Below are 72,089 nucleotides of genomic sequence, written 5' to 3' on the forward strand. Positions count from 1 at the left end.
TCGGTCTCAAAAAAAAAGTATTAGAAGCAGATGCAAAATTCAGAATATGAAGCCAGGAGCCTGGAAAGCAAGAACGAGCGAGTTGATATGAAGTGGTGAGAGGCAGAAGCTGCTCAGGAGGACTGCTGTATTTCCCGGCAGCCTCTGCGTAGGCAGCAGCGGGGTAGGCGGCTGAGTCTCCCAGGCCACATACCTGTATTTCCCGGCAGCCTCTGCGTGGGCAGCAGCGGGGTAGGCGGCTGAGTCTCCCGGGCCACAGACCTGTATTTTCCGGCAGCCTCTGCGTGGGCAGCAGCGGAATAGGCGGCCCAGTCTCCTGGGCCACGGACCTGTATTTCCCGGCAGCCTCTGCGTGGGCAGCAGCGGGGTAGGCGGCCCAGTCTCCCGGGCCACGGACCTGTATTTCCCGGCAGCCTCTGCGTGGGCAGCAGCGGGGTAGGCGGCTGAGTCTCCCGGGCCAGGGACCTGTATTTCCCGGCAACCTCTGCGTGGGCAGCAGCGGGGTAGGCGACCGAGTCTCCCGGGCCACAGACCTGTATTTCCCGGCAGCCTCTGCGTGGGCAGCATCGGAATAGGCGGCCCAGTCTCCTGGGCCACGGTATTTCCCGGCAGCCTCTGCGTGGGCAGCAGTGGGATAGGAGGCCCAGTCTCCCGGGCCACGGACCTGTATTTCCCGGCAGCCTCTCCATGGGCACCAGCGGGGTAGGCGGCCGAGTCTCCCGGGCCACGGACCTGCATTTCCCGGCAGCCTCTACAGTGGGCAGCAGCGGGGTAGGCGGCCGAGTCTCCCGGGCCACGGACCTGTATTTCCAGGCAGCCTCTGTGTGGGCACCAGCGGGGTAGGCGGCCGAGTCTCCCGGGCCACGGACCTGTATTTCCCGGCAGCCTCTGTGTGGGCAGCAGCGGGATAGGCGGCCCAGTCTCCCGGGCCACGGACCTGTATTTCCAGGCAGCCTCTGTGTGGGCAGCAGCGGGGTAGGCGGCCGAGTCTCCCGGGCCATGGACCTGTATTTCCCGGCAGCCTCTGTGTGGGCAGCAGCGGGATAGGCGGCCCAGTCTCCCGGGCCACGGACCTGTATTTCCAGGCAGCCTCTGTGTGGGCAGCAGCGGGATAGGCGGCCGAGTCTCCCGGGCCACGGACCTGTATTTCCCGGCAGCCTCTGTGTGCGCACCAGCGGGATAGGCGGCCGAGTCTCCCGGGCCACGGACCTGTATTTCCCGGCAGCCTCTGCAGTGGGCAGCACCGGGATAGGCGGCCGAGTTTCCCAGGCCCCGGACGGGACAGATTGGATCGCACCTGTCACAGCCACGCTCTGGAATAGCGAGGGCCCAGCGTCCCCAGGCCCAGGCTGAGGAGAATCCCTGCCACACTGTGTCCGGAATTGGTGGGTTCTTGGTCTCAATGACTTCAAGAATGAAGCCGCGGACCCTCACGGTGAGTGTTACAGTTCTTAAAGGCGGCGCGTCCAGAGTTTGTTCCTTCTGATGTTCGGATGTATTCGGAGTTGCTTCCTTCTGGTGGGTTTGTGGTCTCACTGGCTGAGGAGTGAAGCTGCGGGCCCTCGCAGCGAGTGTTACAGTTCTTAAGGCGGCATGTCTGGAGCTGTTCGTTCCTCCTGGTGGGTTCATGGTCTCGCTGGCTTCAGGAGTGAAGCTTCAACCCTTTGCAGCGAGTGTTACAGTTCTTAAGGCGGCGCGTCTGGAGCTGTTCGTTCCTCCCGGTGGGTTCATGGTCACGCTGGCTTCAGGAGTGAAGCTGCAACCCTTCGCAGCGAGTGTTACAGTTCTTAAGGCGGCGCGTCTGGAGCTGTTCGTTCCTCCCGGTGGGTTCGTGGTCTTGCTGGCTCAGGAGTGAAGCTGCAGACCTTCATGGTGTTACAGCTCTTAAAGTGGCATGTCTGGAGTTGCTCGTTCTTCCTGGTGGGTTCGTGGTCTTGCTGACTTCAGGAGTGAAGCTGCAGACCTTCGGGGTGAGTGTTACAGCTCTTAAGGTGGCGTGTCTGGAGTTGTTTGTTCCTCCCGGTGGGTTCGTGGTCTCTCTGGCTTCAGGAGTGAAGCTGCAGACCTTCGTGGTGAGTGTTACAGCTCATAAAGGCAGTGTAGACCCGAAGAATGAGCAGCAGCAAGATTTATTGCAAAGAGGGAAAGAACAAAGCTTCCACAGTGTGGAAGGTGACCTGAGCTGGTTGCCATGGCTGGTTCGGGCAGCCTACTTTTATTCTCTTACCTGGCCCGACCCACATCCTGCTGATTGGTCCATTTTACAGAGAGCTGATTGGTCTGTTTTGACAGGGTGCTGATTGGTGCGTTTACAATCCCTGAGCTAGACACAAAAGTTCTCCAGGTCCCCACTAGATTAGCTAGATACAGAGTGTCCGTTGGTGTATTTACAAACCCTGAGCTAGACACAGAGTGCTGATTGGTGCATTTACAAACCTTGAGCTAGATACAGAGTGCCGATTGGTGCATTCATAATCCCTTAGCTAGACATAAAGATTCTCCAAGTCCCCATTAGACTCAGGAGCCCAGCTGGCTTCACCCAGTGGATCCCACACCTGGGCCGCAGGTGGAGCTGCCTGCCAGTCCCAGGCCGTGTGCCCGCACTCCTCAGCCCTTGGGCGGTTGATGGGACCGGGCGCCGTGGAGCAGTGGGCAGTGCTCGTCAGGGAGGCTGGGGCCGCGCAGGAGTGCACGGCAGGGGAGTTGGGGGGAGACTCAGGTATGGCAGGCTGCAGGTCCCCAGCCCTGCCCCACGGGGAGGCAGTCAAGGCCTGGAGAGAAATGGAGCGCAGCGCCGGTGGGCTAGCACTGCTGGGGGACCCGGCGCACCCTCTGCACCTGCTGGCCTGGGTGCTAAGCCCCTCACTGCCCCGGGCAGGCAGGGCCGGCCGGCCAGCCGCTCGGAGTGCGGGCCCGCCAAGCCCACGCCCACCCAGAACTCGAGCTGGCCTGCAAGCGCCCTGGTTACTGCCCATGCCTCTCCCTCCACACTTCCCGGCAAGCCGAGGGAGCCAGCTCTGGCCTCGGCCAGCCCAGAGAAGGGCTCCCACGGTGCGGCAGCGGGCTGAAGGGCTCCTCAAGCGCGGCCAGAATGGGTGCCAACACTGAAGAGGCACTGAGAGTGAGCGAGGGCTGCGAGGGCTGCCAGCATGCTGTCACCTCTCAACACCAGGCAGTTGCTGAGGCGGGAGGGAAACTTCTATGCACGTTCTCTCAGGCTCTGTCCTTTCCAGGGCACAAAGCACCCGGAGCGGAGCGGGAGGTGGTTAAGCGAGAGAGTCCTGCAGCAACGTGGTCAGGCTTCTCTTTCCAGACTGTGGGGTCCAAGGAGCTGTCTGTGGAATTAGGGTGGGCTCAGGAGACTTCAGGAAGCTGCGCAAAGAGGATCGGGTGCCCAAGGTGGAGTCACGGGAGTCAAAGATCTGTGGGGTCAATAGTGCCCTCGACCTTGTGTGGTTCCAAGGTGCAATCTTCTACATTACAATGCGGTCATTTAATATGTACTAAACTCAACACACAGCTGGCGGGCTGCCTGGTCAGAGATGCCTTTTCCCGTGTCTGGCGGTGGGCTGTACATGAAGGGCACTGTCGTTTCTCAGGGAAGGATGTTCTGATGAATCTCTTGGGCAGGCTGTGATTCCCCAGGTACCCCCGACTTCTGCAGTGGAAGTGGCGCTTGGTGATGCACATGACCTGTGGAGACAGAAATGTTGGTTGTTGACAAATGTCATGTTCTGGGTGGAAGAATGCAGTGAACGGATGTTGACCAGCTTTCGGTGGTGACATAGGTAGACCGGCCATGTCACTTGTTGGACAAGATGGAAGCTCCATCAGTCACGGGTTTGAGAGTGAGGTGATGCCGTTTGCATCTGGGTGTGGGGAGACATCACCAGTGTCCTACTGAACTAAGACTTTAATTTTCTCTCATTGGAACTCAGGAGGCTGTATTGGGTGAGATAGAGAAGAACTTCCTTTCTGGAGAAGGTGGTGGTGGTATGGAGATGGGGACTGATGCAGGGAAGAGAGTTTGCCTGTTGATGTGAAATTCAATCCCTCAGGGCTGGTGGGTGTAGACACGGGAGTGGACACGGGAGGGGTGAGTGCTGTGCATAGCAGACTCTCAATGTCCAGAGCACTAGCTGGCTGAGGACCACACGGTCCGCTGCAGTAGAAAGCTGTCTCTCTGCTCTAAAGATGAGCGCTGACATGGCAGGGCAGGGCCACACCTACAGATTATCAAGACCTCAGGAGTTCGGGTTTTTAAAAGTGGAAATTCCCCCAATTAAAAAAAATGGCATATATTTCAATTAAAATACTGCATGGGCCAAAGAAAACACAACGGCCAGCCAGACCTGGTTCCTGTGCCACTGCTTTGCTGTCTGTGATGGTGAATATTCAGTGTCAACTTGATTGGATTGAAGGATGCAAAGTATTGATTCTGGGTGTGTCTGTGGGGGTGTTGCCAAAAGAAATTAACATTTAAGTCAGTGGGCTGGGAAAGGCAGACCCACCCTCAGTCTGGGTGGGCACCATCTAATCAGCTGCCAGCACGGCTAGGATAAAAGCAGGCAGAGGAATGTGGGAAGGACTAGACTGCCTGAGTCTTCTGGCCTCCATCTTTCTCCCGTGCTGGATGCTTCCTCCCCTTGAACACTGGACTTCAAGTTCTTCAGCTTTGGGCTCTTGAACTTACACCAGTGGTTTGCCAGGGGCTGTCGGGCCTTCAGCCACAGACTGAAGGCTGCACTATCGGCTTCCCTACTTTAGAGGTCTTGGGACTCAAACTGGCTTCCTTACTCCTCAGCTTGCAGACGGCCTATTGTGGGACTTCACCTTGTGATCATATGAGTCAATTCTCTTTAATAAACTCCCTTCATATATACATCTATGCTATGAGTCCTGTGCCTCTAGAGAGTACTAATACACTGTCTCTGGGTGGAATCATCCAGTGATGTGGGCAACCCCATAGCTCTCAAGGTGCTGAGGTGGGCAGAGGCAGGAGCAGCACTGGGGACAGCTGTGGGCAGGAGCTTGGGGCTGTGTTCCATGGCTCTGCAGGCCTCTAGTGCCTGCCTATGGCCTAGTGCTGGCATCATTAGAACTCGGGCACCCGTAGGTTGAATGAAGAATAGGCAGCCACCAGAATTTGTCTGTAATGACCACCAGAGCTGGGAGGAGCCAAGCTTTCTCCTATCAGGAGATGAAGCCATGCACTGTGTTAGGGAGCTGAGGTTTGGATATTCACCCCTCCCAAATTCATGCAAAATTCCCAACACGGCAGTATTGAGAGGTGGGCCTTTAAGAGGTGATTGGATTATGAGGTGTCTGTCTTGAAGAATGGATTAATGCCTTCCAGGGTTAATGGATTAATCCTCTCATGGATTAGTGGGTAATCACAGGAGAGGGGCTGTGTCTCTACAGGAAGAGGAGAGAGCTGGGCCAGCATGCTCAGCACCTCACCATGAGATGACCCCTCAGGACTCTGTGGAGAGCCTCCACCAGCAAGAGGGCCTTTGCCAGATGTGGCCACTTGACCCTGAACTTCACGGCCTTCGGAATTGGGAGAAATAAATTCATTTAAAAAAAAATTACCCAGTTTCAGGTATTTTGTTATATGCAACAGATAACCAAACTGAGACATAGGATGTGTCCAGAGCTGAGTTGATACACTGGCTCAGAAGCATTTTTGAAAGTTCTGAGTGGCAGCATTTGCCAGTCTCCATGGTGTAAACGTGCCCACCATCACTAACTCAGGCTGCCAGCGCGACGGCAGAGAGTGGTGCTGGGAGGGGGTGCCACGCTGACCTCCCGGGAGCCCCTGTGAGCCGCTTCTACCAGTGCCCGGATGTGTTTGTCGGGATTCTGTGCCCTTTGAGTGTCTCGGGGCTCTCCTCGAGGCGCTGCCGGGCACTGCCGGGGCATGATTTCTTCGCAGGAACCAGGGGAGCAAGAGCAGGAGCGAGCTGCCTGTGAATTAAAAAAAGGAGGCCAGGTGCAGTGGCTCACGCCTGTAATCCCAGCACTTTGGGAGGCCGAGGCGGGCGGATCACCTGAGGTCAGGAATTCGTAGACCAGCCTGGTCAACAGGGTGAAACCCCATCTCTACTAAAAACACAAAAAATTAGCCAGGCGTGGTGGCGCGCGCCTGTAATTCCACCTACTCCTGAGGCTGAGGCAGGAGAATGGCTTGAACCCAGGAGGCGGAGCTTGTAGTGAGCCAAGATCGCGCCACTGCACTCCAGCCTGGGTGACAGAGCAAGACTGTCTCAAAAAAAAAAAAAAAAAAAAAAGAGGAAAGTCAAGAAAGGAGAATCCAGGCAAATATCTGAAAGACTCGTAATTTTTTTACACTGTCCTTCCCAAATCCACGCCCACCTGGGACCTCGGAGTGTGACCTTGTTTGGAAACAGGGTCTTTGTCGATCCCATTAGTTAAATTAAGATGAGGCCACACTGGATTAGGGTGGCTCTGAATCCAGTGCTGGGTATCCTTGTGAGAACGTCACATCTTAAAGGGAAGAAATTCTTTACTCTAAAAAACAAAGTTGAGAAAAAAGACTTTAAGAGCCCTTATAGAAGGCTACTGTAACTTGTACATATGATTAGCATCTTTGTGGAAAATTACTTTGGAGATCATGTGTGCTATATTTATACACCTCATTAGTAATATTTAAAATCTACTCAAAGTCTTTTACTTTGTGCCCCTCTACGTTCCTTACAAATAGTTTCCCTGTTGTTCTTCCCACTTGAGTCTGGGCCAGTGAGCTTTGCGTCTCCTTTATGGTGTAGACACATCATTTTCATATGATGAAATTCATTATGATTCATTAAATTTGATCATAAAAAGAGCTTGGTATCCCCCTGGGGCAAGTTCATTAAAAGAATCTCTTTGGTTCCATTATGAATCATTTTCCCTTATCCAAAGGCAGCTCCGAAGATTTACCGCGGGCAGGAGGCCCCGCAAGACAGATTCAGGAATCCAGCAGCCAAAAACTGAAGCCGGCACTGAAATTTCTGAATAAAAATATCCCAGTGGGAGAGGGAGGGCCATGTGGCTGTCTAGTGGCGCTCTGTGCTTGGTGCCAACTGCATCTCTGAGGACTGACTGGCACAGAAGGTAATTATATCATTGCACGTTGTGCAGGGAAGCGCTGGGTGGAGAATCTGTGTGAGCTGCTCATGGTGGATCTTCCCGGTAGGTCAGAGGAAATCTGTTCCATTATCCATTGAAAGATTTGACATGCATAGCTTCTGAAAGCCACGGCTTGGAAGATAAACATGGAGACCTAAGACATTGCCTCTATATCCCCTTTTGCTTCCACAATTAGAGTGTCTCCATAGGAGTAGGAGCTTCTGTTCCCTTGGCCTCTCCGGGCAGCTTAACTGAGGTGGGACATCCTCCTGGCTATCGGCAGGTGACTTGAGTAGCGGTGGCAATCATGACAATACTATTCATCTAAAAGCTACATGCAAACATAGCAGGAAGGGAGGGTTGGCTTGCAGAATACATTTCATAAGAGGGTTTCTTGGTGTCATTTGAATGCCTTTTCTGCAACCTGTCTCCACTCAAAAAATATCTGTAGTGCTGACCATATTTTAACACTTAGTGAAGAATGTGCCACTTGCTTCTTGCAAGAGAGTCACAGCTCTGAATCAGAAGGTTATTATTCATTCGATTTTGTAGCTCGGGGCTGCCAGCAGGATGGGGCCGTGCTGCCAGGGGTCGTCATATGGCTAGGGAAGGAGGGTGGGAGATGCTGTGACAGCCCTACAGCTGAGAAGGCAGCGCCAGGCCCCAGGGTGTAAGCCTGAGACCGCCTCCAAGAAGAGCCAAAGAAGGGGCTGGAAAGAACAACTAACTGGAAATAGAAAGGAGGTGTGTGTGTGCCTCAGCAGCTTCTCTCTGGAGAATCTCATCTCATCTCCTGCTCCTGGGATCCAGCTAAATCTGCAGGTGGGCTTTGGGGCCCCTGCACATGCTCTACAAACCCTACATTTACACACACGCGCACATTTATTTATTTATCAATTTTTATTTTAATTTTTCTGAGACAGGTTCTCACTCTGTCACCCAGGCTGAAGTGCAGGGTGCAATCACAGCTCACTGCAGCTTCAACCTCCCAGACTCAAGGGATCCTGCCACCTCAGCCTCCAGAGTAACTGGGACTATGAGCATGTGCCATCACGCCCGCCTAATTTATTTTTATTTTTTAATTTTTTTTTTAAGAAATGGAGTCTCCCTATGTTACCCAGGTTGGTCTTCAACTCCTGGGCTCAAGAGACACTCCTGCCTCAACCTCCCAAAGTGCTGGCATTATAGGCATGAACCACCTTGCCTGGACCTGATATATGTGTTTTAAATAAACGTATTTGTTTCTTAACATTTTTAATCATTAAAAAACTTTAAGATTGCAAAATGAGAGGGGTTGGGGAAGAAGAGGAATAATTATCTTCGGTCCAATTAACTTTGATAGATGCTGTCACTATCATTCATTTGGCTGTTTGCATCTACTGCTTTTTAATGTGATTAAAAAATGTACTTTGTATTTTGAAACTGTAGCTACATGGGAGGAATAAGTTCTAGTGTTCTATAACACTGTAGGGTGAACATGGTCAACAATAATGTATATTTCTGAGAAACTAGAAAAGAAGATTTTGAATGTTATCACAAAGAAATGGTAAATGTTCTAGGTGATAAATATGCTAATTACCCTGGTTTGATTGTTATGCATTGTATGTTGCTCTGTAACCCATTAATACGCATCCTTATTATATGTCAACTAAAACTAAAAAGAAAAAATACTGTGTATTTTGGAATAATTACAGAGTAACAGGAAGTTGTAAAAATAATTCATAGAGCCCCTTCACCCACCTCCCCCATGATGTCATCTTCTGTCACAAGGTCAAAGTTCAAGGTCAAAGTACAAGCTCAAAGCCAGGATGTGGATATTGGTACATAAATGTTAGCTGGATCACACAGACCTAATTCAGCGCTTACCAGTTTTTACATGCATTCGACTGCGTGTGTGTGTGTGTGTGTAATGTCTGGCAGTCTTATCCCATGCTGGATTCCCATAACCACCATCACAATCAAAATGCACACCTGTTCCAGCCCCACTAGAAACCCCTCGAGCTGTCCTTTCATGTCTGCCTTCCAAGCCCCAGTCCCTGTCCCTGGGCAACTACGAATCTGTTCTCCATCTCTACTGTCATTTTGAGAATGTTTATAAATGGAATCACACAATATGGAACCTTCTGAGGTTGACATTTTTCACCAGGCCTGATGCCCTGGAGATCCATCTGGGTTGCAGCGTGGGTCACGAGTCTGTTCCTCTTTATTGCTAAAATAGCAGTTTGCTCTGTGGATGAACCATGGTTTGTAGAACCTTTCACTCACTGCAGGAAATTTATGTTGTTCCAGTTTTTTTTTGCTGTTACAAAGAAAGCTGCCTTAAGTATTCATGCACAGCTTTTCTGTGTGGGTTAGTTTTAATTTTCTGGCATCAATGCCCTGGAATACCCTTGCTGGGTTACATGGCAGGCACATGCCTGGAGTTGCAAGCAACTGCCAACCTGTTTTCCAGAATAGCTGCGCCATTTTCATTCCCAGCAGCCATGCATGAGTGATTTCATTTCTCCACATCCTCACAAGCACTGGGTGTTATGACCATCTTTTATTTTACGTGTCCTGATAGGAGTGTCATGCTACTGCATTGTGCTTTTTAGTCACACACCCCAATGGCTTATGCTGTTGGACATCTTTCCATGGGGCTATTTACCATCTGTGTCTCCGTTTCAGCGAAATGTTCCCTAAGTGGGTTGCTTGTTTTTTTAATGTTGAGATTTGTGAGTTCTTTTTAGATTCTAGATACAACGTCTTTGTCAGATATGAGGTCTGCAAATGATATCTTCCAATCTGTAGCTTGTCTTTTCATCCTGTTAACAGGGAATTTTAGAGGACAGAATTTTACATTTTGATGAAGCCTACTATCTTCTTTTTTCTTTTGGTTCATGTGTTTGGCGTCATGTCTCTGAACTCTTTGCCTGGACTTAGTTCCTGAAGATTGCCTTCTATTATTTCTTCTAAAAGTTTTGCAGTTTTTATTTTATATTTATATTTGTAATCTATTTTTAAATAATGTTTTTACAGTATAAGTTTCAGTCCAAGGTTTGTTTTTTGTTGTTGTTGTTGTTTTTTGCTTTTATCTTATATATGTAATAGCTCCAGCACCATTTAAAACATTTGTGTTAAAAGACACATACTATAAAATTTACCATGTCAAGCATTTTTAACTGTACAGTTCAGGGGCATTAATTACATTCACATTGTTGTGCAACCAGCACCACCATCCACCTCCAGAACTTTTTCATCTTTCCAAACTGAAGCTTGGTACCCATTAAACAATAATTCCCAATTTCCCATCCCCCCATTCTTTGGTAACCACATTTCTACTTTCTGTTGCTATGAATTTAACAAATCTAGATGCCTCATAGGAATAGAATCGTGTTATATTGTTCCTTTTGTGACTGGTTTATTTCATTTAGCGTAATGTCCTCAAGATTCACCCATGTTGTATAATGTGTCAGAATTTATTTCATTTTTAGGGCTGAATAGTATTTCCTTGTACATGTGGACCACATTTTGTTTATGCCAAAAAAAAAAAACTGAAAGCAGGACCTTGAAGAGGTGTTTGCATACCCATGTTCATGGCAGTGTCATTCACAGTAGCCAAGAGGTGAAAGCCATCCCAATGTCTGCTATCACTTTTTATTTTTGGAAAAACTATTCTCCCTCCACTAAATTGCTTTTGCTCTTTTGACAAAAATCCATTTGGTATATTTGTGTTGTTCTATTTCTGGGGTTTCTGCTCTGTTCCCTTGGGCCATGTGTCTGTCCCTCCACCCATATCATAGTCTTGATTGTGGCCACTGCAGAATAAGTCTTGAGGTCAAGCAAAGTGCGTCCTTCCATTTTTTTTCCCCAAAATTATTTGAATTGTTCCAATTTTTTCATCTTTCCATGTAAACTTTGCTATAAACTCGTCATTGTCTACCAAGCCTTGTGCTGGGATTTTTATAAGAATTGAGGGGATCAATCTGGGGAGAAATGGCATCTTTCCCACATTAAACCTTCCAATCCTTGAACACAGCATGGGTTTTTTAATTCATTTAGATATTCTTTGACTTATAATAATGCGCTTTCTAAGATTATACACAGCTTTTTGTCTGTTTGTTTTTGTAAAGATAGGCTGAAATTCAGGAAATCCTCAGCAAGAGAAAAAAAAAAGGAAATTGTGTCCAGTGATGTGTTGATGGCAGCTCACACTCACGAGGGCCAACTACGTGTATCTCCTCCCCGCCTTGAGTTCAGCGATGGCACCTTGGTAGGGGGAACTGGCAATAGTGGACAAATGGTGGACAAATGCCAAAGCCCACCATACAAGTGGACAAATTCCATGAAGCAGGCTGTCTTCCTTCCTTCTTGCCCTTCCCCTTCCCCTCCCCTCCCTTCCCCTCCGCTCCCTCCCTTCCTTCCTTCCTTCCTTCCTTCCTGCTTTCCTTGCTTCCGTCCGTCTCTCACCCTTCTGTCTCCCTTCCCCTCTCTTTCTTTGAAGGGGGTTGTTAAACACCCACCTGCATACCCCTGACTATATCTAATTCATGGCTCTCCTATGAAGAAGAGTGAGCCCATGGTGAGGGGCAGCATGAAGAGAGGTTGATTCATGGGCATAAATATATGCAGCTAAGGAAGGGCTAACACCTAGTGCTCCCTAGATCAGTAGGGTGACTATAGTTTACAATCATCTATTGTACATTTCAAAATTGTTAGAAGGTAATCATTTAAATGCTTCTAACATAAATAAAAGACAAACATTTAGGCTGCTGGATATTAATTACACTGATTTGATCTTTCCATGTGATATGAATGTATGTGCCCTGAAAATATGCGCATCTCTTATGTATCAATATAAACAATTAGCAAACGATAAATAAGAACAGTCCCTTGTGTCTATGCCCTGGTTGTTTCTGGAGCTGGTGTTCCCGCTGTCAACACCCGTCTTCCTGGTCATCACATTTGCTTTCTTATCTAGCACTGAATGATGGATCTACCCATTTGTCAGAATAAAAATGTGGCTTGGAGTGCAAAAGAGGGAAAAATAAAATAAAAGTTCCAAACCAACCAACCAAACAAAAAACAAGGAATGTGTAAGAGACTGAATTTAGGCATATCCCTTTGGTGGAAAATCATGTGAGATTCACATGATGGATTAATTTAAATCAAATAGTCTGCCTAGCATTTAGCCAGTATTAAGTGGGGATTTCTTGTATTTGCCTTATATTTGCATTGCAAGTGGCAATTTGTTAAAAAAGAAAAAATAAAACGATTACAATTTGAAAAAAGAAAAATCAGTTTCTAGTAAAGCTGTAGCCATGATTACCCATCCTCTCCCTCTTCAAATACAACCTTAACCAGAGCCCTACAGATGGCCAGATGTGATCTGGTTGGCTAAAATGAGATCTTCGTATATTAACCTCTGTTGAGCTCTGTGGTCATTTAGGCTGCACATTTTTATTCCAGTGGGGAGTCTGACAATGGAGAAAGGCTCACTGGAAAGCCTCCCTTGTTCAGGGAGAGAAGTTAAGCCACTCTCCTGGCTCCCTGGGCTGGAGCATGTGGGCCTGACAGGACTCACTAGGCCAGGTACCCCATGATTTGGGATCAGACCACCTGCATTTGAACCCAGGCTCTGATGCTCGCCCAGTCTTTGACCTCAATAAGTCTCTCTATTCTGTTTTATTAAGCTACTTTTTAGTATTATGACAATGATGCTATTATTCCAAAGTATGTTGACAGTTTTTAAAACATTGGAAAAGACCAATAGAATACCCTGAACCCTTCCTTCAAGCATTCAGAGATAGCAACTCTTCATGTTTGAGTGTAAAACTTCCAGTCTTCTCTTTCTATGCCAGGATATAATTATTTAACTGCATTGTTTTCTCCTTTATTGCTGTTTTCCCCAGAAATATGAGCTTATATTTTTCAGTTAACTTCCCGTTGTGAATATTTTTATTTGTCATAAAATCATGTTTCTGTGAACCCTGGGAGATTCAGTAATAGTTGCAAATATGTGAAGTGATAGGCAAAAAACAATGAACACCTACTATCCATATTTCTGAGAATAAAATAACAAGAGCTGAGTTAAAACATAATAGAAAAGGTGACCACAAGATTTTGGTAAATAATTCACTGAGGAGGCTGGGATTATGTTTAACACACAACAGGTATCTGGATTAAAATCCTTAAAAGCGAGAGCGTACTAAACAGCTTCTGAGGAACTAGGAGGGTGCGGAATCTTTGGAAGTGTTTGTTAGGAGAGATAATTGATGATGACAGAAACCAGTCTGTCTTGGAGATTCCAATACAATTCTGCCTGGAGCGGGAGAGAGAACTAGGTGATCATTCAAGGCCTCCACGAAATCTGTGATTCTGTGATTTGTCTGAATAATCGATGATGTGAATTGCAGTTATTCCCCCCTCCAGGGCAGACAGTATGCATAAAGGCAGTTGTAAAGAAAACGGTGCTGCGGCTGCCCCAGTGAGTCATTTAGATGCTGGGCTGTTTCTGCTTGCTCTGCTGTGAGGTCAGTTTCATGTGCTTAAGCAACTTTGCTTCAGGTCACACCCTATGGGACACCCACGGCAGCCTGCCGCCTACTAATCATAGAGCCCTTCGTGTTCCTTTTTTGTCTTTTTCTTAACCAACAATGGGTCATTTAGCAGGACATTTATTTCAGTCCTAAGTTGTATTATCCCTGGTAATTTGCATATACCATTATTAAAGTGTGGCAGTCTTTTGTAATTATTGTCTTAATCTAGTGAAAAATAATATATCTGTATATCTGGAGAGAAGGCTGTTCTCTGGATGCAGCTGAGCACTTGCATGTACTCGATGAACGGGAATAGGACTGCATGAGGCTGACCTGGATTTGACAACCGCACCAGGACAAGGCCGCGTGCTGCCCTGAGCAGTGGCCCTTGTGCTAAATACGAATCCTCTCTCTCCCACAGGCATAGCCCGTCACCTGCGTCTGGTTTTTGCTCCTCATTTTCTTCAATTTTCACTCTATTTATAGTTGAGAATCTTCCATTTCCCCCTGGTTGAAATACATTAGTTGCTATGGAAACTGCGATCCCCCCGGTGTGGATGGAGCTGAATGACACCTACAATTGCAGAGCACGGTTGGCGTCGCCAGGGCTGGGAAATGGGCATCGTGGCTGGAGAGGGCACTGAAGGGCACAGATGAGAATAATGACAGCACACAGCACGACCGTCAGGAACCGACGCAGCACCCCTGGGTCAGAAGTTGTGGAAGAAGCCATGGGTAACAGAAGCCCCCCATGCCCTACACCACACAGAGGGGCGGGTCCCATCAGAGGCCTAACCCCTGGAGGGTTCTCATTTTCAAAACATAAAAAATGGAGCTATAGCTGGTACTTGCAAAAAAAAAAAGATGCATTTTCATTTTGATAAATACTAAAATCATTCTATATCGAATGAATATTTTTGCACTTCTGTATGGGGTATGATGTCCCTCTTCCCACGTATTTGAGTTCTTCATGACGTAAGAGAGAGTTTAGCACGCAGCCCTGAACTTCCCTCTTGCCTGCTCTTTCTTGGGAAACCGGGCTAGTCGGGAGAATGAACAGTCTGTGTGAGAGTGTCACCGAGTTCAACGGGAAGCCAGCAGGTCTCCCTCTCCAGCGCGGCCCAGCAGGCCTCTCCCGACCCTTCAGCGCCAGCTCTCCGGTTTTCTCCAGGTTAGGTCCCTTCTGGAGCCGGCGTCGACCTTCTTTTTGCGTCCTAACCCAGCTCCTCCATCCCATGGTATCGTTTTCTGGTCTCAGTTCTTCTCCTTCACAGGTGGGTCCCGCAATCTTAACGCGGCGGGACAGCAAAACATGGACAAACCCTATCCAGCTGGCTCCCGCCTGGAAGCTACAGCTACGCCAAGGGAAGCCCTTCTTTTCTTTTCTTTTATTTCATTTTTTATTTTTTATTTTTATTTTTATTATTGAGAAGGAGTCTGGCTCTGTCGCCCAGGCTGGAATGCAGTGGCGCGATCTCGGCTCACTGCAAGCTCCCAGGTTCACGCCATTCTCCTGCCTCAGCCTCCTGAGTAGCTGGGACTACAGGTGCCGCCACCCCGCCCGGCTAAGGGAAGCCCTTCTTAGATGACCTCAATCCCCATACATTCCTTCTCCCTGGAGACGTCATTTCCACGTTCCAGCGCAGATAATCGCTCATGCACCATTTGTTCCTGTAAATTTAGCAATGCACAATCAACGCTCTCACTCACTGGTTTTCTCTTTCCTGTGACGTTGGCTTTATAGACTATTTTTAGTCCTATTTCATATATACCTTGTCCCTCGGTATTTAGCACCGCTTCATGAAACCCTCCTACCCTTGACTCCTCCCTTGTCCTGTCTCAGATCTTGAGTCTACAATCTTCCTTCAGGAAGGCAGGCAAAGATGTGTGTTTTTAAATTCTTAATATGTCTCTACGTCCAAAAGAGACATTCGTTTCTGTTGATTCATTGGAGAGAGTTTCTTCTGGAATACCGGAAGCACAGCACCCACCAGCTGTGCTGCTTAAGGTGAAGGGAGGCAGTAGAGGGGGCTGTGGGGAGACCCAGAACTTTACTCAGCACTTTCTCCGTGCAGAGAAGCATACAGTGCGCTCTACACACAATGACCCATTTAATGTTTGCAGCCAGGCTCTAAGAGAGGGGACTATTTTTGTTCCTATCCATAAATGGGGAAAAAGACCTGAGGGTTTTCCAGGAGCCAAGGGGAAGCTCCCCCTCTGAGCTCTAAAGGTTCACTGAAAATGAACTAACAATAGGCAGATTAACAGGAGGAAGAGCATTCAAGTTTACTTAATGTGCCTAAGCACAGAGGAATCCCAGGAGAATGATTACCCAATAATCCAGCCAGGTCTACACTCTTCTATACTCTTGGGATACAGTATAGGGGAAGAGAAGATGGGGGAAACTGTGATAATTTTTGAGGGGTCGTAAGCAGTTTTTAGAAGGAATGGCTGGACCCAGTGCTCAGACACTGGAGGATTCTCTTTGGAGACTGAATGGGACCAGATGATGAACAATGGTTTGGAAGAAAGTTGAGCTGAGCTCCAGGTGTGGTGCTTAATTTTCAGTCTCTTCCTCTGTCGCATGAGAGTTAATCTTCTCTGGTTAATTAAATTTCTGGGAAAGGACTGAAGGCAATTGTGTTCCCCTTTGGGGGTCTGGTATCTAGGTAGATAAGAAAGCTTCAGAGAACGGCCTCGTCCTGTGCGTAGGGAGAGACAGGCCTGAGAGGCAGGAGCTGGTGGGAGGGCAGAGAGACCCATGTCAAAGCACCGGGTTTGGGCTTCGTTCTCGTCGTCTGAGCACCAGGTTTGGGCTTTGTTCTCTGAGCCCCAGTCATTGTTTAACTCCTGCAAGGTGGGTGGCTGGGTCCGTCTGTCTGACTCCCACACTCATCTCTCCATGCCTGCCTGGCGTTCAGCTTCTTCCCGGAAGCTGCAGTCAGGTGGCTTCATCCACTTCTCCGCAGACACAAGAGGCTCCAGCTCCACACCTTTCCAGCGTCTCCCTCCTTCCCTAACAGGTCTTAGTCTGTTTTAATTTTGGCCTCTGTTTATTTCCTGAAATCTGGAAGTTAATTCCTAAGTTGACAGTGAGAAAACTCTGGTAAAAAGCAGCCCCAGGCAGCATCATTTCATTCTCGGCCATGGTTTCCCCTCTTTTTTTTTTTTTAAGATGGAGTTTCACTCTGTTGCTTAGGCTGGCATGCAGTGGCACGATCTCAGCTCACTGCAATCTCCGCCTCCTGAGTTCAAGTGATTCTGGTGCCTCAGCTTCCTGAGTAGCTGGCATTACAGATGTGAGCTACCACATCTGGTTACTTTTTGTAATTTTAGTAGACATGGGGTTTCACCATGTTGGCCAGGCTGGTCTCGAACTCCTGACCTCAAGTGATCCACCCACCTCGGCCTCCCAAAGTGCTGGGATTACAGGTGTGAGCCACTGTGCCCAGCCTCCCCTCTCTCTTCTAACTTCTTGCTTTATAGAGCTCTTGTCAAGATAACAGGGTACTCTTTCAACATATATAAGAAAGAACGTTATATATATCTAATAAGTGAGAAAAATTCAGCCACAAAACCCGTACGTTCATGACTAGGCCATCCTGAATGAGGTGTTCTGCCATGTGGTTATCATTTTAGGTAGTGCCTGTCATTGGAGCAACTACATTACTAGCAGACAGTCCTGGAGATAAAAATAAAAAATACAAACCCTTACTTTGGTCACTAGGGAAACAGCACATGACGTGTCTGTCAGTCTGCATGAGAAGGCCTTCAGAGCAGACCTGAGATTCTGTCACTGAAGTGGGTGTGTACTGTGTCTTGGTACAAACACCAGCTCCGGTGGAGATGTAATGTGCGGCAATGTGGTTAAGAACAAGACTTATTATACAGATTAATTTTGTAAGGAAGAGGGTAGACCTACATTGCTCTCTGGATAAAGGATAGACTTAGGCACTGATCAGAAACGGTCTCTGTTTACCAAAATTCCTTCTTTGCACACAGAGCTGTGTAGTGAAAATGCCCGTCCTACACAAATAATGTATTATAGCAAAATGAGCCAGTTAACATGTCAGCTCAAATCAACCTAATTTGGGTTAAAAATTCTTCCTTTTCTGTTTTTTTTTCTTTTCCCCCCTCCCCCTCCTCAATTATTCCTTTTCTAAAAGGATCTTGTTACTTCATAAAAATCAAATTGGCCCCACGTTAATTTATTTGGCCATCAGAACATGGAGACTTTTGCCAACATAGCTATAGAACCTCTGTTTTTGTTTGATTTTATGACTGGGATGGGGTCTCACTGCGATTACAGGTGTGAGCTGCCATGCCCAACCAAAATCTCTTCATAGATGCGAAGTTTGGGAAGCTGTGCCAGGTCCCAGATTCATCTCCAGTGTGACTCCGGGGTCGGGAGTAGGTCCCTTGAGAGCCCCAGTCACTGGACTTCACAGGCAGCTAAAATGCAGGAAGAGGTTGGAAAGTCAGGGCCACTGATCTGCTTCAGTAAAAAAAAAAAAAATCAGAATTCTTAAGCTTACCACCACTTTTTGATAAGCAAAGGCAGAAAATGTTAATGAATAATTAAAAGGAATGCTTATCAGAGATCTTCCCAGCTTAGAAAATGGAAAGAATTATGCACGTAACAAAGCTGCATGTATTTTTTTTTTTTTTTTTTTTTGAGACGGAGTCTCGCTCTGTCGCCCAGGCTGGAGTGCAGTGGCGCGATCTCGGCTCACTGCAAGCTCCGCCTCCCGGGTTCACGCCATTCTCCTGCCTCAGCCTCCCGAGTAGCTGGGACTACAGGCGCCCGCTATCACGCCCGGCTAATTTTTTGTATTTTTAGTAGAGACGGGGTTTCACCGTGTTAGCCAGGATGGTCTCGATCTCCTGACCTCGTGATCCGCCCGCCTCGGCCTCCCAAAGTGCTGGGATTACAGGCGTGAGCCACCGCGCCCGGCCAGCTGCATGTATTTTAACAAGGGCAGTAGAAACACAGGAACAGATGCATGCTAAGTCGGAAGAAGGACGATTCTAGAATTGAGCAAGACAGGCCTGCGCTGCTGGGGACCCAGATTTGAGGAGGGTGGTCCCGGGGGCCACACAGTCTTTGCAGATGCCTGGACCGAGGTCGACTCTGCATCTTATCTTCCCTAGGGGGGCCGCGGTGCCAGTCCTTAATTTGCTCATTGATAAAACATTTTCTAAGGTTAGTTCCTATATTATTTTAAAAAGTGACAGGACAGGGAATTGAGGCTAAGACAGTTGCTTCTCAATCAGCTTTTCTCGACAGCACAGCCGAGTGAGATAAAACATAGGGTTTGGACCTAAGATGAACTGGGTCTAAGTCCCCTGAACTATCGCTGAGGGGCTGTCAGCTGCTCATGGAGGGAGTCAGTGACTCCCTCTCCTGGCTTTTGTGTCTCACAGGTGTCTGTGTGTGTGCTGGGGGCTGTCTCAATAATGTCCACTTCACCGGCATCGTGTAGAGATTAAACCCACTTACAAGGAAGTCCTAGCAGAGTCAATTGTTGACAGTAAGTGCTCAGTAAACCAGAGCTGTTTTCATTATCATTCTAATTTCCATAGCTCAGGAACATAAAGGAATAACACTGAATTCTAAGGACAAAGGTGTGGAGCCAGTGTAGAAAAATCACTGGGCCACCAAAGAAGCCCTAAATAATCATTTATTTCCAAGGACACTGGAGATAAAATACTCCAGAGTCTCTCAAACTTTTCCACTGCTGAGCAGGAGGCAGCGTGGAGCAGAGCCGGCTTCAGGCAGGGACCTGGCCTTGGTACAGGGTCCTGGGCTTGGAGTAATGTTCCGCTTCCCATATCTAATGCTTTTTGAACAAGGAGCTCCTGTCTTCACTTTGCTTTAAGCCCTCCGGATTATGTGGGCCGTACTTGCAGGGGAGAACATTGTGTTGACTCGGGATGAGACTGTGGCTTCTGGGACTCCCTGGTCCCTGGAATCTGGTTTTGAGAAGCATGGGCTTTAGCTTAGGGTGGCAGAGTTAGCAAATGAAAATACAAACATTGCACAGGACATACTTCTGCTGAAGTCACCATCCACCCTTTATCTGAAATTCAAATTCAGATGGGCATCACACCTTTTCAGATAAAGAAACTAAGGCACTCAGGTGGCCGACTTGGTCAAAGCCCTGTGACCAATAAGAGAAGGGACCACATTTGAATCTGGCTGTGCCGCCAAGACACCAGCTTTTTAATCTCAGTGACTGATAAGAGACTTTGCAAAGATGTCGGAGTTGGATAAAAGCTGACCCGGAAGCAGTAGCAGCCCCAGCCAGGTCATAAGTCCTGCAGGCCTCTGCTAGGGCCGACTTAACGATCCCCAATGAACTAAAGAGATAGGTGACACCTTTCGGTTATAATTGCTCCAGTTGGCTTTGTGAAGATGTCCTTGTATTTTGGAAGAAAACATATCCATGTTCAGGAAGAGTCATTCTCAGAATGATTTACTCAAGCAGAGCTTAGGTGGGGATTACTGAATGTAGCAGAAAGTGGAAGTAAATTCCTTTCGAAATACCTCAGGATCAGGAAAATTCAAACAAAGCATTTGGTTTGCCTTTTTGCTTCTGAGGCTGAAAACTGTGTATGTTTAAAATGAAAGGTAATCCATAAATTCCAGAGTCATTTGAACTTAACTCATCAATATGTTAGTTTGTCAGTGGATGTCCAAGTAAATATTTAGAGCAGCGGTGTCCAATCTTCTGGCTTCCCTGGGCCACACTGGAAGCAGAAGAATTGTCTCGGGCCACACATAAAATATGCAAACATTAACAATAGTTGATAATGCTAAAAAAAATTGCAAAGAATCTTATAATATTTTAAGAAAGTGTACCAATTTTTGCTGGTACACTTTGAAAACCATCCTGGCTTACATACAGCCCACAGGCTGTGGGTTGGACACGCTTGGCTTAGAGCTTTTTGGCTAAAAACATACACACACATTTTTAAAAGATTGATTTTATGGTACCATTTAAAAAAAATTTCTGAGAGAACTACATACACATCTTTCCTTTGCGTCTTTCTGCTGAAGTGTTCAGGTGTGAGCCCACAAAAGTGCTGCTTTGAGGCCCCAGGTCTTCCAGGGTAGCCTTGAAGACAGGACACCTGCCCACATCTCCTGCTGTACAGGAGGCCATGGCATTCCCCAGTCCTCCACCTGTGGCTGGGTTTCCCAAATGTGGCTGTGGTTTTTCTTTCCTTTTGGGTCTTTGCTCATTCTACTTTTCTGATATACTTTCCAAGTTCAACCAAACTCAGGACTTAATTATCCAACACATGCAAAAATCCACCTCCTAACTGAGGTTGAGTTGAAATGTGAGTACTTTTGAAACCAGCTGAGCGGCATATTTCTAACAACGACTCTTGTAATTCACTTCATAGTCGAATATTTTTTCTGTAACTTTTTTTTTTGGCGGGGGTGGGGCGGCGGGTGGGGGTGGAGGGCGGCAAGCACAGAGTCTCTGTCACTCAGCATGGAGTCCAGGCTGGAGTGCAGTGGTGCGATCTCAGCTCACTGCAACCTCCGCCTACTGGGTTCAAGCAATTCTCCTGCCTCAGCCCCCCAAGGAGCTGGGATTACAAGTGCCCGCCACCACACCCAGCTAATTTTTTGTCTTTTTAGTAGAGATGGGGTTTCACCAAGTGTTGGTCAGGCTGGTCTTGAACTCCTGACCTCAGGTGATCCACCCACCTTGGCCTCCCAAAGTGCTGGGATTACAGGCATGAGCCACCTCATCTGACCTTTTTCTGTACACTTTTAAAGATGATCGAAACATTTAAAATAATTGTGTCTAATGGACAGATATAACAATGGGTTTTAATAATATTTTAGTTGAATGGGACAAATTTGTACTGAGTGTTTAAATATCTGTAAAAATATGTAAATATTTAGAAATATTGATGTTTAATATTGAAAGAATATTAATTGACAGATTATAAGATGAATGAATTGAGCATTAAAAAATGTATCATCAATAGTGCTGGTCTCTCGGCTGTATCTGATAATTTCAGTTAACAAATAAGGCAAATGCATAGAAAATTGTCGTGGATTTGTCAGAAGATGGAAAGTGGCAGGTAGCTGAGTCTGAATTGGACCCAGCCTCACATGCAAGTGTTGGTATGACAGGTTTCTGAAACCATTTACTGTGGAAAGTTGTTGTGTCAGGGAGATTGACAAATGTTCTATAAGATAGAGTGTAGGGGTCAAGTTAGTTTGGAAAATGCTGACTGCTACATCATCTCTTAGGGACACACAAGGCAATTTGGCATATTAAAGATTGTGAGAAGTCCTGTCTGAGCACTGGCCAATAGAAACACAAGGTAAATCACAAGTACCACTAAAATCTCCTCATAACGACACTGACAAAAGTAAAAAGGGAACAGATAAAATCAATTTTAATGGTGTATTTAACCCAGTGCATTCAAAATCTTATCACTTTACTATGTAACCAGTAGAAACACATCAATGAGGCATTTTTGACTCCTTTTTTCACGTCAAGACTAAGAAATCCAGTGTCCGTTTTTGCATTTAATGAGCATCTTTTTTTAAAGCAATTTTTTTTGTAGAGATGAGCTTTCAGTCTGTTGCTCAGGCTGGCCTTGGCCACCCAAAGAGCTGAGATTACAGGCATGAGCCACTGACCCTGGCCTTATGAGCATCTTAATTCGGACCCGTATGATTCACAAGACACCCTGGCTCAGTGGCTGTGTGTGGCCGGGGTTACGTGTGGGGTGGGACAAGTTTTCTTGAAGAGCTCTGTTCAACACCATTAACCTCCACCATGTCACAGATGCATCTGACTTTAGAAAGCTCCCCCATTCCCAGCACAAATGCATTTTTGATTTGGAACACCTGGTGACACCTCATCTCACCAGACCTGACGATACACGGAGCCCATTTTTGGGAAGGTCACTGCGTGTCAGGGATATGTGTGAAGTGGACACTGCTCTTCCAGTCTGCCTGCTGCCTTCCTGTGTAGCCCTTTTGCTCTTTAAACAATAGCTACTTTGCTAAGAAACTCGGTGCTGTCCAGCCGCCTCCAGGCATCCCGAGGGTCTGGAAATGAGGTCCCTGCTCACCCCAGTTCCTGGCTGTGTGATCACGGTCTACAACAAGATGAATGTCTCGCTGTTCTCATGCTATTTAGTATTTTATTTATTTTTCTCAGACAGAAATGACTAAGCCCATAAGAGGATGTGCTCACCAGGAAGCGAGGAAGCCACATGCACAGCACACGGAGCTGCTGCTTCCCCAGCTGGGAGGCCTGGTGCAGGGTCTTGCCATAGCCAAGGGCTCTGGGCGGAGGAAGGTGGAGAGATACCACGCTCAGCTCCCTGTGCAGTTCGCGATTCACGAGACACCCGAAACACAACGGTCTCCGGTCTAAATGGAATTAACTCAGTCTCACTCACAAACATCAGGGAGGGACCCACTTCACAAACAAATCCAGACTATCTGAGAACTGGCTGCTGAATGTCCGAAGAAAGCTGCATGTGATGGGCTTCTCTGGAAATTATCTGAGGTTTCCTTAGTTGAATGGGACAAATTTGTACTGAGTGTTTAAATATCTGTAAAAATGTGTAAATATTTTTATGGTCCTTGAGGTCGACTGAATGCAAGGAGGCTGCACAACCAGCAGATGTGAGGAATGAAGCCGCCGAGGAAACTGATTTCAGTCCCGATGCAGTTTCTAAGACGGTGTGGGGAGGCGGGGAGGGGAATGCTGAATAATAAGATTACTCAGAGCTACTAACGATCCTGATTCAGTAATTTTCTGCTTAAAAAGGCACTTCGACCTTTTCCAAGCCCAGATGTATGCGTCTTAATGGAAGGTCATTCCCATGCACAGCAAATGCAGCCTAGATTTATAAGAGAAACTGATAGATTCTTCAGCAGAGTGAGAGGGATGACACTGCTCCTATTTATTGGGTAAATGATCTATTTTATATGGCACTATATGTACATGCACAAATGCATAAATTACGCAAAACAGTCTCGGCATAGTTAATGAACATGCCTGAAGGCTAATAAAAAAGTGCTTAACTAGTTCTTTTATTTTCTCCTTTATGCATAACAGCATTTTACTTAATAGCATAAATCAAACTGAAGGACCATCTGTATTAAAACTTAAATAACTTTTTGGGGCTGTGTGTAGGCATAAAATAAAGTGTCTAGGGTAGAAAGCATGTTCAGATCGCCCTGAGATGAAAGGCTTACCTGCAATCTGTATTTCTTTTTCAAGATTCCTTCTTACTTAAGATGAGTGTAAATATTAAAGAATATTCAATTATTTAGCAGTTTTGCTTTTTCTTCATGGTCAGTGTCTGTGTGGTTTATCAACGCTGTAAACACACATTCACACTGAGAGATGATGTGAGCGTTAGACACCCAGGGTTGAACTACAGCTGGCCCAGTAACTAGTGGTGCTATCTAGCCGAAGTCCATGAGTGCATCTCAGCGTCATCTCTACAATGGGGACACCAGCATGGCCACTCTGCATTTGGCAAGAGTCCGGTGAGGTAGATGCAAACCATCAGCACCAGACTGACAACTGGTCAACCATGCAAATGCATGCCAGCTGCAAACCATGGTGAGCAGCAATGCAGAACCTGAATTGTATGAGCAAGAAGTTCGAGCGCCTATAGGCTGACTACCATAAGGGCCTCATCGAAAATATTGCTTATAACAAATAGCCAGTGAGCACATGAAAAGACATTCAATATCACTAATCATTAGAAACTTACACATTGAAACTACTGGGAGATAGATACTACTTCTCACGTATTAGGCTATAGAATTAGGTTGGCTACTATTTAAAAAAAAAAAAACCACCACCACCAAAACAACAAGTGGTGGTGAGGATTCAGAGAAATTGGAATCATGTTGAGAAATGGGTGCGTTATTGGTGGGAATGTGAAACGGTGCAGCCTCTGTGTCAAAGGGCAGTTAAAAAACTCAATGTAGAATTACTGGATGATCCAGTCATCCCACTTCTGGGTAGGTACCCAACAGCACAGAAAGCAGGGTCAGGAACGGACTTTTGTGCACCTATGTTCATAGCAGCGTTATTCACAATAGCCAAAAGCTGGAACCAACTCAAGGTCCCATGGTTGCCAGGGGCTGCAGTGGCGGAAATGGGGAGTTAGCGTTTAATGGGGACAGAGTTTCAATTTGGGATGATGCAAAAGTAATGGAGGCGGATGGTGGTTATGTTTGCAAAACAGTGTAAATACACTTAATGCCACTTAAGTGTACATCTAGCGGTGGTTAAGACTGTACCTTTTATGTTGTGTATATTTTGCCACAATTTAACAACAATATAAAGTATGGTGAAGTTTTTTCGTGTTTCAAAATACTGAGTAGTGGAAAGCTTCTTTTGTGTTTTCTCCGTGGCAGCCTCCTTCTTCATTCACATGTTTATTCATTCATTCTTCTGGTCATAAAGACTGTCCTGAGCTCCTGTCATGCGGCAGATACTACAACAGACGTGAGGTCCAGAAATAAACGCAGTGCGGAGTCTGATCTTCCCAATCTAGAGTCTAGAAACGAAAATAATCCCAGGAATAGATTAGTGCAGGATCACACGGCCAGTGCAATTCATAGAAGGGGCGTTTGTAAGATACTGAAAAGGTAAAAACAGAGAAACACAGGGATGAGAATAGAAAAAGTGACAGAAGAAAGAGAAATACATTTTATGTAAACTCAATAGGTGACCATAGGCATCCATTTTTTTCCTGCTATAAAAAATAACTGGATTTATGTTATCACTTCTGCCATTTGATTTAAATTTTCTAATAATAAAGGTTCCCTAGATTGCTAAGGATACTAAAGGTGGTGTAACCTACTCCTTACAGTGTTTTGCACATGGGGAAACTGAGGCCCATAAAGTCAAAAGGCAGAGTAAATGTTCACACAATTAAATTAGTGACAGACATGTGTCTATAATCCAGGTTTTCAGAAACTGACAATTTCCTTATGTTACAGGGCTTTTTCCAAGCTGGCCAGACACCTGTTCCCAGTGACCCAATACTTACTGATATGTGATCTCATATTTATGGAGTGCTATCAATGAGCTTTTCAAATTATAGTTATGTCATTAAGACCTGCTTTTTATTAGGGGGTTAGGCACATTTTCTTACTTCTGAAAGGGCAAAGGACTTCATTCTGGTTAGGAAAAGACAGGCAAGGTCTGCGCTCCTGACATGAAGTTCAGACCCACTTACTGGCATGTAAATCTGCCCATTTGTTCATTATGCATCCATTTAACAAGCAGTCAACCCATACGTTGTTGACTATTAAATGCAGCTGGGATGTAGTAATGAAAGGGATGGGCGTAATTTTGCCCTTAATAACCTTACAATCTGGTGAAAGTAAATTCTACCTTTCTAACTGGCTACTTGAACATAGGAATTGGAAGAGGAAGCAAGCCAGCTGCCATCAGGAAAACAACAAATGTGCCCAGAGAGAGTTAATCCATTTATAAAAACCAAAATCACACACACACACACCCCAAATCTACTCACAAGTGCTGCCATGACACCTAGGAACAGAAACAGGATTTGGAAAGGGCTTTTAAAGGATTCATTATGAAAAAAATATATTTAAAAGAAATTTTGTTCAATATTACTAATTGTACTTTATCTTATAACACTTATGGGGAGCACTTGGAAACTGTCGGCTTTAGGGCAAGCACAGTGGCTCCTGTCCTGTCATCTCAGCACGTTGGAAGGGCAATGTAGGAGGATTGCTTGAAGTCAGGAGTTCAAGAGTAGCCTAGACAATATAGCAACACCTCATCTCTAAAAAAAAATAAAAATAAGAAATTAGCTAGGCATGGTGGTGCACACCTGTAATCCCAGCTACTAGGAGGCAGAGGCAGGAACACTTCTTAAGCCTGGGAATTTCAGGCGGCAGTAAGCTTGATCACACCACTGCACTCCAGTATGGGTGATGGAGTGAGACTCTGTCCCTAAAAATATAAAAATGAACTGCTTTATTTAGCCTTTAGCTTTTTATATAAAAAGTAATATTTTATTTTAATATTTTTAAGAAATAATAAGGTAGAATGTATTGTATTGACACAATGGCAATTTCCAGGCCTTAAATAATTTTGGTTAATAAGTAATTTCTGGGCCAGGCGCAGTGGCTCACGCCTGTAATCCCAGCACTTTGGGAGGCCGAGGCGGGCGGTCACGAGGTCAGGAGATCGAGACCATCCTGGCTAACACGGTGAAACCCCGTCTCTACTAAAAATACAAAAAATTAGCCGGGCATGGTGGCGGGCGCCTGTAGTCCCAGCTCCTCGGGAGGCTGAGACAGGAGAATGGCGTGAACCGGGGAGGCGGAGCTTGCAGTGAGCCGAGATCGCGCCACTGCACTCCAGCCTGGGCGACAGAGCGAGACTCCGTCTCAAAAACAAAACAAAACAAAAAAGGAATTTCTGGGTCTTGCTGATCCTCAACACACCCTGGAAGAGCTTTCTGTTTTGTTTTGTGTTTTTCACTGACGGATCCTGCTCCTCACGCCCTGGATCCTCTGAAGAAGAATCTTGGGGCTGGAGCACACAATGGTCACAGAGGAGATGGAAACAGAAACCGAGGAGGAAAAAATAAAATGAAAGAGAAGGAAACTCAGTAAGGGAGTCCGCTGAAAATCGTTTCAGAAGCTATTGGTGTGGATCACAAGGCCATCAGCACATGTGGCTGTTACCCGGGTGTTAGCTGTGGACAGTATGGGAGGAGAGACCCTCTTCAATGCCAGTGCACTGACTCTGGGAGGCAGAGGACTCTGGCTGTAGGCAGGAAACTTTCATGCTGGCATTTTGACTCATGTTTTAGTAAATTGCAACTTTCTTCCATTTACGTTGGTGTTAAGGTAATGCCAGCAGTGGGGAGAGACCAGCATAAATTAGACAAAGCTAGGATTTCTCAGGATTTTAAAAAGAGCCAGATTGAAAGAAAATAGCTACTTTGGGCAACTTTTTCCACCAGATCCAATCTTCACATATAAGGAACACCATCATTTTACCATGTTACATTTTTAAAATTTTAACATTGGCTGTTTTGTTATTCCTGTTGGAAGTCTTAAGATAATAAAGTGAAGCATAAATAAAGCTACAGATATGGACAGAGACCGTCTTCTTGACCAAACCCAAGGCAGTGTCTGCACTTTCTTCTGGACTGGACCCCGACCTTGGGCTCTGTCCTTGACCGGCTTAGTCCAGTTTTAGCAAGAATCCTGCTGGGTCAGTTTAGCAAAAATTCTCGACTCTTGATAGCTGATCAGATTTCTCATCACTCATCCTGGATATCTTACCACCCTGGGCTGCTTGCAGCATGAATCCTGCTGAGACGGTCTAGCAAGAATCCCCCTCCCCATGATGTACCATCCACTGACCCCACCCTGCCCCGTGGCTGTAAATGTCCACGTGTCCTTGTTTTACCTGTTGTTGATCCCCAGCACTCTCTCCCTACTGCAAACCCCATTGGGAAGTCCTTTCTCAAAATGCCTTCCTTCCTGTCTTTAACAAGGGTCAGAACAATTTTTTCTTTGATATTACTCAAGTACCATTTCACACCTGGTCAAGAATCAAAAGAGTTCCTAATATATGACCTAGCAACTTTTAACTTTCTATAAGTTCTCTTTTCTTTTTAGAGCCTGAAAGATTAAACATTCATCATGGTATTATGTGATGGGAGCTGCAGGGAAGTAGAAAGATGATGAGTTTCATTTGGGGCAAATTGAATTTGAGTTTCCAGCAGCATAGCATCCGGGAATATTCAGCAGGCGTTTGAAAATTGGCGTCTAATCCAAATGAGAGATTAGTGCTAGAGGTAAAGATTGGCAACCTGTCTTCCCAGGGACAAGAACTGAAGCTCCAGCCATGATCCAGCCTGCCTGTGGGGAGGGTGGTGTCCATGTCTCCAGAGACTACAGGACATCCCGGGGTGGATGAAATCGCAGCCAGGGAGAATGCACACCCTGAGGAGTGTGAAGCTCACAGCAAGAGGGTGTTAGGAAGGACGATGGGAACTGGGCTTGTGTTAGGTGTTTTGGGGGTGATTGAAGAAAGTGGGGACTCTGTGGACTGGGTGCTGTCAGGAAGCTGGGCTCATTCCTGGATGGGGGGGTCTTCATCTGTCTTATCTCAAAGTCGAGCAGACTATAGCAAGACCAGGCTATAATTGGTAAAGAAATAGTGGTCGCTCCCTCTCATTAGCCAGGATAATGGGATGGTGGGTCATTTTCATGGGTCATACAATGTGCATATTTTGTTTGTGTTTAGAAATCATTACAGAAAGGTCTTGTCTTTTTCTTGATCTATCCTAGTCTCAGAGTGGTCTTGCCTGAGGTTGATGTTGTATGAAACTCTTTGTATCCATGGAGACAGCATCAGGGCTCACCTGATGGTCCAGCCTAGGTCCTGGAGGTCATGACTGCTTCTCTCTCTCTGGAAGAAGGAGAGAGCATCTTGAGCACTGCACCCTCCCTTACGACCCAGCTATTCAGAGAATGGCAAAAAAAGTGAAAGTAGGAGGAAAACCAGAGAATGCAACATCGACTCTTCTCACTTTGCATTTAAAAAAATGCACGCGGCCAGGTGCAGTGGCTCACACCTGTAATTCCAGCACTTTGGGAGGCTGAGGTGGGCGGATCACTTGAGGTCAGGAGTTTGAGACAAGTCTGGCCAACATGGTGAAACCCCATCTCTACCAAAAATACAAAAAAAATTAGCAAGGTGTGGTGGCAGGTGCTTGTAATTCCAGCTACCCGGGAGGCTGAGGCAGGAGAATCACTTGTAGCTGGGAGGCGGAGGTTGCAGTGAGCTGAGGTTGCACCATTGCACTCTAGCCTGGGCAAGAGTAAAACTCTGTCTCAAAAAAAAAAAAAAAAAAGAAAATTGCATGCACCTGTGTGGAGACACCACAAATAAGACATCATAGCACAGTGGAGTTAGCTGGAATTTCCATCTAGTAAAACACATGACATCCCTGACTTGCAGCTCGTGCAGAAAACTCTGCTAAATTCATTTAATTTAATTCACTGGAGGAGGTTTGCAGTCGAGCGGGGTATCCCTAAGGAATTCTCCAGTTTGTTAATGATTTGATCTGTTACCAAAATTCTCGGGTTTTTTTTTTAAAGAAGTTGCAAAATGTCATAAAACCATCATGTCTGTCTTTTGATGTCATTTCAATTTGTCTACAAGTGACAGATGACAGATGTCTCTTGATCCATTCTGACCCAATGGGTTCTTGTTAAAATTAGATTTTACCATTCTTGCCCCTTGCTTGGACTCACAAGGGACTCTGTGAATGCTGCTGGATAAATGTGCCTCCACGCTTTCTAGAACTCTCTCCAGGCTTGGGCTTCTTGGCCCAGATTTTTAAAGTTCCTGCAAGCACCATGGTTACTGCTCCTTTCTTCCGAGGCCGATTCCACACATTAGCATGGGGTGGGAAGCCGGCTCCCAAGCCCACAGTGCACACGGTTTCCTCTTTTGAATGCAGGCTGCTTTTCATCTTGACCACATTCTCCCACTGTATGGCCCATTCTACCCCACGGCCCCATCTTGGCACCACAGGGATGCCAGTGTGAGTCTCGTGGCCCACTCATCGGGCGCAGTGCCCTGGGATGCTCCCTGTCACCATGCACAGTGGGACATGTGAGAAACCCCAACTCTGCATCCTCCTTCCCTCTCCTGGGAATCTCCAGGACCCGCTGGGACAACACAGCGAGATGAAAGTTCGGAGAGGGCGACCTGGCACACAGCAACCCACCACCTTCTTGGCTGTGTCCCATTTGCCTTTCCAGGCCATTTTTTCCCCTGGGAAAAGCCCTGAGGAGGCATGTGTGATGTGTGGGTGTTTTCAGATCGGGACTTTAAACCCACGTCTTTGATGGCTCCATTAGTTATGCTCATGTTGATCCCTCATTTGAAGTGTGAAGGCCACCCTGCACTGTCAGCACGGGACTGCCACAATGCAGCTATTGTCGCCAGCGTTCTCTAGACCAACAGGGCTTCGAGCTGCTGGTAGAATGCCAGCAACGACACTGGAAAGTACCTTCTCTCATCTGGGCACCTAAGAGACAGGAGGGATAAAGTTACAAGCAGCTAGGAGCCATCCTCCATCGGTATGATGACTTATTTGCAGATGAGGAATCAAATCTGAGCAGCTTTGGTGCCCAGAACACTGCTGCCATTTAAACAAGGTGCTTTCATGCAGCTCTTGTTGCTCTGAGCCCTTGAACGCTGTGCATTTTCCCTCCCCACTAACCCAGACGCAGCCAGTGTGGCATGTACGCCTGCTTTCTGCCCGGACTGAATCACCTTATTTGTCAACAGCTGACACTGTTCATACAGGATTTACACATATCACTGGAAATGTCTGCATGCTGCTTAAGTGCATGCCAATTGGTTAAGTGTGACATTGTGGCAATATGTTTTAGAACTTTTGTTTGAGCTCTTCTAGAGCAAATTGGCCCTTAAGTGAAAACATACGGACAGGAGAGATCCCAGGTGCTTCAAATTAGCAGAGATTTGGCTAATTCCATGGATTTTGGTATATTCGCCATAAGCAAAGTTCATTAAATCTGAGGCCAACTTTGTACCTGATGTTAGCTGACTAATCCATCTTAAGAATTCCCCAAGCCCACAACAAAATATTCATTGATAATCTTCAGATGTGTCTGCAACCCTTCCCTTCCCCTAGATGGTTCTGACTTTTACTACTTAAAGTTGCATGATTATTTGTGGGCTTGTAAGTTTACCTGTCTCCGTGGTTAGTATAGTGGTGAGTACCCCCGCCTGTCTAAGTTTACCTGTCTCCATGGTTAGTATAGTGGTGAGTACCCCCCGACCCCGTCTAAGTTTACCTGTCTTCAAATCTTTCCATTGGGAGGTTCAAATGTAAATTCAGCAATGGGGAAAAAAACTGTCCATTTTAGATATTGAGAACATACATCTATGTTCCTGTGAATGAATATTAACAAAGATACACGATCCCGACTAATGTAGCTGGGTGCTCATTTTATGACATAACATATTCCTGGAAGTATATGAATGGAGGCCTGCTATGGATGTTCAACCTTATTAAGTGGGAACCTTGCAATTCACGGGCAACAGTGGCAATCATCAGACAAACGAAGCCGTAAGACAAAAGCTAGCAGAGTCAGAGCCACAGCAGCACGTGCATCAGTGACTCAAAGCTCCCCCTGCGTTTCACTCCATAACTGAGTTTACCTTTTCATCATATTATACTCACAGTGACATACTCCTTCTGTGGCACCGCTGCTTGAGAGTCCCAATTGATGCCTATTCTAAAGGAGATTGCTTGCTATTTAAAGTGGGGGAACCCAGCTTCATGTGGTATTGGAAGTCTACTCTTAATAGTTGAACCCAGTGAAATATAAAATCATCCACATTAAGATTTCAGAACACAGAAAAATGCTTCTTAAATTAGAAATATATTCTATAAATGTAGTATTATACTCTTTGCTTTCCATTTTGCTGGTAGGTTCTGCTTTAGTAATACAAATTTTAAAATAGGATTTAGGTAAAGAATCTAAATAAATATAATTATGCACTGCCTGTAACAGTTTTTTTTTTTTTCTTAAGCAATGGAAGAGAATTGCTTTGTCAAGACAGTGCCAGGCAAGAAAATTGTCACAGAAAACCAAAGCAAAAAATAATCTAAGTGAAAAAAATATATAAATATATTCTTTATAGCTATGGTAAAAGAATCACACTGTTACTTTATGAAAATTCTTTAGAACAAGTTTCATGGAAATTTAATTTTCTAAATTATGGAAACAACTGTAGTACATTAACTGAACAATAATAGAATTTCATATCACCACCCACAAGGATTCTGGATTACTAGAATAAATTAGTGGGTTTTTTTAATCAGAAAGAAAATGTTATGATTATTTTAAAAATATCTATGTCATACTGTAAGGAACCGGCATTTTAAACCTTATGTCTTGTAACTTTATTTCTCTTAGGGCTGAAGCTCAGAATTTTCATTATAAGTCAACTGTCTGGAAGAAAAAAAGGAATGCGGTGCTCCTTGAATTCCATAACTCTTACCTGCTTTTATTATCTTCAATGATCTGAGAAAAAAAAATCCACAAAATCTTCCCTTCTGCCAACCTTCATTGGTCATAACTGTTTTTTGTTCCAAATCCACACTCTGGGCCATGCACGGTGGCTCACACCTGCAATCCCAGCACTTTGGGAGGCTGAGGCGGGCGGATCACCTGAGCTCAGGAGTTTAAGACCAGCCTGGCCAACATGGCAAAACCCTGTCTTTACTAAAAATACAGAAAACTTAGCTGGGCACAGTGGTGTGAGCCTGTAGTCCCAGCTACTTGGGAGGCTGAGGCAGGAGAATTGTTTGAACCCGGAAGTGGAGGCTTCAGTGAGCCGAGATCATGCCACAGCTCTCCAGCCTGGATGACAGAGAGAGACTGTCTCAAAAAAAAAAAAAAAAAAAAAAATCCACACTGATCCCTCCTCGTACTAGCATGCCCTGGTACTTCGGAATAACAAAGAAGAAGAAAGAAAAAAAGGAAGCATGTGGCTGGTAGTGACTTTAGAGATCATTGATTCGAACACTCTCAACAGGCTCCAAAAGAAATTGCAACTGTGAAGCAAGGGGGCTTTGCACAGGCGATGGGGAGAGAGGCGTGCGGGGTGCGTGGTTTCGGAGAGCTGGAGCTGCCAAGCCCCTTGGACTGGAGCTGCATCTCCAGCGGGTGAGCCCGGGCACTGAAGTTCATTTTCCCTTCTGCTCCCCACCTGCCTAATGCGTGGGATGGGACCCACTCCTACCAGAGGAGGACAGACAGGCTAAGGTGCCTCCTGGTGGCTGTGTGGCTCTCGAAGGAGGGGAAGAGGTGGGGATAAGAACGCTGTCTCTTAGTTCTGTGCTGGCTTGGGAAAGGGAGGATGAAGATAGAACCACTAAATGACTGAGGTTTCCTTCTCTTTGCCTGTTTGATCCCTCAAACCAGTCCCCATGCTGAACCCACATGCTGAGCTCAGGAGTATGCAAGGGTCTGAGGGGCAGCAGGGATATGCCTTGCGAAGCCGTGTGCTTCCCTTTTGCCCTTTTCCTTGCAGCGCTCTGGAAGGAGGCTTAGAAACAAGAACTGAGATGCGACCATTGAATTCTCTGGCGCCAAGTCTCAACTCCCAGTGCGGAGAGTGAGATGACCAAGCCATGGCCTGAGTGTCCACCTTGAGAGAGTCCACACCTCAGCCTAGGGTTTCTCTGAGTGTCCACCTTGAGAGAGTCCACACCTCAGCCTAGGGTTTCTCCTTGTTAAAATGCAGCATGTCCACCTCTTTCCAAGTCCTCAATCTAGTCCCGGTTCTTCCTACACAAATTCATTTTGGGCACCTTGCCAATGGGGGCCCCTCCTCCTGTCTTCCTGGTTTCCTCTTCCTCTCCTCGCAACCCGCGAGCTGCTGCTGGTGCATTTGATCAGCCGTTCCGCACCCCCTTCTCCTCCCGCCAACCCCGTGAAGTGAACACTCTTCTCAATCCTCCTCCCCATTCAGCCTGGGCAACTCATCATGTCTTCTTGACATCTTAGACAACTCCAGTCCAAACACTGTCTCTCATCTCTTCTACACGGTTTGTATTTATGTTATATACAGTTTAGTGCCGCATATGAAAAATCTGAAGGAATCAATGACTCTAAAGAAAGACACAAGACAGCAACTTCTTCTCTCTAGTTTCAGCTACTGCTCTGTGAACAGCAGTCAGATGTGGAAGTTGAAAACTTAATTACATTTTTTCCCTGTTTTCTGTGCACCTAAAATATTGTAGACCCTTAATAAATATGTCATTAGAGAAAAAAATGAATGAATGGATAAACAAATGAATGCAAGGCCCATGTTGAGGTACTCTAATTAATTAATTAAATTCAGCCTTTGTCTCAAGGAATTTGCAATATAAAAAAGAAGATAAACTCTGCAGTTTTCTCTTATATAAAACAGAATGGCCACCCTATCATAAATAATCTGGGAGCTGACAGAAGAGAAAGACTAATTATGTCTGCCTCAGAAAAGCCTTCATAAAGAAGACATAATTTGAGTCACTTTTGAAAGACTAGAATTTAAAAGGTGGAAAGAATCTTGAGGAACATTCCAGAAACTTCTGAGAGGCTGTAAATGCTGTACAGGAGCAAAGACATGGAGGGCTGTGAGCTCCTTAAAACCGGAGTCTGTGTCTTGCGTGTTTTCATCTCCTCTTCCTCATCTCAATGCCTGGCTGCAGCAGTAACTGTGAGGATTTGGTGCTATGTGCAGGGGTATGTTTTGAAAAGGTGGGATTTTGGAGAGGTAGGAAATAGTTTCAAAAAGCAGGCTGAAGGCAGAAGACCCCAAAGCTCACCTCAGGAACACAAGACATGATTCCGGGGGTGGGAAGGGCTGACTTGTTGGTTCTGGTCCTTGTTCTCCTACTCACCAGTTGTGTGACCTTGGAGAAGTTTGGCCACTGCAGCCTTAAGGTTTCTTACCTGTAAAAAATTTTGTGGAAATGGGTGGATGAACCCGTTGTGCGCCTGCGAGGTTCTGCTGGTCACCATCTACTGCTGGCTGTCTCTTTGAGGTTCAAAACAACCAAGGAGGGGGTGGTAGGGTGGGGCGTTGCTCTCTCCCCCTGCTTCATGCTCATCCAGCTGTGTGCAGAGGACCTCCTCCCTGGGCTGTTGGAGGCACAGGGCCTAGGCCATGATACTGCCAGGAACCCCTGGAAATCATTCAACTCTCATTTCTTTTTTTTTGTTTGTTTTTGTTTTTGAGATGGAGTCTTGCTCTTTTGCCCAGGCTGGAGTGCAGTGGCATGACCTCGGCTCACTGCAGCCTCCACCTCCCAGGTTCAAGCAATTCTCCTGCCTCAGCCTCCCTGGTAGCTGGGACTACAGATGCCCGCCACCATGCCCCACTAATTTTTGTATTTTTAGTAGAGACGGTGTTTCATTATGTTGGCCAGGCTGGTCTCAAACACTTGACCTTGTGATCCGCCCACCTTGGTCTCATTTCTTTGAAAATAAAAAGAGAAAAATGGTTATAGTAATAATGAATTCAGCTTGGATCATATTCATGTTTATATCAACTCATTTAAAAATATACCTCTTAGTATTTATATAGAGGAACCACCCCTCTCTGCCCCAAAGAAAACGTGCCTGGAGCCATGGACGTCATGTCGCTGTGCTGATTGCTTGAGCTTCTCTTGTGAACCATGTGCTGGTGGCACAGAGCTGAAAAACACTGATAAGGGGCCTGCCCTCAGGGAGCTTCTATCTGAAGGTGTGCAGCTAGGTCGTGCGATTGACTGAGTAGACTCGCAAAACATCGCATACATGCACAGTTTTTGTAATGAATAGGGTATACTTCTAGAACACCAGCAAATCATGTTTGCCCCTGAAAAGCAAAAGTAGGTTGACATCCAGGTAACCCTGTTGAATCCTCAATCCAGCTGGAAAGGTAAAGCTCCAGGCAGCGTCGGAAAAGTCACTGAAGCTGTGTGCGTGCGGGTAGGTGAGCCAGCAGCATCAGACTTACAGAGTTTGTTCTTGGGGCAGCTTCATGGTTAAAATGCATTTTGGAAAAGAGATGTGCAGAGGTTCTAGGGAAGTGGTAGGAACCCAGTGCTACTAACTAGGCATGTAATCTGACATGTCAAGAGCCATTTTTTATGGAGTGACTCCCCTTCAGAGGGCACAAGAAGAAAGTGTTGCTTTTTGCATGAAAGTGTCAGTGCTTGCAACTTATGAAAGACACTGCTAAAAGCAGAGGCTCTATTTTTATTCTCCACAGCCTGGCCACCGTGGTGCCGGGGCTTTGCTGCCAAAGAGGAAACATGCACAAGTCTGGTCAGTAAATATCACCAGCTAGACAGTCCCAGCTGTTGTTCCAGGATGTGTTTTCTCATTGCTATCTGACAGGTTATCCTTCCCTGGAACCGGGCTCCAGAGGGTTTTCTAGTGTGGTCAGTCAGTCATAACATAAAGTTTACCATTTCAGCCATTGTTAGGTGTGCATTTCAGGGGCATTAAGTACATTCACATTGCTGTGCAACAAAAACCTCACCATCCGTCTCTGGAACGTGTACATCTTTCCCTAATTGAAACTCCGTCCCCATCAAACAGTGACTCCCCATTATCCCTTCCTCAACCCCTGGCCACCCCCCTTCCACTTTCTGTCTCCATGAAATGTGATGACTTGAGGGACATCCTAGGAGTGGAATCATACCGTATCTGTCCTTTTGTGCCTGGCTTGTTTCGCTTAGCATGCTATCTGCAAGCTTCATCCACGTTCTGGCATGTGTCTGAGCTTCCTTTTCAAGCTGAATAATATTCCACTGTAAATGGATGCATGATGTGTTGCTTATTCGTCTGTTGATGGACACTGGGGAGGTTCCCACATTTTGACTATTGCGAATACTGTTGCCATAAGCATACGTATGCAGATGTCTGAGTTCCTGCTTTCAATTTTTTGGGGCATATACCCAGAAGTGGAATTGCTGGATTGTAAGCTAATTCCGTGTTTACTTTGTTGAGAAACTGCTATGCTATTTTTACACAGTGGCTGTAACATTTCACATTCCCGCTAGCAGTGCACAAGAATTCCAATTTCCCTACATCCTATAAAACTTTACCTTCTGCTTTTTGTCTTTATAGCAGTCATCCTAGTGGCTGTGAAATGGTATCTCATTGTGGTTTTGATTTGCATTTTCCAAATGACTAGTGGGGCTGAGCATGTTTTCATGCATTAGGGCTTTTAACTCTGTGTCTGCTTTGGTTTGGATGGCTGTTGCTGCAGCAGGAAGTGTGGTCATAAATAGGAATATGCATGCCAGGAAGCTGAGGGAAACTTGAGGGATCACCTAGACCAGCTGATATGGTTTGGCTGTGTCCCCACCCAAATCTCATCCTGAATTGTAACTCCTATAATTCCCATGCGTTGTGGGAGGGACCTGGTGGTAGGTAACTGAATCATAGCGGGGGTTACCTCCATGCTGTTCTCTTGGTAGTGAGTGAGTTCTCACAAGATCTGATGGTTTTATAAGGGGCTTTCCCCCTTCGCTCTGCACTTCTCCTTGCTGCTGCCATGTGAAGAAGGAGGTATTTGCTTCCCCTTCTGCCATGATTGCAAGTTTCCTGAGATCTCCCCAGCCCTGCAGAACAGTGAGTCAGTTAAACCTCTTTCCTTTATAAATTACCCAGTCTTGGGTATTTCTTCATAGCAGCATGAGAACAGACTAATACACCAGCCCTTTTCAGCCTTGTGAGATTTTTGTAGAAGCAGCAAAGTGGTGGGCTGGCTGCTGGGCACGGGGCAAGGGGAGTCTGGCTGTACCTTCCTCTGGCTCCCTCTGCCTCCAGGGTGGGCTCCAGGTCTCCTTCAAGGAATGCTGCTGGAAACTGCCGGACAAGGCCAAGCCCTGATTTTACAGATGGGCATGATATGTGTCTAAGGTCCTATGGCCTGTGAGTGACAGAGCAAGGACTACAGCTCAGGTCTTTAGAGCTTTTTTATTTTCCATGCCAGCCACCCCCTGCCTTCAGAGATGGAGTCAGGCAGGGAGTGCTAAGAGTCAGAGTGGAAAGGAGGACTCCTGCGCTGAGAACACAGAGGGTTCACCACCGGGGATGCTGCCACCGTCTCAGGAGTAATTTGTATCAATTCGATAAATGTTTATCTGGAAACACCCAAGAGTCAGGTATGTCAGAGTATATACATATTAATAAACAAAGATCTCATCTCACAGATATTCACAGTCACAGAAATAAAACCATAGATGCTTGCAAATGCTTGGGAGTAGGAAGAGGGCAGAGCTGCTGTCTCAGGATTGGAGAGTGGGCTCAGGGGAACCCTGGTGCGTGTGGCATTGGCAGTGACAGGGATTGTCTGGGAGAAAAACAGCAAACCATTCAAAATAATTTAAGCTTACTTTTGACAGAAGGAAGAGGATCATTCGGTGACAGCAAGGTCAGAATGAGAATAGAAATTTGAGGGACATGAGTGAAGAGGTGTTTACCGGGACCCAGGTGTGGGCATAGCTGAAGGCCTAGGTGGGGTGGGGGGACCCGGGTGTGGGTATAGCTGAAGGCCCGGGGTCGGGGGGAGCTGGGAGGGGTATAGCTGAAATCCCAGAGTTGGGGGACCTGGGTGTGGGTATTGCTGAAGGCCCGGGGTGTGGGGACCTGGGCGTCAGTATAGCTGAAGGCCCAGCTGGGGGCAGAGGGTGACGATGCTATGTGGAGAAGAGGCCCTGTCTTTCTGTGGGAACCAATGTTCAGGAGAAGTTCTCTAGTAGTTTGCCAAGGACACAAAAGGTATAGAATTCTGTAATATGTGTTTATAATAGAAGAGAGCTATAATGCTGAAGAACAAATGGTGTTTTATTTGCTGTATTTAAAGAATGGCCTTCCTGAAATGATCTGTGCTAATGCAGACACCAGAAAGGGAAGGAATAATATGCTCACATGTTTACTAGGGGCAGGGATAAACAGATTTTACAGAATCTTACAGGGGAAGCCTAGAAGATGAAGTTTCTTTATAAGAAAACTAAAATTGTGGCCAAGTACATCACCTACTAGACCCAGGAGCAGATTACACCTATACCTGGCTGAGCCCGGCGACATACCTGACTGAAGCTCTGAGTTCTGAAAACCCAAGTATTAGGACAATCTCATATTTAAATACAAGCATAGTTGCTCAACAAAGTTGCCTTAATAACCTAGAGAGTGGCCCCTTCTCCCTTCCTCTTCTTTCTCCCTCCCTCTCCCTCCTTCCCTCCTTCCTTCTCTTCCCTTCCCTCCCTTTCCTTCTCTTCCCTTTCTTCCCCTCCCTTCCCCTCCCCTCCCCCTCCCTCCCCCTCCCTCCCCCTCCCTCCCTTCCTTCCTCCCTCCCTCCCTCCCTCCGTTCCTTCCTTCCTCGTTCTCTAGCCCCATTCAGGGTGGGAACCTTTAGTAGGATGGAATTCTAAAGAACCTGAAGTCTTCAGAGGTGTACAAGACTGGTGTTATGCAATATTTAGTGTTACTTGTCCAATATGGAGCCAGGATGCTGGGGGAAGATCTGAGATCCAGGGAATAACTTTGAGTGATTGAGATGGGAGAGAAGAGGGACTCCTGTAGGTCCACATGAGGTTAGTTCTGAATGGGCTAACAAGTAAAATAAGAAACAACTTTGTACAATGCTTTGGATGCTATTGTGTGCTCATGGTGATCCAATACTAAGATTTTTCTATTGGTAATAGCCTACATTTATGTACCTTCCGAGGTGGTAAGGGTGTCCCTAAAGAGTTGCTTGTGGATGTTCTAAATAAGTTTTAAGGTAAAATGAAGTGTCTGGGGCATTTCCAGCCAAAAAGCACAAGAGAAGGGGTAACAGTCTAGGCAGTGGCAACATGTTCTTATGCTCAGGCATGATGGTTGTGGGTCAGTGTAATGGCTGCCTTGGAAGAAAATTTAAAAATCCTTTAATCCTACCCACTTCTCTGAGACATGGAAAAACCCCAGTATTTCAACAGATGAAAAGAGCTAAATTCCTTGCTCAGGATCAAACAGCTGCCTATGGGCAGGGCTCTGGTGAGAACTGAGGCCTTCTGAGTTTTAGACCAATGCCTTTCCAATATGCAATCACTCAGTGGCCATTGGTGAAGGCCACTCACTCCCTTCTCTCCTGCAATCCAGGTACTTCCTGTGGTATAGCCTCATTTCCTGTGGTATAGCCTCATCCTCAGGCATGTTTGAAGCAGGTACGGCTCATTCTACTTTGGAGGACATGAAGAAATTAATTAAGCACCAGCAGCACCCAGCCATCATTTTAAAGAAAATCACCATTTAGATTTTGGGGCTCTCTGGGTGGCCATGAATATGTCTCACCACAGATTATATCGGGTGGTAATTTTCTTCTTGCATGCACAATGATTCCTCCTAGATTCACTTTACAATCTGGTGAATATTAAATTGTTATTACAGCATGGCTTCTTCCACTTCATTTTATTTTACTACCAAGGTTATGGGCTCAATGTTGTAGTTAAGTTTATTTCACTTACAATCGAAATCTATTTTGGTCACTTGTTAGCTTTCTCTATCTTGTTTGTAAATTGGCTTCCTTTTCTGGTGCAAAGGTAGAAGAGACCAAGGTACAGCCAGTAGGGTTGAGTTCATGTTTCAATAGTAGGTAGCTTTCTGCTATCTGAATAGTGACCTGATTCTCAGACCCATCGTATTAGTTCACTCTTGCATTGTTAATAAAAAACTGCCAGAGACTGGGTAATTTAAAAGCAAGAAGGTTTAACTGGCTCATGGTTCTGCAGGCTGTGCAGCAAGCAGGGCTGGGGAGGCCTCAGGAAACTTAAGGTCATGATGGAAGACAAAGGGGAAGCCGGCGTGTCCCGCATGGCTAGAGCAGGAGGAAGAGAGCAAAGGGGGAAGTACTACACACTCTTCAACAACCAGATCTTGTGAGAACTCATTATCACGAGAACAGCAAGGGAGAAATCTGCCCCCATGATCCAATCACCTTCCACCAGGTCCCTCCTCCAACACTGAGGATTACAATTTGACATGAGATTTGGGTGGGGACACAGAAACCATAGCACCCAGTTCAAGGTGAAATAGTTAAATTCATAGGTTATGTTCCCTTGTTATTTTTTTCTGTATCCCTAACAGTTGCTGCGTCCATGCGACTGTATTAGTCATATTTCTAGCTCTGCAAAGTTAACACTTTGACATCTGCTGTACATGGATATGCTGGATGCATAATCTTCTGGACCACCCTGTCATGTACCTGAATCACCTTGCAGTGGTTCCGGCCTTCTCCTCCCTACCTCCCCTTCTTGCAGGAAGTTCTGCAAGGCATGCTTTCCACTAGGACCAATCCGGGGCCACACCTCAATCACCTTTTTATCATGCTCTCACACTCAAGATCTCTATCCTATTCATCTGCCCTAATCACCCCACAACCATATCCCAGACAACTGAGGCCAGTTCCTATGCCACAAAGCCCCCAGAAATCATTCAATCTAGCCAGACCTAAGCCTGCTAACCCTGCCTTGCTATGGAAGCCATAATAAAGGCTCTTGCCAGTTTTCCCCTCCCTCTGCCTCTGGCCTTGGGCTTCCCTACATGGCCCTGGGGAAGTGCTGTGTCCACCACTTCCACTTGGGGTCTGTGAGTAATAAACTACTTTCCCATGGTAGTTGACTCCCAGGTGGCTGGCCTCGCCACAGTTCAAGTTTTCTATTAATACCCTAAGTTGTAAAATAGCTATGTCTCTTTATTCCAACAGACATTCTAAATGTACTATCTTTTTGGAAATGTCACATTCCTGAGTTATCTTTTTACACAGTTTTACCTTTGTTCACTCATAGCAGATCCAATTATTGGGTTTTGTAGAAATTTCTTAATGTAGACATCAAATACCATTCATTCTATTGTCTGAATCTTGTGCTAATCATATCACTGCAGTTAGAATTTTTGTTATTTATTTATTTATTTATTTATTTATTTATTTATATTTACTGGCCATAAGCTTTAGGGCCACACTTTCTTTCTAACCAGTCTATAAAACTGGGGTTTACTTTGGGTCTCCTACTTCCTTGTCAATGATTGCAATATTTACTGATTAAAAAAATAATAAATCTGCCTAAATAAAACCTCCTCAGTGCTGGGCCAAATACTTTATTCTCCTTGTAATGTTGATCTTTTCATATTTTATTTTATTTTGTTTTGAGAGGCAGGGTCTCACCCTGTCACCCAGGCTGGAGTGCAGTGGTGTAATCATTACTCACTGCAGCCTGGAACTCCTGGGCTCAAGCCGTCCTCCTGCCTCAGTCTCCTGAGTAGCTGGGACTACAGGTATGTGCCATGACACTCAGCTATTTTTAATTTTTTTTTTTTTTTTTTTGTAGAGATGGTTTTTTCCATGTTGCCCAGACTGGTCTGAAACTCCTGGGGTCAAGCAGTTGTCTTGCCTTGGCCTCCCAAAATGCTGGGATTATAGGCACGAGCCATCACGCCTGGTCAATCTCTTTATTTTGTGAATGTCTTGATTTCATATTTATAGCTTGTTATCAGCATCTCTGAGCCACGTCAATAAATAAGCCCATCAGTCAATGGATCCTGTGCTCTTTTCTGTTCTACGTTCTTTGGGGAATGCAGGAGAATGATCAAAGTTTCATGGATCTTGTATCCAGGTTAGAAAGACAAAGCTAAAACACATGAAATAACAGAAATAATAGCAAAACATGATGAAGTACTAAATTATGTGTAATTTTTATCTAAATGCTGCCTGATTTTAGGGATGAAGGTAATCAGGGAAGCCTTTAGTTGGAATAATTATTGGGACCTCAAAAACTATTTAGATGGTGACAGATTGCTGGAGATAGACTGATCAGGGTACATTTTTCTTATCAAATAATTACCAGACCAATAAAAAAAGAGGATGGAAAAGGAAAGAGAAGAGATGAGCAGGAATAGAGATGGGATTGGCGATAGTCTATTAGTCCAGGGCTTTGATTATCTAATTAAAAAATCCCCAGTCATCCTTTAAACAACAGGGCACACTACAGGCTGCCAATGGTGTGAGTTACTTGAGGAAAACCCTCACCTGCTAAGGGGTTTAATCCTAGAATAGCAACCCCGATGTACTGCAGTGTAGACTTGCTAAGGGGTTTAATCCTAGAGCAGCAGCCCCGATGTACTTCAGTGTAGACTTGCTAAGGGGTTTAATCCTAGAGCAGCAGCCCTGATGTGCTGTAGTGTAGCCAACTGGACTCGAAGGCTGGTAGATGGGTCGTGAAGACTGCTTTGGTGAGGTCCCTGGCCCAGAAAGTTGTGCTAGGAGAGCTTGTTTCCAAAAGCTTTTCCAAATTCAGGCTTCAGCTAGAGTCCTACTCCTAAAGGCCTGATTCTTGTATGGACTTCTCTGGGTTCCCACTGTTTTAATATTTTCCACTTTTTACCTACGGATCTATTCAGAAAGAGCTTAGACTCCATATCTTTTCTTACCTCAGAAACAGTTCCTTTTTGGGGTGAGGAGTTTAATATGAAAATGTCTGCCAAGCTTGTGGTCCGTCTTTCTACTTGTGGTTTGATGACTATGAATTATTTCAAAGGTTGCTGCTTAAATTAGCTTCTTTCCTTTACCTTTACAAAATGCTTTCAGAAAATTTTATACTGAAATGCGACTAGAGATTTTAAAATGAGTGAGCCTTGATTTTGCTGGCCACACAGAAATACATGTGTCTATTTCACAGGTTTATTTTAGGGGTTGATATGGTTTGGCTGTGTCCCCACACAAATCTCATCTTGAATTGTAGCTCTCATAGTCCCCACATGTTGTGCGAGGGACTTGGTGGGAGGTAACTGAATCATGGGGGTGGGTCTTTCTCATGCTGTTCTCATGATAGTGAATAAGTGTCACAAGATCTGATGGTTTTATAAAGGGCAGTTCCCCTGCACAAGCTCTCTCTTGCCTGCCACCATGTAAGACATGACTTTGCTCCTCATTCACCTTCTGCCATGATTGTGAGGCCTCCCCAGCCATGTCAAACTGTGTGTCCATTAAATCTCCTTGTCTTTATGAGTTACACAGTTTTTGGTAAGTCTTTATTAGCAGTGTGAGAACAGACTCATACAGTAAATTGGTACCAGGTAGTGGGGTACTGCTGTAAAGATGCCTGAAAATGTGGAAGCAACTTTGAAACTGGGTAACAAGCTGAGGTTGAAACAGTTTGGAGGGCTCAGAAGATGACAGGAAAATATGAGAAAGTTTGGAACTTCCTAGAGACTTGGAGAACTCAGAAGACAGAAAGATGTAAGAAAGTTTGAAACTTCCTAGAGACTTGTTGAATAGCTTTGACCAAAATTCTAGTGATATGGACAATGAAGTCCAGGCTGAAGTGGTCACAGATGGAGATGAGGAGCTTGTTGGGAGCTGGAGTAAAGGTCACTGTTGCTATGCAAAGAGACTGGCAGCATTTTGCCCTTGCCCTAGAGATCTATAGAACTTTGAACTTGAGAGAGATGATTTAGGGTATCTGGTGGAAGACATTTCTAAGCAGCAAAGTGTTCAAAAGAAAGCAGAGCATAAAAGTTTGGAAAATTTTCAGCCTGACAATGGGATAGGAAAGAAAAACCCATTTTCTTGGGAGAAATTCAAGCCTGCTGCAGAAATTTGCATACATAAGAAAGAGCCAAATGTTATTCACCACGACAGTGGGGAAAATGTCTCCAGTGCATGTCAGAGACCTTTGTGTCAGTGTCCTGCCGTCATAGGCCCAGAGGCCTAGGAGGAAAAAATGGTTTCCTGGGCCAGGCCCAGGGGCTCCTTTCTGTATGCAGCCAAGGGACTTGGTGCCCTGTCTTCCAACCACTCCAGCTGTGGCTAATAGGAGCCACGGTACAATCTGAGCTGCCTTTGTCCTCCTTCACCTTCTGCTGTGATTGTGAGGCCTTGCCGGCCATGTGGAACTGTGAGTGCATTAAACCTATTTTTTTAATATAAATTACCCAGTCTTGGGTATGTCTTTATTAGCAGTGTGAGAATGAACTAATACAGGGGTGTACCCTGAATTTAGCATTGAACACCTCTGCATTGCAAGGCAAATCAAAAACATATTTGCAACAAAGAACACTGTGTATGGGGCTGATGTTGATGAATGCCTTGTTCCAGTAGATTGATATGCCATTGCTCTACAAAATTCAAGTCAGTGAAAGAGTTAGTTAACTCCAGTGGTATCCCTTTTCCCTAATACATACCTTATTAGAACAAGCCTTTCTAGAGGCATACAGAGGAAATATTCCAATCAGAGCATAGGAAATAGGCATTTAACTCTCATTAGATAAAGGAGAGTGTTGCTCTGAATCTGTCAGTGGAGAGATTTATTCCATGAGGAACAAAGTATTTTATCCACTAAGTACACTCAAGGCCCTCAACTGACAGCTTTCCTCCCTTTATTTTTTAACTGTGTTTGTTTGGAGAGGCTGATGTACACTCTCACAAGATTGAAGAGCCCACACACTCTTACTCTGTGACAATGGGGACCCTCAGACTAATTCCTCACCTCTGTTCCTGTGAAATCTGAGTCAGGACTGACAGCTACCATGGAAACCTGTGGGTATTGAACACTTAACGTCCTAGTTCATAAAGTGAAGGTAATTTGAATTCAATGTCTTTGTCTTCTCCAACTGTCATACCTTTCTCTCCAGTAGATGATAAACCTTCCTTTTTCTCCCCCTCCCAGAGCCACTGGTGAGGTTATCGGTGCTGTTTGGGTTTACCTGACCACCACCATCTGTCCCTGCAGCAGAGGAGATCTTGGAGCCTGCCCTACCATGAGCCAATGCTAGTTAAACATTATGAACTTTGAAGATATGATATCTCTATTAATAATCTAAACTAATTTTTAGTCAAGGAATAGAAAAACATGGAGAAGAAAACTAATGCTTTGCAATGAACACTATGAGGAGGACAAGAAAAAAGAATAAAAAGATCAACAAAGTAAATGAGAACAAAAGGGATCTAATCCCAAATTAAAAACCCCCTGTGTACCCCATGCTGACAGCCTCTCTCTCAAACTGCCAGGATAACCAGGATGCCCTAACCCTGAAGCCAACATGGATTTGCTTGACATGGTTTTTGTTTTTGTTTACTGTCTTCCCCATGTGTCATGCCCGCTTAGTGGCTGGGCACATGAGGCCTCACCCCGCTGGACTTGGGAGAGGGTTTGTAGGACACAGAGAGGCTTCCCTTTCCCCCAGGGACACAGTGCCACAGCAGACAGGCCATGGCTCCAACTTAACCTCCCATTCCTCCCAAGCTCTGACGGTGAACTATGTTGAGCTCAACAGCCACATTTACCAAGGGTAAGATTCTCAGGCCTCTCCTGGACCAGCTGTCCCAGAATCTGCATTGCAACAAGGCCCTGGTCATGGATACACTCATCAGAGTTTGAGAAACACTCTCAGATTCAGCGGTACTGAAAACTTTGTGGTCTCGGGATCTCTCTACGCTCTGAAAAAATGTGGCTTTCCAGAGCTATTGCTATGTGCTTACATTTATCTCTATTTGCCAAATTTAAATTTTAAACTGTGAACATTTTAAGATATTTGTTTATTACTTTATTTACAAATAAGAACAATGACCCAACTACATGTTAATATAAATATTTTTATGAAAAGTCATTATAATCTCCAACAAAATTAGAGATAAGAATGGCATTATTTTACATTTTTGCAAATTGTTCATGTCTGGCTTAATGCAAGACAGCTGGGTCTTCTCTGCTTTCACATTCAATACACTGCACTAGTGTACATCACATAACCTCTGGAATACTCCACTGTACATTCAAGAGAGAACGAGAGTGAAGGCAGGAAAGTCTTGGAATAATACTATGAAGAGTCATGTGTTGTGACTATAACAGTATTTTGTAACAATAATCCTAAACAATGATTTGTTTAGCATTAAACAAGTAGTTTTGACCTAGCAGTCCTCCTGAACAAGGGCTCACTCCGCAGAACCTTTGCTCCTATCCAAGCCCCACCTTCATTAGCTGGGTGGTCTTTTTAAGCAAATGATGGCATCTCTGCTTTTCCTTACCTGAGGCAGTAGACAAAAACCCAGATTCCACTTGTCCTGAGATTGACCTGTGTTCTAGGTACTTTTTTTTTTGAGATGGCGTTTACGCTCCTGTTGCTCAGTCTGGAGTGCAATGGCACAATCACGGCTTACTGCAACCTCCGCTTCCCGGGTTTAAGCGATTCTCCTGTCTCAGCCTCCTGAGTAGCTAGGATTACAGGCGCATGCCACCACGCCTGGCTAATTTTTGTATTTTTAGTAGAGACGGGGTTTCATCATATTGGTCAGGCTGGTCTCAAACCCCTGACCTCAGGTGATCTGCCCACCTTGGCCTCCCAAAGTGCTGGGATTACAGGTGTGAACCACCGTGCCCAGTCTATGTGCTAGGTACTTTTATGAATCTATACTTTACTGTGGGAGAAGAAAGGAAAAACAGAGACCCAGCAAATAACATGCCCTTGTCCAACAAACAGAACGCCGGAATTCAAGTGGAGATCTTTGGAACTCCAGTCCTCCCTCCAGAGGTGAAAGTGTTATTTGTGAATTGTAAGTTGATCAAGTGCTGTAAACTAACTAAAGTTATAAACTAACTGAAGTGCTAGAAACTAAAATAAATACAATAATGAAGAACAAGCATCATTATTCATAGTGCCTTTAATATTTCCATAGGCTACTTGGTTTGAACAAGCAGCCTCCTCTGTGAGCCACTGAGCAGGAGGAAAAGCCAGCCCTGGAAGGACTCTGCAGAGAACAGATCACAGTGTTTAATTTGCCAGAGGCATGCGAGCTTCTCAGAGAGTCCTACAGCCACAGGAGCTTTGCCTTCCCTTAAATGAGCCGTGGGGCTGCAACCTGGGTGTCGGAAAGGGCAAAGTGCAGTCGAACATTCACATTTGTCCTGGAAGGACAGATGATGTTTTGATGTTAGGAACACTGGGGGAAGTGGGGTGTTGTTGGTTTGAAGTAAGATTATTCTGTGTGTTATAACAACGGCAACTCTGGAATTGACAGGGAGACCCAGTGCAGGAGAGAAGGCAACCAGGCAGGGTCTTTGCTGTTCAGGGAGGTTCTGAGCTGGAAGGACAACGGAATTAGGTGCAGCGGGAGAGCACAAGCTCGGCCCCCGCCTCCTTTCTGTCTTGGCCTTTCTGCCTTGGTCTCAGCGGTACCCATTAGTTCCTTTGCCAGTGCCCCTTTTGACTGAAGAGCCTGCCGCCTCTTTCACTTTCAGTAAGTCTCCTTTGCCTAAATGTGCTGATTAACTCACCCTGTCTTTTGGTGTATTGGGCAGGTCTACCCAAAGGAGGGATTGAGATAAAGTTCTGGATATGTCAAGGTAAATGGGAAGTTCAGTGATCTTTTGTAAATTGTCAGGCCCTGTGCTGTGTTGTATGTTATAAAAACAAACAAACAAACTCAGAAGATTTCACTTCTGCGCCCACAGTATAATGTAATAATTAATATATGTTCAGGGCAACTAAAAATCAAGTTGATAGCTGCCGATAAATATGCAAACACGCGAGGTCAGCTGTGATTTTTGTCAGTTCCTTTTTGTGGTATTTTAACAACAATTTACCTTTTATCTGCACATATTGTCTATACCACAAGGTCCCCTGAAAAGTGGGGCAGGTGTTTGAGTCATAAAAGATAAATATATCCTGAAATGGCTATTGTTTCGAGTCTGTGAATCATTTCAAAGGACATTTGCCGTGCAAATAGATGATGTAACTCTATGTGTTTTCAATAGCACATCTGCAAGTTAAGTCGTGTGATTCCCTGGATGATATTAAGTCTGCAAATAGACTGCCACTCACAAACAATATTGTAAGTGAGATCGGTAGAGTCCCTGTTCTAGAACAAGGACATTGACCTGTGTTTTCAGCTAAAGCAATGTTCACTCCCTTAAGGGAACATACCTGATTTAATTTTGTTAAAACTTTTATTACTGCAAACTTCCTGCATGTAAAATGTACTAGTGAAAATTCTTTTGGTATACTAGCAGCCTGCATTGCCCAAAACCGATAAAAAATAGATTAAAAATTAAACATTTATGACCCAAGGAACTGCTGAATAGACTATGTTGGGAAGAACATCTGTAACCATAAAACTCAGACTCTTGAAATTTGAATTTGCCTGTTGTGCTTATTTAATTACTGTGCAGAGTTACTTGTTGGGTCCAGGTAGGGCAATGACTGGGCTGTAAAAAATATTATTCCCTCAAGGATTGTCTTGTGCAAATTCTAGAGGGGAAAATTATCTTTCCAATACCCAAGTGTGACTTCCATTACCATTAAATGGAGCCATGCGTACTGTGTGAGGGTATAATGGACCCCGGAGTAGAGAGATAAAACTGTAATGCCAACTCCCTATAGCACATCAGCAATATTATTTAACTTGAAGCTTTTTAACCTGTGAGAAAAGAGTAAACCTTGTTCTTAATTAAATGAATAAGGCAGCTTGTAGATACGTTCATTAACGCACATAGATTCACAGCTTGACGGTAAGCTTGGTCCCCTCTTTCCTGTCCTCATCCCATCCACCCGGATCACAAGCATCTCCAGTTAGAAACCCTGCCGTGGTCATTTTTGTGTCCTCAACAGAGTCTAGCGTAGTAGGAAGCAGATTGTAAGATTTAGCAAGATACATGCTTATGAAAATGAGCAGTGGGAAAATAATTACTTGGTTTTTGTTTAATTCTATTTGTAGATTGACTATTTCATTTCTGAGTAGCAAATTTAACATATTTAAGGTTAGAATCTACCAAGTTTGCTAAAGTTCTTAATTAGAAAAAATGCAAGTCATCCATATATGAGTTTCCGAATAGTGGCGTTGAGTGGGTCTCTGGTCTCAGGAGGAAAAAGAAACGAAGATGATCTTACCAAAGAATAGAAACAGTGAGTCAGGAAGGCAGGTTTTAGTTCTAGTTCTCACACCAAATATTTATGTTATCTCAAATTCTCTTGATCATAATTTATTATTATAATAAATTATGTATTACAGATAATTATAAATATACATTATTTATTAAATAAATAAATAATAATTTATTATTAGTTCTATTGGAGGAGACAATAAAACCCAATAATAATATTTATTGTATATTATGTATATATTATATATTTATATTATTTATTATATATTTATTATTATTGGGTTCTACTGTTATCGCTTCTCTCATTCCCTAGTACCCAATAATAATAATTATTATTATTCTTGAGAAGAACATACTTATCTCAGGAGGTATCCTGAAGATGAAATAATAGGAGTGAAACTGTTTTCAAAAATTCGATGTAGACCACATATTTTTGTAAAGATTATTATTATTATTATTATTATTATTATTTTGAGACAGAGTCTCACCCTGTCGCCCAGGCTGGAGTGCAGTGGCGCCACCTTGGCTTACTGCAACCTCCACCTCCCGGGTTCAAGCAATTCTCCTGCCTCAGCCTCCCAAGTAGCTGGGGTTACAGGCACCTGCTACCACACCCGACTAATTTTTTGTATTTTTAGTAGAGATGGGTTTCGCTATGTTGGCCAGGCTGTTCTCAAACCCCGACCTCAGGTGATCCACCTGCCTCAGCCTACCAAAGTGCTGGAATTATAGGCGTGAGCCAAAGTGCCCAGCCGAAAAATCGTTATTTTTATAAAGAGTTACTGTTATATTGCTGATCGTATTACAGGAAATAAATCTGACATAGCAAATCTTATCCAGAGGTTGGAAGTGACAGTCAAATAGTTTTCCTAGATTTCTTTTCATAAACAAACAAATTTTGCAAATATTAGTTCACTAAATAATAACATGCCACATCAGCACAGCAATACAGGAAACAAAGCAAATCAATCTCTACTGCAAAGATAATGAAGACCATTGTGAAACGATACAGGGTAAGTTATAGGAGTCATATGGGAAGACATATCCAGAACATTATTAAATATCTTTACACGTATCATCTCACTCAACCATGAAAACAACACTGAATCACACAAGATGTCATTTGGAGTTACATTGTTGCATTCTCATTAACACAATAGTGACAAACTAATAATGTTATCTGGAAAGCTTCTTGATCAGTCAGCGTTCCTAGTTGATAGGACTGGCTTATTTTTCTGTCTTGCTACACAAGTAAGAAGCGACTTTCCGAAAAGTTCTAAAAGTGCTGCAAGGTGGGAAAAATGTGGAATTGACTACAGGTAATTTGAGTGTTGGCCTTATCAACCCTTTCGTTACATCCGAAGAGGCAAGGGAAGCCTGGGGAAATGGCGGGGACAGCAGCTGTGGTCAGCTTGCTGGAGAGGAAAAGGATCTCTCAGGCCTGATGTCTTCTCCCTTCTGGTTATTAGATATAAGCACAGTGGAATGAATCCAGCATGAGCTTGCTGGGAACTTTATTCTTAGTCCTTATTTATGGTTACAGTGGCACCTCCGTGTGTTATTTGGGACTCTTTCCCCTTACGGCAATTAACCAGATCAACCAAGGAGTAAATCAGTGTGTCCTTTGACACCAGTGTGGTTCCTGGATTAGTCACATCAGCTTTCACGGGAGCTTGGCAAAAATGCAGATCTTGGGCCTGTCCCATGAGAGCCTGGTAGAAATGCAGACCCTGGGTCCATTTCAGATCCACCAAATTGGAGTTTTTGAACAAGTTCTCCAGGGGATTCTGATGCAACATCAAGTTTGACCGCTGTGTTTGAGGTAGTGGAATAATCTGGCCTCCTTCTCCCCACCGCCTCAGGAGGCATTTCGCAGTGCAGCGCCGTTTTTCCTTTAGTGTTCACAAAGAAGACAGTGAGAGTAGGGAGCGAGAGACAGGGCAACAATAGAACCCAAATGTCCTTGAATGGGTTTTGTTTCTTTTAGACCTGTGGTTCCCAAACCTGAACATGCATCGGAACCACTGGGAGGGCTTGTTAAGGCCCAGCTTCTGGGCCCCATCTCAGAGCTTCCAGAGGCGTAGGCCTGGGGGGATTGGGGGCCTTGAGAATTTGCAGTTCTCACAAGTTCTCCTGTGATGCCTGCCCCGGCCCCACATTCAGAACCACAGTCTTGTAGAAACAAACAGGAAACTCTGAACTCAGCTGTTTTAAACTCCAGGGAGGGGGAACACATTTTAACCAATAAACACAATATATGCTAAATAATGCCCTGTAGCTTCACAGCCTTGCCAGGGTTGGGGAAGTGGCTGGAGGAAAGAGAAGCAGACATTTGGGAGGTTGGAAAAGGAAGTGAATAGAGCCAAGGAAGGGACGAAGACAAGGGTGCCTGGAGAGGCCGGGGAGGTGAGGAAGCCTCTCTAAGAGGAGAGAGGAAAAGCCAGGATGCAAACCAACAAAACCTCTGGAATGTTAGGGAAACACGAAACACGAGCTTTGGGATTAGCCGAGGTGCAAAGACGGAAGCTTGTTCATGTGGAATCACCCATAGAGCCTCTGTCCCTTCTCACATCTCCTGCCTTTAGAAACGGTTGGCTCAGGCTGGGTGTGGTGTCTCACACCTGTAATCCCAGCACTTTGAGAGGCCAAGGTAGGTGGATCACCTGAGGTCAGCAGTTCAAGACCAACCTGCCCAACATGGTGAAAGCCCGTCTCTACTAAAAATACAGAAAAATTAGCCAGGTTTGGTGGCGGGCGCCTGTAATCCCATCTACTTGGGAGGCTGAGGCAGGAGAATTGCTTGAACCCGGGAGGCGGAGGTTGCGGTGAGCTGAGGTCACACCACTGCACTCCAGCCTGGGTGATGAGAGCAAAACTCTGTCTCAAAAAAAATAAAATAAATAAAAATAAAAAGAAGTGGTTGGCTCAATAGCCGTGATTCACAGATTGAATCTGCTGGCTGTTAAACCTTTGTGTTTTGTGAATACAATTATTGCTGAGTGCTTCATATTAAAAAGTAAAGTTTTTGACAGTCAGAGGGTCTATTCTTTAGTTTAATAAATAATATATGTTTTTAATCGCACTGTATTTTTCTGTAAACCCTCACAATAAAAGTGTTTTAATTTAGCCATTTACACTTTTAAAATATATCTGTATACATATGTAGAAAGATAGATTTGCTTTTTGTGAGGTTTCTAAATTTACACAGATTTTAATTCAACAGACCTGAATGACTATATTTTTAATAAAATTTATGTCTTTGAATATTGATATCTAATAAAGACTGATATTTAGTGTTTATTTTATTGGCCCTTTGAAGCACTTGTCTGAAAAGGGCTCATTACTGACCCTGTAAATTTCAACAGCTCTCTATGACTTCTTAGTTTATAGCATGTTTTAAATTAGTAGGCTTTATTGATATATAATTCTCATACCATACAATTTGCCCAATGAAAGTGTACAATGTAATGGTTTTTAATATATTCACAGATATGTGCAACCATCACCAATTAACTTTTAGAACATGAATATTCTCATTATCTAAGAAAGCCCGTGTCTGTTACCTGTCACCACCCTCCCCTCCACCCCCCCCCGCCCCCACCCCGCCCCACTGCCAGTCCTCAGGAAGCACCAATCTCTTCTGTGTCTCTTAGATTTCCCTATTATGGACATTTCAAAGAAATGGAATCATATGACGTGGTCTTTTGTGATTGGCTTTTTTCATGTAGCATAATGTTTTTGTTTTTTAATAAACTTTTTACTTTAGTTTTAGATTCATAGAAAAGTTGGGGTGATAATACTAAGAGTTCCTCTACAACCTACGGTCAATTCCCTGTTTATTAATATCTTCTATTAGTGAAGTACGTTTCTCACAATTGATTAGCCAATATTGTACATTGCTGTTGACTAAAGTCCATACTTTCTTCACATTTCTTTAGTGTTTATACAATGCCCTTTTTCTGTTTCAGGAGCCATCCAGGAGATCCTGATATACTCAGTTGTCTAATTTCCTTAGATTCCTCTTGGGCATAGCATTTTCTCACTTTCCATACTCTTTTAATTTATTTTTAATTGGCAAATAAAAATTCTATATATTTATGGCATGCAACATAGTATTCTGAAATATGTATACATTGTAAAACAGCTAGCTTGATCTAATTAACACCTGCATTACCTCATATACTTCTTTTTTGTGTGTGGTGAGAACACTGAAAATCTACTCTCAGTGATTTTCAAGTATATGATACATTATTATTAACTACACTCACTATATTTTACAGCATTTTTAACAGATGGGCTTAAATCCATTACTATATTGTGTGCTGTAGTTGGAAAAATACACATGTGTGTTGTGACTAAATGAACAATATGGGGCTTCCTGCTCTTCCATCAGCCTCAGTGTCAAAGGCTGAGTCTACATGTCATCACCTGATGCGTTCTCTCTGTCCACTGCACAGACAAAACCAGTTCACTGAGACCGTGGGATTGCAGTAAAGAAAGAGTTTAACTAATATGGGGCTGGCCACATGGAAGACAGTTATTACTCAAATCAGTCTCCTCAAAGGCTTGAAGGTTGGGGCTTTTAAGGATAGTTTGGTGGGCAGGGGACCAGGGAATGGGTGCTGATGGTTGGCTGGGGATGCAATCACAGGAGTGTGGAGTGCAGTCCTCATGTTCTGAGTCCACCTCTTGGTGGGGTCCAGGGGACTGGTTGAGTCATCAGTCACAAGTCTGGGTGGGCTCAGTCAGTTGCTAGAATGCAAAAGTTTGGAACCAACCCAAATGTCCATCAATGATAGACTGGATAAAGAAAATGTGGCACATATATACCATGGAATACTATGCAGCCATAAAAAAGGATGAGTTCATGTCTTTTGCAGGGACATGGATGAATCTGGAACCATCATTCTCAGCAAACTAACATAGGAACAGAAAACCAAACCCCACATGTTCTCACTCACAAGTGGGAGTTGAACAGTGAGAACACATGGACACAGGGAGGGGAACATTACACACCAGGACCTATTGGGGGGTGATGGGCTAGGGGAGAGAGAGCATTAGGAGAAATAACTAATGCAGGTGACAGGTTGATGGGTGCAGCAAACCACCATGGCACGTGTATACCTATGTAACATACCTGCATGTTCTGCACATATATCTCAGAACTTAAAGTATAATTTAAAAAAAAAGAACAAAAAGTTTGAAAAACATCTCAAAAGACCAATCTTAGGTTCCACAATAGTCATGTTAGCTATAGGAGCAATTGAGGAAGTCACAAATCTTGTGCTCTCTGGCCACTTGGCTCCTGAGCAGTGAGAGATTATAGAAACTATTCTTATATTATAGCAGAATCCAGGCCCGTCACAAAATCCTAATCTTGTGCCCTTGCGTTAGTCTTACAGAGTCAGTTTCAGCCCCAAACAAGGAAGGAACCAGTTTATGGAGGAACTTATAATCATTCTTGCTTCACAGTTAAACTATGAACTAAATTCCTCCCATGGTTAGCTTGGCCTATGCCCAGGAATGAGGGAAGACATCCAGCCTGTGAGGCTAGAATCAAGATGGAGCTGGCCATGCCAGACATCTCTCACTGTCATCGTCTTGCAAAGGTGGCTTCATTTGTAACAAATCAGAATCACAAAAGGAACACATTTTCAAAAAAAAAAAAAAATGGAGCCCATAGGTCACTAAGAAGATTGTATAATTTAATGTAAACAAACACTTTACCATTTTTAAAATGCATAATTTTCAAAGCAAACTGCTTTCATCTTGGTTGGTGTAGTGTGTCTAGGGGTTGAGCCCCAGGCTGGATTCCCAGACAAGGCCCACTGCTTGTATTAGGAACACCTGCCATCTGGACAGTCACCCAGGTTCCTTCTCTGGCCTGCGGTTTGCATCAATCCGAGCACCCTCCTGATGGCATGAGGGTAAACGATGCACACACAGTGTCTCTAGGGGTCCTCAGCAGTGGCACTGCTCCATCAGTATTAGTTAGTAATGAGGGCGACGGGGATGGCAGGGTTGACCTGTCGTTGGGGCTGCCACGTGCCTTTGGAAGTCCCATAGAACATGTCTGACTTTAGGTCTCATCACAACCCAGTGAGGGTGAAGGCTCTGCCAAGTGCAGAGCAGTGAAGGGTCACGAGAGATTAGAATTGGGAGATCTCAGCCCAGCTGTGGGCCCTGGTGCCTGGGACTGGGGATGCCACTTGATAACAGCTGCCCTTTGGATGCAGATCTGGGTGTGGGGGTTTAGCTCTTGAGCCTTGCGTTAGAACCTCAACTCTGAAATTCACATGGCCTATGACCTTGGGAACTTCCGTGTGTCCCGGGTTTAGCTCCTGAGCCTTGCGTTAGAACCTCAACTCTGAAATTCACATGGCCTATGACCTTGGGAACTTCCGTGTGTCCTGGGTTTAGCTCCTGAGCCTTGCGTTAGAACCTCAACTCTGTAATTCACGTGGCCTATGACCTTGGGAAGTTCCGTGTGTCCTCAGGTCCTTCCTCTCACAAATGACTATTGCATTAAATAATCTCATGATCCCTTGCAGCTGTAAGATATGTAGTCTTTTCAAAACACGATTCAGTCAAATGATGATAACAACAGAGTTCATAGCTTTTTAACTTTTCATAGCTATAAATTGAAGCATGTCATGGAAGAAAAAAGGACTCTATTAACTAAACAGGAATCCAGATAAAAGTTGTTTACAGTGTCTTTTTTTAGAAGCAATATAAGCTAGAATTTTAAAAGTAATACAATTCTCTTTTGTATTTTTTTCTGTGAAATAGATGGCAAATGTAAATAAAAGTCTTCTGTATATTTTAAAACTAAATGGAAAAATCTTCATAAAAAAGAATACCTACTCTCAGGCTGCAATCTCTTTATGCCAACTTTGTTCCCAGCTGGTTCAGTTTTGCTTTATAGCTGGTCATTTCTTAGAGGTCTGTAATGGAAATGCTGAAAGCACTATAAATGTTGCAGTACTAGTGGGTACTGCTGAAATAATGGAGACTTTAATCACTACCTGGGTGGGGATAGAGGGAGAAGGCTCTCCTAGCATTTGAAGATATGGAAAATTCCTGGAGGAGAAACAAGCATTCGGGGGATATTAGCGGAGTATTTCACCAGTGCCTTTTAACCAGAACAGCAGTTTCCATGAAAACAAGAGGTTTGTTGCGTGTGATGAATGGAGAGTGACTCGAAACAGGTACAGTCTGTTGTAGCAATTATTCCATAATGCATTACTCTATACTTATTAAGGCTACTAAGATAACAGTACTTTGTTATTTAGTATGGATTTTCCTAATTGCAAAACACCATATGATTTATTATACAGTCTATGATTAGACCAGGCTGAACCAATCAACACCCCCTTAATTACTAGTTGCTGTTATCCATGCACTCTACCAATATCTGAATTCAGAAAGTTGTTAAGTTATCTCAGCCAGCAGCCAACATTACACATATTCTTCATAAATGCAAAAGGCTCATTTCATCAAAAGAGGAAGCCATTATGCCAAGAAAAATGGAACACAGTTTATACAGGGGCAGATAAATTACTCCGTGTTAAAGAGAAAATCATTCAAGGTGTTGATCATATCCCGTTCTTGAGTAGAAGAGGGGAAAAACTGTGAAACCAGCATAAGCTACCAGTAGATAATATTTCATAAAATTAGCATGGCTGTCTTTTACTGAAGATGTCATTATTCAAGTGAATACCAATGTCTTCCACTGGATAAAACTAGAATTTTAACACAGAGGGATTCATGGTAACTAATAAGTCATATACAATTGGTCATAGGCATGCAGGCAGTTCTTTATATTGTATCCTCACCAGATAGGAGCAATTTCAGCCTTAGGACTTTTAAACTACTTTCCCTTGTGAGGCAAATTATTTCCTTAATGAGGCCAAAAACAGGGATCAAACTAAAGGCTTTGGCTGCTGCCAAATAACACTGGACTTGCACTCAGCAGAACCCAGTGGGTGCTGGAGTGAGAGGGCAGAAGCTGGGCATGCACCTGCTCAGGCAGGACAGAGGCGTGAGATCTTCTGAGAAGCCCAGTAAGAGAGAAGGGCATTCAAGGGCCGGCAGAGAGATCTGTGCAGCAGATCCTGATCAGGAGGGACGTGGAGGAAAAGAACTGCTTATATGTAGGATAAATATCATTCTTTTTATATCTCAAACTTTTACCCTGAGACTAGGAAATAGTTTCCTGCCTGGTACAAACTTTTCCCACCTGCATGCATCATGATGAGAAGTCATCCCTAAAAACTTCAGATGACAAATGGGGACCGCTACTGTAGGTCACTGCTGACCTCACTCACTGCTCCCCTGCCTGGGCATCCACACACAGCTGTGTAGAGGCTCTGGCTCCTGGAGGACACCTCCCAGCGGAAGCACAGACCTGCCTGTCCTGCCGCTGTTCTCTCTCTCCTCTCTCTCTTTCTCTGACTCCTTCTCTCTTAGTCCCTCCCTCTCTCTCCTTCTCTCTGCCTCTCTTTCTCTAGTCCTTTAGGAATTCCCCTCGGACGCTCCAGGCTGGTTCATATTCTGGTGTTTAGCCACCAACACTGCCCCTATTACCACCCTACTTGATAAGCTCTGTGCTGTCTCCTTCCCTGTGATTTTCCTTAACAAACTGTATTAGGAACACCTCGCAGGAACTCAGGTCCTCACTGCTGTGTCACTGCACCTAGCACCTTTTGCTTCCTGGGGGCATTTCTTCAATGACGCAGGGGAGAGGGCAAAGTGACCCTGAGCGCATGGGCTTCCGTGCCTTCTCCTGCAGAACCCCACCCACACCGATGGGTGACGATCCTCTGCGGGCCTCACAGGGAGGGACAGGCGTGGCATGGTCCTCACCATCTCCCGTAAATTCGTGTAAAACCACCCTGATGGAATGGACAGATGGAGCACATGCCCAGTCTTGAATCATAAGCCCTACAGACAATCCCAAGAGATCAAAATCCCTGAAGTCTAAAATCCTGAACAACTAAAACCCCCCAAATCACAATCACAGGATATAGTTGCATGGCGTTAGGGGGGACTATTACCTTGTTATTCTTCTTTATTCAGAATATTATGAATTCCAATGGAATCTCCAAACCATACTGACAGACTTGAAATTTGGTGCAATCAACGTTTCTACAGGTGAATTTCAAGGTATTTCCAATAAAATTTATTTCGTTTTCATACATCCCAATGCATTAGGTGAAAAATTCAGATGGATCAGGTGAAAAATTCCGAATGCATTAAGTGAAAAATTCGGGTGAAAAAATTCATTAGGTGAAAAATGCATTAGGTGAAAAATTGGCCACGAGATATGACAAGGAAAACTTCGATTTAAAATGTGCCATTGCCTGCAGTCGCGTTCCCTCCAGCTGATGATGTTCCAGGAGCTTTAACGAATTAAATCTGCCTTTGCCTGAAGGAGTCCACGAGGCTCCTGGCTGGTTGGAAAATAATCACGTGCGAGGTAGGATAGGGAGGCGCTCAGGCAACAGTGTGACTGTTCAGGCTTATTTGACAGATCTGTGGTCCACACATGAGTGCACACAGAGTGGGTTTCTGCATGCCCAAAACTACACAGGAGCGCAGCGCAGAAGATGGAAAAACTTAATAGGAAATACGCACTCCCGCGCGTGTCAACTCATAGAGGAATTCCAAGTGGAGCAGCACCACGCAGAAAATGCACGTGAATTGTATTTTCCAAGGAGAACCATGTCCCAAAAGAAAAAAAGGCAGCTACTGATTTCGATGAAAGACTTCAAAATACAGTTAATAATTATGAACAGCAGGCTCTTACGGCCCATCTCCCATAGTTGCCAATGATCTATCCCTGTAAGACACTTTTTCAAATGTCAAATTTTTCTTTTAATTTTGTTTAGTCTCTTTTTCTGTTTTCAGTTATTTTTCACTATTTTAAATTATGAACGGTTAATAAGTATGAACAGTAGGCTTTTACGGCCCATCTCCCATGGATGCCCATAATCTATCCCTGTGAGACAATTTTTCAAATGTCAAATTTTTCTTTTAATTTAGTTTAGTCTCTTTTTCTGTTTTTAGTTATTTTTCACTGTTTTAAATTGCCAGCATTTTCCTTTTTCAATTTGCTATGCAGTGAATTTCACCTTTGCATCATCTTCAATACTGGAGGTTTACCTTGTGTAGAGGCCTTGAGAGAGTTCTAATCTGTTCAGTGCATTTTCTGCAAATGCAGCTCCGTAGAATACATTCTCGCCATGTTTTCATTGTGTGTGAACACTGTGCGTGTGTGTCTTCCACGGTAAATGAAGAGATGTCCTTTTCCCACATCTGCATTGTGAGTGAGAACATTTCGCCAGATTGTGGCTCTTTAGGCGCGGCACACACGTGGTTTTTGATCCGTCTCATCAAAAGACTTGGAATGTCCATCGCGGTGTGGCAGAAGGTGGTGGTTATACAGCTGGGTGCACAGTTGCCCATCACAGTGATACGTGCTTAGAGAGTAAGCTTCTGGGCCGCTTTCTTAGACGGCCCCTCTGTTTTGCTTGTAACTGGCATGCCCGTGTGACCACGTTTGTGTACCTGGGTGCGTATGCTTGTGAAAATATGAATGCTGTTGCTGCCTATCTTATCAAGTAAAGGACCTATTAGTGTTGTCAGGTTGTCTGTGTTTATCAAGTGAATCCCCCCTTTTTAACATGTAAATATATATACCTTTTAAAGAATTTTAAATTATTTTTTCCAGAATAATATTTTTCAGATTGTGATCTTTAAGGATCCCCACATTCAGGATTACAGGGTTCAGTATTGTGTCTTTCGAGATTATGGTGAGCTCCCCCTGACATGCACACAGATATGTCCACATGCAGAGGCACACTTATGCACACATTCACACACACACAAGGACACACACCACACACACACGCACGCACACACATGTGCTGCCCACAGCTTCTGGCCACGGCGTAGCCTGTGGAGAGAAACTGGCATGAGCTGTGCTGTGTCTGTCTTAGAACCCTAATTTTTGTAAAGGGGCCATGCATTTACTTTCGCATGAGCACCACACTCACTCTGTAGCCAGACCTACATTAACTCACCTGGCTCACTGATTAAAGGATGCAGCATGATTTCATTGTCAAACATAGAGGATATAAAACGGGAAATCCGATAGGGTGGTTTCCGGTCTCCCCCTGAGGCCCTGGACCCTTGGCTTTGCTCACCATGGGGGTCCCAGTGGGTGTGATGGAATTTCTTGGTGGTCGGCCTGGCCCCCAGAGACACTGTTCCCAGCCCCTCTTTGGGTTTCATGAGGGAATGAGAAGGAGATTTGAGGCATGACCCTGGGCTCCAGAAGAGGCCAGTGAGGGAAGAAGAGAGGATGTCTCCACTTCGGGCGTCTCTCCTTGGAAACACACAGAGCAGGGAGCGTGAGAATCTCAGCCTTATTCCTTCAAGCTGCAGGTTTCACTGAATGGCCCTAAACCTTCACAAACCCTTGCCCATGTTCTGTACAGCCCATAGTGTAGTTGCGATGGATGTTTGCAGAGATTTGAACTGGGCTGGAGCTGCTCTGGTCAGTAGGATATTAAACACGGGCACACTGGCAGCACCCGTTGTCAGGGCCACTGACGCCAGCTCTTCCCCCCAGGAGACATTTGCAGTTGGCTTGAAGGGTCGTGATCAACAGTGTGGGCATGTCGGGAGAGACACCGGGACTTGTTATTCAGGATTCAGAGAAACAGAACCCTCAGAAGGACACTGTGGCCCACATTGAGAAGAAGCCCAGCAAGGAGCTCGACCTACCTGGCATCCTTTCAGAAATTATATGACACGTGAAACCAGACACTTCAAACACACTTGAATTCAAACTTTACTGCTGGGGAACAGTGACCGTCCCTCTGTTCACAGCTGGCCAAAGCTCGGACATGCCACACACCGAGCAATCCACCCAAAACACAAGCCCTACACTCCCAATTCCAATACCAGACCCTGAAGTCTTTGGTCTTGTTGGGGGAACGCCTCCACCTTTGAATCTGTATTGCGTCTTAGGTACTGGGCATTCCCTGTACCAGTTGGTTGGGGTTATTAAACAGTTATGAAAACTATTAGGAGAAGAGAGGCCCAAGCAGAGGCTGGCTTGCTCTGGCAGCTCTTCCAGAGCCTTCCTCCACAGTGTGGATAAGCCCCAGTTCTCCTGCAAGGTGGAGCTCCAGCCACCAAGCCTCTTCCCGGAGGCCCGCACCTGTGTGTCCATCCTTGACAGTCCAGCATCACTAAGTTGATGTGTCACTGAGCACAGATACAGAATACTGAGAAATCTGCAGAACCCGTGATTTTAAACTACTGTGTGTGAGAGTAGTTGGTGACATACAGCAATTCTGCAGCAATTAAATGAATTGTCCAGCAAAAAGGAAGGGTCTGTTCCATTCCATTTCCCGCAGTGGTGGTGTGGATGGACCCCAACCTGATGCCCGAGGCAGTGACAGGCACTGTTGTATGCTGTCTGTGGTGCTGCCCGGGGTGTCAGGAACACTGAGCGGAGTGCCAGGGAACGCCGTTGCACACCTGCTTGTGGCTGGAGGAAGGTGCCTCCTGAGACGGGAGTGTCAGTGTCCAGGTAACAGCAGGAGCAAGGCAAAGAGGCAAAGAACAGTGGGGTTGCTTGGGCCTGATATCAGGTAGGAAGGTTGAGGTTTTCCCCCCCAGGAAATAAGAGGAGTTTCTGTTCTTCTGCAGAAAACAGGGAGACAGCACCTGCCCTCTTCTCACTCACGTGTTTTACCTGAGCAAGCTCTCTAGCCTGACACCAAATCCTAACAAAACAGATGCTCACATTTTCTATTACACTTTTCAACTTAACATAAAGCATACTTTTTTGATTTACAATAGAAACATTTGAGAAGAAAAGAGATAAACTGGACTATACTTTAAAAATATGAAAATAAGAATAAAAGAACAGGAATTTAAATAACTTATTGTACTTATTAAGATGTAGGTAATACAGTGTTTTGAGCGAACAGGAGGCTCTTCTTTTCAATAGGACAAGTAAATAATATTTATTTCGTTTGAATTTTGTTAGGAAAATAAAAAGAAATCGAACCTTTAAATTATGTTTGCCTGACAGATTGGGTTGTGGCTGTGGATGCCAAGGAGAACCATCATTTTCTAAAGGGATAATGTCTTTTTTTTTTTTTTTTTTTTTTAGAGAATATTCTAGGCATTGCCATTCTCCAGCTCCTCATTCTCAGAACCTTGTTATCATTGTTTAAATAAAGCACTAACTAGGATGCCAACTTTAAGCTTAGAAGAGATTATGGTAAATGATTCTCTCTTTTCAAAAGTGATAAAGTCTTGTTGGTTAGCTTCAGCTCTATAACTGTCCTAGAGAGAGACCTAAATTTCCACTGAAGAGATGAACGTTATATAAAATGTAGAATTTTTAAGAAAAGTCCCTGTAATGCCACTGATTCACTGCCTCATGAAGAATCATTTATGCTATGAAACTTTGGCAGTGGTGAAGTTGAACAAACAGACTCAAGGCTGCAAATTCTCCCAGAGATCAAGCGGCCAATTCTCTATTCACCGACTCTCAAAGTTTTGGGCTGTACCGAGTGAATATCTGACCCCCATCCCCTCGGTGGGGACCTGAAACAGAATGCCCACCAAGCCTTACAGCCCCTGGAGGCTAGTATCCACAGTATCCTGGGTCCAGGAGCCTGTGGGATGGGACGACTTGAAATCAGCTTCAAAAAGCAAATAAGTGGCCAGGCATGGTGGCTCATGGCTGTAATCCCAGCACTTTGGGAGGCCGAGGTGGGCAGATTGCCTGAGCTTGGGAGTTTGAGACCAGCCTGGGCAACACGGTGAAACCCTGTCTCTACTAAAATACAAAAAAAAATTTAGCTGGGCGTTGTGGTGGGTGCCTGTAATCCCAGCTACTCAGGAGGCTGAGGCAGGAGAATTGCTTGAACCAGGGAGGCTGAGGTTGCAGTGAGCCAAGATTGGGCCAGTGCACTTCAGCCTGGGTGACAGAGAGAGACTCTGTCTCCAACAACAACAACAACAAAAAGCAAATAAGCACAGGAGGTTAATAGATGAGAAAAGCTGCGTGTCAAGAGAACTGTGAAGAATGGCTTAAGACTGGAGAGCTGCCTGGGCGAGAGACTGGGGCTTTCCTTGTTTTCAAAGAATTCTTCCCAATCTGAGGTTTAAAATACCTGTGAGAGAAGAGACGATGAACATTTAAAAGATATGCAAGAGTCTTAGGAAACATAGACAACATGTCTACCAAAATGGAGATGGAATCCTGGAGGAGAAGACAGAGGACAAAACAGAAAAAGAAATAGCTGTCAACTTGGAATTCTGTATTTCCTTATGTTATTGTTGCTGGGGTTTGAATATGTCCCCCCAAAAGTATGTGTTAGAAACGTAATCACTGATGCAACAATGTTATGTGGTGGGACCTTTAAGAGGTGACTAGGTCATGAGGGCTGTGCCTTCATGAATTAATTAATTTAATTAATGCCATTAGCATGGGAGTGGGGTCCTTATCAAAGAATGAACTCGGCCATCTCTTGCTCTGTCTCACCTATGTGATGCCTATCACCATGTTATGATGTGGCAAAGAGGCCCCCCAAGATGCCAGTAACCCCATCTTAGACTTCCCAGCCTCCAGAACCATGAGATCTAAATATCTGTTTATAATAAATTGCCCAGTCTGTGATATTTTGTTATAGCAGCACAAAATGGACTAATAAAAGGGTAAGATAAAAATATTTTAGGTCAAGAAGAGGAAAATAAAAGAAAAGAAGGAAGAAAGAAAGAAAGGAAAGAAGGAAGGAAGAAAGGAAGGAAGGAGGGAGGGAGGGAAGGAGGGAGGGAAGAGAGGGAGGGAAGAGGAAGAAGGAAGGAAAGAAAAAAGGAAGGAAGAAAAGGAAGGAAGGAGGGAGAGAAGGAAGGAGGGAGTGAGGGAGGAAGAAGAAGGAAGGAAAGAACGAGGGAAGGAGGGAGGGAAGGAAGGAGGGAGGGAGGGAGGATAAAAAGGACAGAAGGAAACCGAGATGTTACTGCTCACAGAGCATTGCTGAAAGCATCACCAAGGGAAAAAAAATGTGACTCTAGAAAAAAGATAAAAATGAAAAGGAAAAAAAGTGACAATCGAAGCAACTAGTAAATATGTGAGTAAAATTGAAACACATTTTGACTATGGCAAATAAGAGTAAGTTCTGATTTGGGGGGTTCTGACCCACCCAGAACACATGAGAAAGGTGGGAATAATCTACTTGAGGTGATCTATTTTAAGTTTCTTGTGTTGTTTTCTAGAAATGTAGTCAGACTGATTAAGTTTAGATGTTATTAAATCAAGTTTGCATAGTGCACACTTAAGGACATGGAAAAATTAGAGTACTCATGCACTTCTGGTAGAATATAAAATAGTGCAGTTGCTTTAGAAAACAGTTTTCATTTTCTGAAAATGTCAATCATAGCATGTAGCTATGATTCAGCAATTATGCTCTGAGGTGTCTACCCAACAGAAATGAGAACATATGTCCACAGAAAAACTTGCACACAAGTTTTTTGTGTGCATTATTTATAATAACCCAAAGCAGAAACAACCCAAATGTCCATCAACTCATGAATGAGTACATAAAATGTGGCACATTAATATAATATAATATTATTTGTCAGTAAAGAGGAATGAAATATTGATACATGCTATAACATAGATGAACTTTAAAAATGTGATGCTTTGCAAAAGAAGCCAGACACACAAGCCCAGATGTTATATAAATCCTGCTTATATGAAATATCTAAAAGAGACAAATCTACAAAAACAGAAAGTAGATTAGTGGTTGCTGAGGGGGAAGTGAGTGGAATGATATCAGGTGAGGGAGGGAGAGAAGGAGGTGGCGGAGACACCTGAGACTCCAGTTTCCTGAGAGAATTTGGGAAGATGGTGAGGATTCCCCCATCCAAAGCTACCAGCAGAGACGTCTATGTCTTCGGGATGGACCTGCCTTAGCTCACCTGCGTGCTTCATCCTTGGCCGGGGGAAACATGGCCTGAGCATGGACATGGAGATGGGTCTCGGGGCACAGCGGCTGGGACTTTTGTCAGTTACATTTCCCTCAGGGGCCAGAGAGAGGTAGGTTCGAGGTTGCTACGCCGTCCACAAATGACAGGCCACAAAAACAACCCAGAAAAGTTATAGAAAAAGATTGGAAGACTACACTGAACAAATAAAAACTTACTTCACCTTTGATCTTAAGCACATGTAAAGAGTAATGGTGTTATTTTTAATGGGGCATTACAGCTACAAAAGACCTTCACTGCGACCTAGGATTCACTTTCACTTATAGACAAAATTCCCGAGTGGTCTACCCAAGATTCTAGAGAGTCCTTGAGACAGATGGGAGCTCGATCCCAGAGTCGTGTGCACTTGTTTGGAAATGAAGGTATGATGTGAGAGGCTGTAAAGAAATCTAATTCCTAGGTGGAAGAACTGAGGATACCTGAACAAGGACCCCATCTATGACTGTGCTCTGCTGATCTCTGAGATGTGTTGTCAGCTTGTCTTGATTCAGACCTCTGTGCCAATTATCTGTTCTTGGAACTCGGGGTTTTAAAAACAATATAGTTTTCCATTCCCACATTACTTCCCTTAGAATAATGGCCTCCAATTCCATCCAGGTTGTGGCATATGTTCTCACACATAAGTGGGGGCTAAGCTATGAGGACACAAAGACATGAGTAGGATAAAATGGACTTTGGAGACTTGGGAGAGAGGGTGGGAGGGGATGAGGGATCAAAGACTACCCACTGGGTATAGTGGACACTCTTCGGTGATGGCTGAGCCAAAATCTCACAAATCACCACTAAATAACTTATTCATGTAACCAAATACCACCTGTTCCCCCAAAGTTCTATAGAAATAAAAATAAAAACTAAAAATTAAAAAAAACATAGTTTTTGTTAAAACTGTCCTTTTAAATAAAGCAGAGAAAACAGAGACAAATAAGTTAGAGGATATTTTCTGAGATATTTTACCAACCTTATGGTTATTCTTCCTCTTCTAGACTCTATGCCAGCACACAGCACACCCCTGACACACATATTCACATATAGTCCCTTACACACTTATGCATACAAGGCCTGAATACACACACCTGCACACATCACACAGTCTCTCTCATAATTTAGAGGACATTCATTGTCTTTGCAGCTATACTCTTAAATCATTCAAATAAGTCTAGCTGGCTTGTCCCTGAGTTCTTTGTAGAGCTTGAAATATATCTTTTGAGGCAGGGGTGTTTGCTAAAATAAGAATACGAAATTACACATGTGAATAAGGAAGACACATTTATATTTGCTTAGAATGAACATAAACACATTGCAAGGCCCTCCCCAGGACTTGGGAGGGGCCCGTCCGTGGAACTCTAGATTCCTGAAGCTCAAGATTCCATAACTTCCTGGTAAATCTTCCCCCGATAGATAAGAATGTTTTTAAATCAAAGCAAAGGCCGCAGTTGATTTTACCACTGTTCCTAACCTTGTTTAGATGTGACCATACAAGATGATTTGAAATAAGACCACACATAATTAGGCCTTTCTTTGATATCCCTAAGTTTGAGACACTTTGACCGTAATTGTCAGCTCTGGGTACTGATCCCTTCCCATTTAGTGAACTCAAGCTCCAAGCTGTCTGTATGAGACTTCCATGGGGAGGCTGAGGTGGGGTAGGTGGAGGTTAGGACGGCTGGTAGTGAGGGCCCTGGTATGTGGTGGGGCCATTCTGTTAACTCAAGCTCTTTGTATGAAGCTTCCATGGGGAGGCTGAGATGAGGTTGCTGGAGGTCAGGAAGGCTGGTAGTGAGGGCCCGAGTATGTGGTGGGGCATCCTACAGGAACAGTGTGCTCCTTGTAGGATACTCCAGGAAAGGTTGGTGAAAAGCTTTCGCCCTTTGAAAAATATAGATAAGGCAACAAAAAGGCAATCCACAGACTGAGACAAAATTTTGGAGAACATATATTCAACAAAGGGCTTGTATTCAGAATATAAAAGGAAATATGAACACACACACACAGACACACACGCACACGTCTTAGTAATAAGGAGAAAAGAGACCTCAATGATCAAAAGTGCTCAAAGATTTGTAGACACTTCACCAAAGAAGATATATGAATGGCAAGCACATAGAGGAAAGATGCTTAACATCACTAGCTTTCAGAAAATGCAAATGAAACCAAAATGCAACATTGTTGTGCCCACTAAAATGGCTAAATGTAAAAAGGCTGACAATACTAAGTGTTGGTGAAGACGCAGAGTGAATGGAACTTTCATTTATTGCTGGTGGAAATGAAAAATGGTACAGCTACTCTAAAAACTAGTCAGAATCTTAGAAGGTTTAGCATATACTTACTGTATGACCCAACAAACTCACTCCTCCTATTTCTCAAAGAGAAATAGAAACATGTCTTTGCAAACATGTACACACATGTTTATAGCAGCATTATTCTTTATAGCCAAATACTGGAAGCAGCCCAGATGCTTATTGGCTTTGGTGAATGCATAAATACCATGGAGTATCCACACAATGGAATACTACCCAGTAATAGAAAGGAACAAAATAGTATCACATGTCATAACATGGATGGATGTCAAAGACATTATGCTAAGTTAAGGAATTCAAACACAAAAAAGGCACATGCCATATTATTTCATTCTTATGAAATTCTATAAAAAGCAAAACCATCATGTCAGAGAGCAGACCAGCATTGGCCTGGAGCTAGGGATTGGAGGAGAGGATCAATTGCAAAGTCACACAGGTAACTTTTTGGTCAATGAAACTGTTCCCTATCTTGATTGTGGTGATAGTTACACAACTGTATACTTTTACCTAAAGGTATCCAACTTTTCTTAAAAACAAAAACAAATAGTTGAGGTCAAACCACTCAAAGGTGTAATATCGACATTCAAAAAACATGCACAAAAGTCAGGTTGTCTTTGAATACGAGTGGTTTCCCAGGTAACAATTTCTCTATGTAGAACAGTCTAACATTCATATCAACCACATTCTATTCTGGATTGGAGAAACAATGATTTTTGTTCAGTAATAAATGCCCCAAATCTTGAATCACAAACCACTAGGTCAGAGTAGAGCTATTTACAATCGTCCTATTGGCAAGCCATCCGCTTATTCTAAGGAAGCAGCCAAAATCCTTTAGAGCTGAAACTGCTTTTAGGACTTAGTATATTCTTCTGATCCTTTTCAATGCTAGAAAGCCTATGTCTTGGAAACAATTTGGTTTCTGAAAATAATTTTTGATCATTTGATGTTAAGTCTTGAAGTAAGCAGGTAGCCGGCAATTCTGAAAGGGAGGGACGCATTTAGATTTGATTGTTCATTAACAGCCTCAGGACTTTCTGGTTCTTGCTCATCTCCATGAGCTTCCCTTGGTCAAGGCATCCTCAGAAGGCATAGGAAGACAAGACTACATGCCTCTTCTGTTCTTGGATCGGTCTTTGCTTCATTCATGGCACACGCATTTCCTGAATGTACAAAGAAATGCTGGCTTGAACAATGGTAAGGGAGTGGATGTGGAAACAAAAGAAAAAAAACAGTAGTTCAAGGTTGTAAGCCTTTTGAACATGGTGCCACTGATAAGCAAGAGGAGTTTTAGGGTGAGACCTGGTTTGGGGAGAATTGTCTTGAGCTTGATTGTAGTCACATTAGGTGTAAGTTGTGATAGAACAGTCAAGAAGAAAGACGTGATCTGATGTGGATTCAGGTCTGAAATAGAAACCAACCGTGGAGGTGGGAGCAGAATGCATAAGAAATGAAAAGATCTCCAAGGGGAAAGCTGCGTAAGGAAAAGAGGTTCACATCTGATTCCAGGGAGATCCTGCATTGCTCTGTCACCTACTCCATCCTCCAGCCCGACCATGGAAGCTGGAATTTAAAATAAAAACACTTTGATTTTATTTGCACTTATTTGTTTAGGCTTAAAAGACTGAAAATGTGTGATATTTACGTATCTACTGCCCCAGTGAAAGTACAATAAGAAACAGGGTTTATCTTCACAAGGTAAAGACAGCATGCCCAGGCTAGAACAGAGATGGAATCCATTGTGTGTCATGGTTTTTAGAAACTGGAATGCTGGCCAGGTGCAGTGGCTTACGCCTGTAATCCCAGCACTTTGGGAGGCCGAGGCAGGCGTATCACAAGGTCAGGAGCTTGAGAACAGCCTGACCAACAGGGAGAAACACCGTCTCTACTAAAAATACCAAAGTAGCTGGCATGGGGCATGGTGGCACATGTCTGTAATCCCAGCTACTCGGGAGGCTGAGGCAGGAGAATTGCTTGAACCTGCGAGGCAGAGGTTGCAGTGAGCCAAGATCGTGCCATTGTACTCCAGCCTGGGTGACAGCAGCGAAACTCCGTCTCAAAAAAAAAAAAAAGAAAGAAAGAAAGAAAAAAGGAACAGGAATGCCTAGCAGAGTAGCAGAGCTCTCCATGGGGAGAAGCCTCTGTATGTGCCTAGATATCAGACTCACACTTCAACCACGTCATAGACGGAGCCACGGGGATACAGCCAAATCCAGAATTTGGGAGATTCCACATGACACATGACTCAGTTTCTTCATTTCTTCCAAAGACCCAGCAAACAAACAAAACAAAAAAAAGGTGGAGCTAAGGAATGGAAGCTGTTGTAGATGATAGGAAAGGTAAGAAATCAACAAATGCAATGTGGCCCACGTTGGGATTTTGATATAAACAAACCAATGGGGAAAAGACATTTATTTTGATACAATCAGTGAAAATTGAACACAGACTGGGCATTTGATATTATTAAGAAATTGTTGCCAATTTTCTTGAGAGTGATAATGGCATTGCAGTTAAATATAAAAACATCTTCTGGAATATAATAAAACATTTGTGCAAAAAGTGACACATTGAGATTTGCTTTAAAGTTTTGAAGCTTAAAAAATGTGGAGGTTGATAGAGATTGATGAAAGAAGAAAGAAAAATATTGGAAATTGGTGAAGATGGGTTACGAGTGCATGAAAATTTACTAAATTGTTTTCTCTAATATACGTATGTTTAAAATGTTCTATCATAAAATGTTCTTTAAAATAGCAAATAATGTCTGGTGGGTAATCATAAGGTACTTATGCTTGCCAGGTTGAGATATTGTGGAAGTCGTTATTCTGGTAGGGATATAGACCTTGGCATCAGAATCACTTGAGTTCAAGCCCTGACTCCTCCGGGATTGACTGTTGGGCATGAGGTGAGTTTCATGACCTCTCTGAACTTCAGTCTTCTCAAATGGTATATGGGGAGTACAATTAAGATAGATCCTGTACCTCAAGCATGTGTTCAGGACACAGAGAACCCTCAGAATTTGTTGAATCAATGCATAAATAAAGGAAGAAATGTGTGAAGGAATAGTTGACACAAATCTTTGGATAAATGACAACGCTTTTAGCCAAAGTATTGACAAGAACTCTTACCTGAAGTATATCAACAACAAGAGGAAGAAGCCAGCCTCCTGCTTCTGCACGCAGCCCCTGCTGTCACTTGGAAGTGTCTGTGTGGATGCAGAGTCTGGGGTGGGTGGGGGATGAGGGGCATGGTTCAAATCATTCCTAAGGGGACCTGCAGGTGCCAATGGACATTGAGATAGAGGAATTTTCACTAAATGTACATGAAGTGTATATTTTGAGAGTGGGAAGGCACCTCCTACTCGGAACTGATAGCAGGTATTATCTTAGTCTGCTCAAGCAGCCATAGCAAAATCTCACAGACTGGCGGCTTAAACAGCAGATGCTGATTTCTCACAGTTCTGCGGGCTGGAAGTCCAAGATTAAGGTGCCAGCTGCAGTTTCGGCATCGGGGAGGACTGGAGTCTTGATTTGCAGACGGTCCTCTTCCTGCTGTGACC

The 72,089-nt window shown here is 44.4% G+C and overlaps 1 long non-coding RNA gene across 1 annotated transcript; it reads left to right on the forward strand.

Annotated features, from left to right (window-relative positions):
• The first annotated feature begins 6,927 nt into the window (after positions 1-6,927).
• On the forward strand, positions 6,928-59,325 carry LOC129393173 (uncharacterized). The gene is made up of 3 exons (XR_008619865.2): positions 6,928-7,194; positions 32,680-33,432; positions 59,238-59,325. It is a non-coding gene; the product is annotated as an uncharacterized LOC129393173 (long non-coding RNA).
• Positions 59,326-72,089: the final 12,764 nt, after the last annotated feature.

The sequence above is a fragment of the Pan paniscus genome, chromosome 8 (genome assembly GCF_029289425.2).
Source record: "Pan paniscus chromosome 8, NHGRI_mPanPan1-v2.0_pri, whole genome shotgun sequence".
Taxonomy (NCBI): Eukaryota; Metazoa; Chordata; class Mammalia; order Primates; family Hominidae; genus Pan; species Pan paniscus.